The 72,089-nt window shown below is 36.3% G+C and overlaps 1 long non-coding RNA gene across 1 annotated transcript; it reads right to left on the minus strand.

Moving 5' to 3' along the window:
- Positions 1-23,690: 23,690 nt before the first annotated feature.
- On the minus strand, positions 23,691-58,341 carry LOC127472311 (uncharacterized). The gene is made up of 4 exons (XR_007904956.1): positions 58,131-58,341; positions 34,281-34,524; positions 28,971-29,193; positions 23,691-24,448 (listed from the first exon to the last, which is right to left on the minus strand). It is a non-coding gene; the product is annotated as an uncharacterized LOC127472311 (long non-coding RNA).
- Between the last annotated feature and the right edge of the window lie 13,748 nt (positions 58,342-72,089).

Raw genomic sequence — 72,089 nt, forward strand, 5'->3', positions numbered from 1 at the left:
AATCACTCTCATCTTTTCTCAACATTCCTATCTTCTAAGGGAACGCAGCTTTGCTTACTCCCAAATCCCTTTATTAGTGACTACTCATGGCTGGGACCCATCTTTAATTGGACCTGGCAGCTCTCCATGTCCAAGGACCTCACTAATTGTTTGTTTTGTGGTCTGGTTAACTCTTCCAAGGTCAGGGATGTTTGTATCCTCCTTTCCCAAAGCTTTATGGCAAATTCTCTTGTGTTACTTTCAGCCTGGATAGATGAAAATTTTTGTGCAGAGAATATATTTGCATCATGTTCACAGCATAATTACTGAATCTTAAACCAGAAAGTTTTAAGGACCAACTATTTTGCAGAATATAAGGGGGGAAAGGGGGAAGGAGGAGGGAAGGGAAGGGGGAAGTTCCCAATGCTGTTATATTAACTGTGTTGAAAAAAAAAGATTTGTAATCTGTAACATTATATTCCAGAAATTCAAGCCTGATTTAAAATCCCAAATAAACAAATAATAAAAAAGTTTTATTAAATAATATATAAATACTATATGTGAAAAGCATTTCAAATGATGGAAATTTTCCAGAGAATAACATCACATTTTTAAAGATACCATAAAATTACTAATTGCAGGTTATTTCCTGCAATTGAAACATGTTGCTGTGTTGATATTTGTTTTGCTTTGCTCTGGCTACTGGGTAACAACTTCTTTCCAACCTATTTTATACTGCAGAATTTTATATAAATGTAAATATATATGTAAATAGATATAGATAGCTATAAATAGATATAGGTTGATATTTTTTGCCCCTGTTCTAATTGTGAGCAGTTTTGCTTGTGTCTGTTGCTATTTTCTAGTTCTCAGTCCATTAGATCAAACATCTATGCTCACTCACAACAAAAGAAAAATCTCTCTTCAGTGATTGGTTTTCTCATTGGCAATTTAATAAGTGCTGTATCTGCATCTTTTTTGATATAAGAAAGAGAATGGTTATTCTGTTTTGCTCACTTTTGCATATTTTCTCTATTCATTGCTGAATTTTCAGTATTCCATTATTAATACAATACTCATATGAAGTTTGGTACCAAACCAGTCTAAATTGTGTGGCTTTATAGTATTATTCCTTTATATTTTTTTTAGCTTTGGCTAATGATTTCCTCAATGATTAATTGCCTCAGTATCAGCTTTAGTATAATGGTTTATGTACAACCTACGGATTCCCATAGAACAAGTAAATGAAAGCTCTAGACACCTGCCTGTAGGCATAGTAAAATAACTGAAAACATCTGTTCTGTCATTTATCATCATCCATCAGCCTGCCTGAAATATAACAAATAAAGCGGCTACTTCTTTCATTGACTCTTCTTTTTTTTCCTAACTGCAGCACCTTTGCTCCTGTTGTGTACAGCAAACCCAAATATAGCTCCTGCTGCACCTGGTCTGATTTATAGGAGCCTACTAGTTCTCAGTTCTCTTCAAGGTGCATTCAGAGCTCTAACACATCATCACTATTATCCTGAGCTCCGCTATCAACAGTGTTAACTTTCCAACTTCATGTGAAAGTGAATGTGTGCACTAGGGAGACCTTCCTTGTTCTTGTCAAGCACATTTATTACCTTCTAGCATACTGTTTCAGCAAATGTAGCCTGCAATGAGAGGGACCATTAGGTGTATACTTAAGCTTTGCTGACATAAAAGAATGAAAAATTCAACATATTAATCTTTTCATTTTACTGGTAAAGATTATAGGACCAAAAAAAATAATAAAAAAAAAAGGCCTGATTTATTCATAGAATTATCAATGAAGTCTAGACTGTACACTCAGGAATCCTGAATTTCTGCATTTTCTAAGGAAATCTCAAGCAATCCACTCAACCTGGAACTGTGTCATTTGGACCAGGTGATAGGATTCATCTTGGGACTTGCTGTTCTTCAGAAGACTGGGAATAATGTCAGCCAGCTGTCTGCAGCAGCGGTTCTGCCTCTTGTGGGAAAATTTTTTTATCTTTCTCCTCAGAGAATCCTAAGAATTTTCTTGGATATTTACAACAGATGTTATAAATATTAACAACTCCTATATCAACAGAAAGAAAAAGAAGACTACAAATACACGATTATCTACAGTACTGCAAACTAAAATCACTCAAGTATTCTCTTTCTTAGAAAAAAAATTAAGGTAATATCTTGCAATTCACTTATTTACGGAAGAAAAAAAAATTTGGAAGGTCTTATTTATCTGTTGTTTAGCCTGGACAAAAGGAGGCTCAAGGAATACTATGCAAAAGGAGGTTCTAGTAAGGTGGAGGTCAACCTTTTCTCCCAGGCAAGTAACAGGACAAGAGGAAATGGCCTCAAGCTGAACCAGGGGAGGTTCAGGTTAGATGTCAAAAATTTCCTCACTGGAAAAGTGGTCAGGCATTGGAATGGGTTGCCCAGGGAAGTGGTGGAGTCACCATCCCTGGAACGGTTCAAGAAATGACTGGACATGGCACCTAGTGCTGTGGTTTAGTTGACGTGGTGTTTGGTCAAAGGTTGTTGATCTTGGAGGTCTTTTACAACCTTAATGACTCTGTGATTCTATGATTTTAGATTTAATTTTTGAAAAAAATTTGAAGAATCCTGGAATTCTTTTCTAGATGAACTTGAATGCTGTTTGTTAGAACCCACCTCAGAAGGGGAGAGTAACCCAGGTTCTTATTAATAAATCCCTTGAGGTGGGTTAGAGTGAAACAACACTGAATAATTGGTGTTTGTAAACATATATTTGTGGGGTTTACTTTAGAACAATTTTGTTTCAAGGGCAAACAGGTATGTTTCCATTTGGGATGTTATCATCTATAGCAATACAGCAAATTAAAGCATCTATAGCAATGTAGCAACATTAAAGCATAGCAACATAGCACTATTAAAGCATAGCAATATTAAAGCATCTATAGCAATAAAGCATTAATAAAGCATAGCAACATAGCACTATTAAAGCATAAAGATAACATGCAAGGAAATGCATAAGGGAGAGAAAGGGAAAGAAAGGATAACAGTTGTCGTGGTTTGAGACCCCCAAAATCCAATTCCCAAGTCCAAGCTCCTCTCCCACAACTCACCCCGTGTGAGATGGGTTTTCCAGACACAGCACAAGACTCAATATGGGGAGAAGGGAATTATATTACAATCACTATACAAATAAATATTATAATACATCATATACACAATCTTAACTATCTCTCCTATGATAAAGCAGTAATTTCATTGGATCAAATCTCTTCTCCCTCCAATAAAAGTTCAGAAGGGAAGAAGGAAAGATTCTTTCCACATTCAGGGCAGCAGCCTCTCTTCTTCCATGCAGCAGCTGTAGCTGGATCTCTTTCCATTACACACAAGGGGGGGTGTCTCCTCTCGCCCCTCTTGGCCCTTCGACTCCAAGCGAAGGTTTCTTTTCCGTGGACTGCGTTAACCAGGACAAAGGTTCGCTTCACCACGTCATATCACGGAGTGCAGGGGTCTTCATGACAGTCCCTTTCCTCAGGGGATTTACCTCTGAGTCAGAACATCTCGGGCAGCTTTCAGTTGAAAGTCTTTGCCTCAAGAGTTCTACCAGAGCTCCTGTGCTCTGTCTCAGTCTTCCAGCTTGGCAGCAGCAGCAGCGGGGGGGGCAAGGTCACTGAGTTTCTGCAACCGTCAACCAGGGTCTGGGGGGCCATGGCCCCCCAGAGGGGCTCCTGCCCCTTCTCCTCATGGCTTCACAACATGGCCACACTCCTCTTCAACTACCTCATCATTCTTCTTTTCCGGTTTGGTGTGATATGTTTTAATTTTACAGGAGTGCTGATTGGGTCAACAAGAAGAGAGACACCACCCCCTCGAGGGTTACCATTTTTTAACTCCAGGGGGAAAACCACTTTTTTTCCCCACCACAGAGTGGAAAGATATATGTATAATCACCTCCCACTGGATCCAGTGATGAAACTTGGTAGTCGCAACTTTGATGTCTGTTGATTGAAGTGATGGTCTTGATCCGTTGGGGGTGGGAAGCTCACCAAACTCAAAGATATTATGAGTTATTATATACTTCCAACTCAGGTGGGAACACCTTGTACCTCTCTGGGGCAGGAAGTTTTACAGTGGATAATGTTATGGGACATGTCACAAGCCTCTGACATCTCCTAATATAGTTGCAGCTGCCTAATGTGCCACAATCAGTCATGGTCCAGCATCAACCATGGTCCATCATGGTCCAACACTTGAGATGCATAGACCAGGATAGGTGTGCAGAGTTATCATGTAAAGGGAGGACATTGGAATCCTAAGAGGGATTCTTCCACCTTGCAGGATTTGCCTCTTAGCCTCTTCCCTTATATGGAGATCCAGATTGTAGCTTCAGATATGCATCTGCACCAGGATAGTTAGACAATGGCACCCACTTATCTGATCTGAAGGTCCTTTGGCAGAATTCAGGGAGGGGTGGGCTTTGCTGGGTGAGCAGCTGCTTCCTTTCAGTTTGCAAAAGTCTTTTTGTGATCTTAGAATGTGTAAGTCATTAATTGTTTCAGTCTCTGACACTATTGTCTCTTTCAGAAATGCAAACAACTTCATACAACTGTAAAAGATAAAAATGACCACTCTACATAAGTGATTAACATCCAAGTTATGCTCCCTAATATAATGACACTATATTATTGCATTTCTGATTATGTCAGGAAATTGGTACAGTTATCTGATTAATGTCACAGCCATTACCTGTCACACTTGTCTAAAAGTGAATATCAAGGAATTTGGTGGCATTGAGGAGCTAGAGGAAGCATATAACTAGGTAATAAAGCACTGATTTTGAACATTTTAGTTCATTTTCATTGTCTTTTTGTTCTCCACAATTCTCTCTTCTTACTGTGAGGAAAAAGAAGAGACGTAAGCTGTGCAGTAAACCTGCTGAAATGCAGTTGTTTTTGAGAGAGTATCTTTATTACTGAGCTATGTCTTAGACCCTTTTGGTTTCTCTTGAGTGTACTTCATAGCTGGTTCCATTGGTTTCTAGGTGAAACTCTGTAGTTCAACAGCTCAAATGTGAGATATCAGAAATGTAGCCCCTTTTTGTGTTGATCCACATTCATATGTGTATCTGCCATCTATGTTAAGGTGGCTGTGATCCAGCTGTTGATTAAAAATCACTTGGAAGAAACCTCTTTTAGATGGGCAGAAATCTGTTTCTACTCAAGACGGGCCTTTCTATTCCCTGTCTCTCCTGAAGAGTCCTTCCAAGAGCTCTGCCTGTTCAATACCTCATTTTCTTTCCACATTAACTTGTAAAAAAATAAACTTTTTTCCTAGCAAAGTGCTTTCTCTATGTGACATTTTCAGTTTGGGGTCACCTGGTGATAATTTATAACCTGATCACTCTTCCTCTTTCCTGAGACTAAGTGTATTTTAAGTTTGCTTCCCTTCAGCATTTAGACTGTCATCGTTGGGAAGACTGAACCTTACAAGCTTGGAGAGAGCAAAGGCTTGTCTACCCTTCCCAACTAATGGCCCAGCCACTTTTACATTGATTCTTCTGAAGCTGTTTATCTGTCTTTGCGGCTCATCTGTCTTTACTGTCTTGCTCTGGCTGTTTGTTTTCCATTAGCTACCACCTTTGACTCACATTCTGACAGCCATGCTTGTTTGTAGTAAACAGATAAACTTATGGGGAACATGACATTTATAAAAATGGGATCCATAACTACCGAATTCCTGCAAAATTGTTTCTGTAAGTACATCTCAAGGCTTCTCTGCTTTTTTGTTACTTTTACATGGCAATGTACACAATGATGTACTTCATTTTTGTGGTTCTATCAGTTGATGTTCCTTCTGCAGCCTTTATTTCTCAAATTCTTCATAATTTTGTTCTGCACAGAGCTGGAAATGTCTTTTTGTTTCCTCCAAGTGCCTGAGGTTTCTGCAATACTGTTTGTTATTCTACTGACTTCACTTGTTCTTTCAGGTTGTTATATTTAAGACTGATGAGGCATTCATTCTCAGTCAAGAAGCTTTTTAAAAGTACACGGAGTTGTATAGATAAATTAATTACTACAATTAAATGCTTGTATATGTTTAGGAATGATTGTTGACTTCCCCCCCTAAGCACAGTGTCTTTAATCAAAGACTGCAGAGGTGAAAATAATCAATTACCTTCTGCCTACTTCTACTAAAAATATCCTCATTTTTCAGATGAATTTGCTGACTGACTACAAGAGAATTTGCTGTGCACACAATAGGCAAGCAGAGAACAGCCACAAAACAAGGCCTATGATAATTTCAGATGTTTCCTAAAATACAAAGCTCATAAAGTAAGAAAGTCATTGAAATAAAGCTTGTTTACACTCCTAGATTGCTGTCTGCTTTAATTTGCAGGAAACATCTCTATCTCCCTCAATGTGACTACCATCACAACTCACAAGGCACGTCTCTCTGTAGTAGTCTTTTAAATATAATTAGTGTATGAGGCTAAATTAAAAATAACCTGAAAGTTAGACTGCTTTAGGAGTTACTCTTCTGACACTGCTGCTAGGCTGTCAGAAACTGGTGTGGGAATTTCTGCTCTAAACTGCAGTGTGGATATGCCTTTAGTATGGAAAACACTGTCTGCAAAAAATGTTGAAAAAAAAGTCTTTCTAATATAAATTTAACACATAAATCATCCACTAAGTGAAGAACATAGCTAATTAATGGCAGTTCTAATTATACTATTGATGCTATTTTACATATAAATATTTTCCCTGCAACCAATCTGTTTTTAAAAGGTCGGAAAATTTTATAGAGGAGTAAGCTTCTCTTACAACTTTTAATACAGACACATTTACCAAAAGCAAAACAGAAAAATCAGGATGCAATAGAGGACATTTGCTTAAGTACTGCAATTGTAAATTCAGTGATAAGATGAAGTGCAATGATAAATTATCTCTTTCTGGGCTACAGCTGCATCTATACCTTCTGAGTGCAAAAAGAGTTATAACAACTACTAACTAAGCTGATTACCCTTACTGCTACCTTTTTTTCTTTTTCTCTTTCCTGTGTTTCTTTTTTTTTGAAAATATAACACTGTTATGTGACATTGCTCTAGGGAGATGTAGTTAATGTATGCCATCTTTGTCTAGCAGATAAAAACGTATCTCAGGATATATGACAAAGATGGTAAGGGAAGGCTGCTGAAGGGAGCTGATATGGTATTATAGTGCCTTTGGAAGGGGAGTCTTAGTTATACGCTGCAAAGACTGATGACTGAAGTCATGAATACTCACCTTGGTACCTGGACTACTGTTCCTGAAGTGAACTTTGGGAAAGAAGATAGATGGAGGAAGAGGACGAAAGTGAAAAGAAGGACAGGAAGAACTGAAACTACTATAGGAGTAGAAAACATATACTTATGCATGGCCTACTTCCCTTAGCAAGCTGGGGAGGGAATGGGCTCTCAGTAATCTGATGTGAGACACCGGGTTATTATATTAGTTATTGGCTCCGGCCAACTCAAGTGTGTCAAATCTCATGAAGGTGGAGTGGTGCTCTGCTCCTTATCCTAGCTCCTTGGCCAGCCCAGAGCACCTTTTGGTCACTGGCACACCAGGAGCACTGCCTCACACCACAGCCCCTGGAGCCCCTAATCCGGCCCCAGAATGGCTGGTACACCAGGAGCCCCAGAGCCCCACCCATCCCCAGAGTGGCCAGTGGGCCAGAAGTCTCGCCTGGGGGCATGGTCACAGAGGACCAGAGCAAATAAAACCCACATCATGAGACCTCTACATTGTCATGGCCTCTGTCTGGACAGGTGAAAACTGGAATTGCATGGGACTGAAGGCAGTAGCTCTTCTCTCTTTTTCTCTCTCTTTCTTTACTTCTCCTAATCTCCTTTCTTGATATTTGGATAACTTAAAGCTGGATGGGCTGGATTTTGCTAAGTTGTGTGGGTTAGCATGTGATAAGTCAATGCTTTGTGCAATGCTTTGTTTTGATTGAATGTTACCCTTTAAACTTTTGCCAAGTTCCTTTATTTTCTAAAGCTTGCCAGTGAAAGTTTGTTATTTGACTTCCTGAGAAATGTATGTAGTGTCTTCTCCCATGCACTCTCTCAAGGTAAAAAAAGAACTGAAGGCCCTTTTAATAAATCCAGTGGGCAGATTTTTGGAGCCTTGTATATTTTTAAAGTAAAACCCCTTCAATGAGCTCGTATCTTGAGTCTCGGGTCAAGCACCTGGCATATCTGCACTGTGCAGAGTAGGAATATGTTTTTGTTTGTTTGTTTGTTTGTCTTTTTTGCAGGACAACTTTATTTCAGAGCCTACACCTTAACAAGAAAACTATTCTGCTTTCTCTCCAGATCACAGCTGTGCAGTGCCAACAAGGAGATTTCTGCCTCGCCGCTGCCTGCAGTGTTAGCTGTGAGGCATGCCAGTGACACTCTCAACATACCTCCTCAGTTATCTATGATAATACACTCTGTTGGCTCATGGGGTAGGACACAGACTGTTGTATTCATCTGTTCACAAAATATGTACTAACAGCTTGAGGCTTGTTAGATTTGAACCGAACAGTAGGAGGGGCAATTAGTATGTTCAGCTCTAGGTTTTACTTCAACATGAGCTGTCCAATGTTCACGGTCCTTAATTCTGAACTGAACTGTTATAGTTTAATATAGTAGTGCAATTAATTTTTTGAATTATTATTATTTTTAATGTCAGAAAGACTAACTAGACTAACCTATTTAAACAGATTCATAACATTTTTTTTCATATTCAGAAAACATTCTACAGTGGTGGACTGTACTGGAGATATGAAGCTTAAAACCAAAATCATTAGATAAAATCATTGCCTAAATTTTACTGGCACAAATACAGAATATCTGTTCATGATTCTACTAAGCAGTTTCGCTGTTTCTGGAAATAAAAGTCATTAGAATTTTGCAGAACCTTGTCAACCATGAGTCAAAACAACGCTTGACAGCATCAAGTCTCATCTGTCTTCTAAGCCAAACACACTTAGATAACTCCTGCTTCTTAAGAACTGTAAAAGTATCTTCTCATTCTTTGTGTAAACTTAGTAAGGGAGGTATATAATAGTTGCACACTAATTACTGTGTAATATACTAGTTGCAGTTTAACTATCAACATTAATTTAGAAGAACTTCTGTGTATACTAAAACTCATACAAAGCAGTTCTAAATTAAGGAGTTTCTCTAGGTAGCCAAACATATCTTACATAACTTTTGAACATATTGCCATGCCCAGGCAGACTATATATAATGGGTTTGCATGGCACAATTTTGGTAGCAGGGAGGCTACAGGGTTGATTTCTGTGAGAAGCTGCCAGAAACTTCCCCCATGTGTGACAGAGTCAATGCCAGGTAGCTCCAAGATGGACCTGCCACTGGCCAAGACTGTGGTATGAGCAACAATGGCAGCACCTCTGGGATAATGTATTTAAGAAGGTGGGGAAAAAACTGCTACACAACAGCAGTCAGAGAAGAGAGGAAATGAGCATATGTGAGAGAAGTAACTCTGCAGATACCAAGGCCAGTGCAGGAGGAGCAGGAGGAAGTGCTCCAGGTACCGGAGCAGAGATTGTCCGGCAGCACATGGGAAGAACTCATACTGGAGATGTTCACTGAGGACTGAGGGACCCAACTTTGGAGCAGGAGGAGAGTGTGAGGAGTAGAGACAACATGTGATGAACTGACCACAACCCCCATTCCCTGTCCACCTGTGCTGCAGGGGGTGAAGTGGGGGTTGAGGGAAGGTAGAGAAATTGAAGACTGAAGTTGATTCTGGGAAGAAGGGAGGGGTGGGGGAAAAGTGTTTTAAGATTTATTTTTTGTTTTCTCATTAACCTACTCTGATTTAACTGGTAATAAATCAAATCAATTTCTCCAACTAGGGCCTTTTTTGCCTGTGATGGTAATTGCTGAATGATCTCCCTATCTTTACCTTGATCTACAAGCCTCTCATAATTTTTTTTCTCTCCACGTCCAGCTGAGGAAGGGGGTGCTGGAGTGGTTTGGTGGGCACCTGACATTCAGCCAAAGTCAAACCACCACACAGTAGAAAAGAAGGATTAGATGAGACTCCTACAGAGAGAGATCTTCCCCTACAGCATAGCCAGGCTGCTGCTAAAGTCCTACACTTGGAAGCTTAGATAATCTAGGTACTTAGAAAACAGATTTTTACTTGTCTCTGAGAGTTTAAAACAATTTCAGACTTTGTGATGTGGATGAGTTTTGATTAGTTGACAGAAAGTTCTCAAATTATGCCTTTCTCTTAATTGAGCAGATAATTAAGTACTGTATCTGAGCTTTATTTAAGTTTTGGGGGTTGTTTTCACATACTAAGAGCATTCATGTGCCCTGGGGTTAATCCCAGCCTTCAGTTTAAGATTTTCATCTCTGTTGAGGGTGGTGTTGTGTCACTCTATGAAGGATTAGCCAAACAGGCTGAGTAAAACATTTGACTGCAGCTACCTGTAATACACAAAGTGTAGCTTTTCTGGCAGTGACACTGCAAGTGTGTCTATACTGAAGACTGGAATCAGTCAGTGGTGGAATAGGGTTGGTTGGCTGAGATAACTGGGTTTAACATTACATAGGTTTGGAAATGGTTTAAGATTTATTCTCCTCCTATTGTACAGCAGAGTGGAAAAGGGGTTCCATAGTAGTAGGACATTTTGGATGTCGCACTGCTATTGCATACTGCAGGGATATTTGACAAATGGCTTCAAACAATGAAAGAAAAAAATAATTTCTTCTCAGTGATTATGGTCATGATTCTGCATGTGACAGTTTCCCTGATACTTCGGATATCACTGTCCAAAAAGCAGTAAGTCTTTATAATACATAGTGTAGCCTGTCTTCATTAACTGCTGTCCGATTCTCTTGGGTAAAGTTTTTGCAGTGTCATTATAATGCAGGGCTTTTGTAAACATTACATTGTATTGAATAATAGATGATTTTATATATAGTTTATTCATGCTGGTAAAAGGAAAGGATTTTGGGTTGTTTTGCAATGCCTTAGGGGGACGTTATGTGGTAGATTCAACTTTTTTTTATTGTTGTTATTATTTTGCTGATTTGGGGAACAGTAGCTCCAGACATTGACAGGCAGTAGAAAGGATGCTTTTTGCTTCTCTTTAGACGTATTTCACCAGGCAGAGACATGTACTTTCTGTTGTCATATTAGTTATGCCTAAATTCATACATTTAGGCACTCTCAGTTTATATTACTTATAAAGTTTCAACACAAACCCAGCCTCCTCTAACCACCTTAAAGAAGCAACAAGGCCAGACCCCCAGCAGGTGGCAGCCAACTCTAAATTATGTGGAAATTAGCCCACTTCAATGTGTGGATAAAAAGATATAGAGCACACAGTATGAAGAAATAAGCAAGCAGTGTGTTCAGAGGCAAGTTCACATGCTTATTGTCTTAATTTTAGGTTCTGAATCTTATAACCTTTACAGTTTCTTCATACAAGAAATGGTGGCTTCCCTTGATTTTAGGTGACAAAATCACATTTCTTTAACCTATGGCAGTTTAATGTTGTTGTATTATCAGAAGAGCTGTCATCTCTGTTAACCATTATCTCCCCTCAAAAAGGCTTGTAAATTCAAAATAATATTTCCTGACTTGCAATTGATCATGTAGATCAGATACATAGATAGATGCTGCTTACTTTTTCAAAACAGCACTGAAATAAACAAACATTACTTTATATATATCTCTCAAAGCAATCTGTATATGAGGACTTTTGAAAAAATTGCTCTAAGATATGAGCAAGTATTCTTGTACAGATACATAGTGAGCACTAGTTCTGGTCTAAGAGAAGATGCGTTTTGCAGTACAATGGCTAATGTCTGTTTGGCTACTAATTTATTTGAGTTACCATTAAAAAAAAAGATTTTTCATGGCATTATCATATACTTATGACATATACTGATGATTCAGTAAATTATTCAGTAAATAAACTGATTATTCAGTTCTATTGTTAGACAACAATATATACAAAATATATACATTTGGTGAATCAATTATTGAGAGTTAGCCAAAAGTTCTTTTTTTAGTTGCCAAGATATAGCAACTCTGTCATCTAAGGGCTGAAATTTGCTGTCATACATGCTGCTGACTGGCCAGTTAAGCCTATCAGCTAAAGGCTGCTGTCATGGGCAAGAGATGATATTCCCCACGGTTGTGCAGGAGCGTATTTTCCAGCTTATGCTGGAAAGAATGTTCCTGTGTCTGGTCAAAAAGTGGCTTTCAATCTTCACTACTTCTTGTCCTCATCTGTGATGCAACTTCAGCCTACTAGGCAGGGCATTCAGGGACAGACTGAGTCAAAAGATAGCATATAAAAACAGCTGGTTATGCAAGAGCATGATTTGGGTATACTTGATGAGTGAAAAAAAATACACTTAAGCAGGCTCTGATTGCAAAATTGTAATTGATTTCTTTAGGAGACTCACTGTTTGCCCTCCAGATAGAGTGATGTTGTTATATCAGGGTTTGAATGCCACTGCTTAGCTAGTAAAGTGCATTGTATTTAGTGCCTGTTGTCACTCCCTGCAGTGATTAACTCCAGAGTATGAAGCTTCCCCAGTGCATATTCATACCCAAATCTTTATTCCCGTTTTGGTTGTTCAAAAACATTATTATTTAAACCAAAATTTTATCACTTCTCATTCTTCACAATAGGGAGTTGCAAGAATAGAGCATGCTAGTGCCAGGTTTGCAAGCAGAATTAAAACTAGTTGCTACATTTAATCTAAATAATAAATTCAACCCAGAATTAAATCTGAAAATAGATCAAAGGAAGGTGCTAAAAGACACTTGTGGTTGTGGCTCTCCAGTTTGGTTAGTGTGAATGATTACCATCTCTGGGCATTACAGCCTATGCATCTTGTAAAGATGGGTAACTCAGGTTGTACATGTAAACAATCAGAATTTCTGTTTTGAAATAAAAGTTGTTTTAGCTTTTTATCTTTTAGAATGAAATTATTTTATCAGGCCTTAAAGACTTTTTGGTCACTGCAATTTTGCTGAATATTTGTGCTTACATTATCAGTGATGTCTGATAATGTCTGATAATATCTGATAATATCTGATCAGTACCAATCTGACCTCTTCAGACAATGCTTTTGGAGATGGAGGAGGTTTACCTGATCTCAGATAGGAGATGTATGCCACAGCAATTGCAATCTTCTTCACTCAATTTCATACTCCTACTTAAAATGTCACAAGATCTTAACATAACACAGTAAGAGCAACACATAAGAGCAAAGGAAAAGGAATGTGATCTCTGTCCTCTCCTGATAAGTCACCAGGCTTTCTTACATAAATACTTTAAGATGGCTCAAATGACTTAAAAAATCTAAAATACAAAAAAATTTTTGTGAGGTTTGTGTTAGCAATTACAGATGATTTAGTATACAGTATTTTTAATGTTGTTTTTCTGCTTTTTTACTAAGAACTTTTAATAATTCCTTTTTTATTTTTTTTTAACTATCTTTTTTAATTTGGTGATAGTTGATGACTCTAGAATATAAGAAAAAAATTCCTGAGCAGACTACTGCACCTGTGTGGTCGTAAAAATGGAAGAAGGTAGCTACACCTTTAAAACAAGCATAATTTAAAAGTTTTCTCCTGATCTTCAAATAATTTGGACTCCTACTATTTCTCAGCATTACAGCTCACCTTTAAAACTGAGAAGTATGAAAATATTTTGGTGCTCTTCAACTAGTTAAAATAATTCAAAGTCCCATGAACTCTATTAATGAGCTTGCCTTTCTGTACCTGTGAAGCTTCATGGTATGCAGCTTTTCTGTAATACAGTTGAATCAAGGGTTTTTTTCCCTTTGAACAGCAAACTAGTTATTTTTCTATGATTTAGGGCACTGAAACTCTCCAAGACAGTTTCCTCCTTTGGAGACACCATATGAAATAATATAAAAGACTAAAATTAATTTAAGTTTTCAAAATCTAAGAGATACTTTGACATAAAGCATCACATTACAGTCAGGTGTTGATAATTCAAATATTATCTTGGGTTTGGGTTTGTTTTTCTACAAGGAAAAAAATCCTCAATCTTGCAGACACTACTTTTTCTCATAATTATTGACTTTTAAAAAATGATCACTGTAAATACATGAAATAATTTTTCAAATTGCTAGAGGTCACAACCTCCAGGAAACCAATTGAACTTTATGAGCTTGGCAAGAAACAGATTCACAGCAACGGGCATGGTTATATTCAAATATTAATCACACAAAGTGTGCATGGGATATAAGTGCATCTGACAGAATTTGTAAAGTAAATATTTAATTATCTGCTTTTTAAAAAATTATTACAGAAGTATAGTAAGTTTTCTCAATTAAAAAAATCTTACAAGCTGCACTCATCTAAGAGAAATGATAAATGATGAATGCTAAATACTATGCCTGTATCTTTTGATTATTTCAATATTGAATGATACATGTGATTCGAGTTTTCCTTTAACAGTTAAGCCACTACATCTGAAGTCAATCAGAGCTTCTGCGAGTAGACACTTGCATAGAAGATAGCATTTTCTACTCTAAAATACAATGACTATATACAAATAGGATTCCTCTAAATAAACAAGAGTTAGGAACTACTTTGTCCTAGTGCAAAGTCATTAGAAGGAAAGCTTTAAATTTTTGAAGAAACAATAATTTAGCTTTTATTTAGCTTTCTTTTCACAAACCCACACATGCACAGCTGTGTGTGATATATCTGTCTGCTTCAGTACATAGATATACTTGTGCAAACACTGTAATGTTGAAAAGACTTTACAATATGAGTCTCCAGAGCTAAACTTCTTTGGCTGGTACAACTTCTCATCTATACCAGAGCTAGCGATGTTTTCATAAATTACTGCATTCACATCAGAGTTTTTCAAATTTTTTTAATGATTTCTTAAAAAGAAAACAACCTGAATGAGTTACGTCTACTGTATTTAATCACAGACAAACCAATTCCCACTTGAGACCAGGTAACTCTCATCTCTGAATTTTTTCTCATTTGTAGCAAGGCCCAAAATAGCTTCTCCAGTTCCCAACTGTATTATGAGACAATCACTAGTTTCCCATTATCTTTTGTTAAGGGCACACCTAAATCACCCAGGGCAGTCAGGTACAGAGAATAGTGGACTGGTGCTGATAAAGCTCATATGTGTCCAAAGTCCTGTATGTGCATTGTGCAATGAATAAAACACTACCCTAGATCTGAAAATCATAATGACTGCATTAGCACAGGACCATTGGTTAACCCTCTCATCTGGCCTTAAACAAGACCTAAGCACCTAGTAGTGACATGGTTGGTATAAGCTGTGGGGGACTTTGTTTCATTTTGCAGCATAACCAGAGGTTTACATTTGGCAAAGGCCCTTGTTTCTCAGTGACAAGTAAGTTATTAATATTATTTATGAACCTTACTGAATTTTCAAAGTGCATTTTCGTGCTGGCATTTTTGAAAATTCATGATTTACATTCGAGTCTTTTAAAATGCATTCCTTTTTTTTAATAAATTAAAAAGTACTTGAACTAGAATTATTGGAAACTGTTATTCTAATAACCATAATAGAAGTGCTAGCTTCTTTGTATCATTTATATATACATACTTCATTATGTTTAAATGAAGTGTTTCTTGTCAAGGTAACATATAGATTTTGTCCCTAACAAATCCTTGCATTTTTTTCTTTAGAAAATTATGTTTCTCTTACTAGTTTTGATCCTAGATTTCCTGTTTGAAGGAGTTATTTGGTTTTACAAAACAACTGGGAAGAAATCAGAAAGAAGTCTGCTCATTCAAAAATCCCCAGAGGAAGCTACTTTCCTGTGCTTTTCTAATTGTGTTTGTTCTATATTTGTATGACTCAAGTGACCACAAGGAAATTTTGTTAAACACATCTGAATAATTTTGTTCCAGATTCTACCCTAATTCTTCCCATCTCTCACATTCCTGTTCATGACAAAAATGAGGAAGAGTAGAACAGAAACATATAGACAGCTTAATAATGTGCTGGAAAATCATCCCCAAAGTACCTGGATGCATTCTCAGACACAAATCTTGAAGTCTTAGTTTTTCAGTGAAATAATCTCTAATACAGTATATTAGTGAGGACATAAGAGAACCTATTTAAATGAGAAGTTGTTATCACTAGGAAGAAGTAGGGCTGATAAAAAATGAATAACGTGAAACTGAAATAGAAGAGAAACTCTGCAAGTTTCAAAACATTCACAGACATATTTAAACCCCCCATGTTTAAAATTGTTCTTTCCTGCATTCACAGGTTCTGGTCTGAAGTCCAATAAGAAAAAAAATGCAGAGATGCTGTCATGCTATTTCTACCTTAAATAGAACGAAATGTGACATACTAAAATGTTTTGTTTCCATTCAGGCTCATTTTAGCAATTCTCTCTCCTAGCAAAATACTGAAATGCATATTTTACAGTACAAATGATAAAACAACCAGAAGGGATCTCTCAAGAATATGCAGTCCCTATTCATTCTTTGGTGCATGATAAAATGTACCTACATAATCCCCGTAGGATATTTATCTACTATACCTCTTAAAAGAATCATTGAATGGAATCTCACATCAGAAGAAGAAGACTGTTGCAGTTGGAAACCTTTCCTTAATAATCTAAATAATTATTTAGCATATGTTTCCCTTACTTTAAAATAAACTTTTTTCCCCCTGCTTTTAATCACCACTTAGGAGCACGAAAAAACATCATTTGTATAATTTTACAATAATGGATGTCATTGGAGTAATTTAACATAATGCAAGTCTTGATACCCCATGTTCTTTCTTAGGATTCTGTTTCCTATTAAAACCAGAGTCAATTGAGAGAATTGCTTTTCTCAGCAGTGACTCTGATCTTTGCCATTTACACAATTTCTTCACTTTGTCAAGATAATTTTGATTTCTTATTCTGTCCTCCAAAGAGATTGCAAATATCCCTAGCTTGATATCATCATTAAATTTTATAAGTGTACTATCCATTCAGTGATCCAGGTTGTTAACACTAATCTTATGAACATGTCATGTGGAACAGTGTCAAAAGCCTTATTGATGTCAAGGTATAACAATCTGTGTCCCTTTTATCTACTAGGTCAGTTGCCTTGTCAAACAAAGAAATTAGAGTATGATTTGTTCTTGGCAGATCCACAACATCTTTTTAACATTGTCTAACAATTTTTTAGACACTTACAAATGGGTTTGTCTATGACCTCATGTCTTCCAAAAATGAAACTGGGCTGGCTGGAACAGGTTTGCCTGGAACATCCTCCTCTCAGCCTTACTGGTCTTTAGAGAAGAGCTGTTGCATTTACCTGCCCCCTTCCCTTTCTTCCTGTACTTCTAAGAGTAAAATGTCTTAAGCACAGCTGAACAGTTGTAGCTAGTTTCCTTGGTAATATCAAAGGAATGCGTCAGGCCTAATTTGTGTAAATATGCTCCTACTTCTCGTTTCCTCTTTTTTTTTTTATCAATATTTCTGTTTTGAAACATTCTGCTTTGAAAATCTATCATTGCTTTGCACCAAAGGAATAATTATTCCTTTATTTTATTATCAGTTTAAAGAAGCTTAAGAAATTTGGAAAAGAAAAAAAACCACAGAAAAGAACAACAATAAATAAATTTTAAAAATTCTATTTTGGGAAATACTACTGCAGTCTTCAAATTTAGTTCATAAAATGTGCATGTGTTTTGCTTGTGATTTCCAGTAAGGATTTTTTAAGTGGTCTCGTGGTACTATACCTAATAAAAACCCCATGTTTTTATATCAAAAACCAACATGATACTGCTGTTATTTAGTTCTAAACTGGAGCAGAGGGATTATTTACCTTTTCTGAGTGACCTTTATCTATCTACCAAGTTACAGCTGTGTGGTTGTAATGATCCCCACAAGACTTTTCCTCTCTCAAAGTTGTTAGCCATGATGGAGTACAGACTTGATAGCACCTTCAGAGAATAGTTACCAAAAAAGTCTCCTGTGCACCTTGTTACAGTGGTGTATGAATTTGACATGCAATATGCTCTGAGGTAGTCCACAATTTCTCATTTGTGAAGTCATAGAGTGGAGAATTGTGAAGTCATAGGTGGAGAATTTATACTTCTTTCCTTCTTGTTTCTACGTTTGGTGTTGACAACCAAGAGGGGCATGGCATGGGTTCCATATGCTCCTGCTCGCTTTATTCATTGTTGTTTTTTTGCACTGATTCTTCTCCTCTTTCACGTAGTCTCTTTGGTACCTGCCTCCCTAACAAAGGTTAGCCATGCTGCATCATGAATGGCATTGCAATTTTCTGAAAAAGCACCACCAGAAAAATCTTCAGAGTGCAGTGTGGAACATAAGATGTCATTTTGCCACAGTCTAGGGTTAAATATCAGAGATCTGTTATACCACATCTAAAGAGGTTCAGGGCATCAGAATGATCTTTATAATGAACAAAGTACTGCTTAAACTAATTCAAAGAAACAATAAAGTGACAGCATCTTACAACTCTGCTTTTGCAAAGCCTACAAGCCTGGATTTTGTCCTGAGGCTTTCAAGCTCAGTTACTGAAACACAAAGAATCACTTGCTCATCTCTTTCCAGACATTATTTGTAGACAGCAATTTTCACTTTATTTCAAGAATGAAAATATTCTTTGAAATGTATAGATGATCTGTATTTGAAGTTATCGAGGAGCACTTTTATACTATTGTAATAGGAACATTATTACGTCTTTATGAAATATGGAAATCACTCATAACTGCTGTGAATATTTTATGGTCTTTGAAGAAGAAAACTTTCTGCAATATCCTTTTTCTTTATTTCTATACTTTCACTCTTCAGCAGGCCAAGACCAAATAGAGGATAACCTATTGCTGTTGGAAGACTAGGTCTACATCCATACTAGCACGTAATTTAGCAAAACTGAAGAAGATCACTAGATTGGAGCACCTGGGTTTGGAAGACTAGCAGCCAATCTGTATGTTGTTTCGGGACTTTACCATGGATTAGATTTAATTGGGTTCTCTAAGCCAAGTATCCTCTCCATACACATAGTATGATGCTGACGAGTCACTAGTTCAACATTTTATGTAGTCCCTTGGGGATCATATTTGGTATATGCCTGCTGCGGAGCTAAGATTTAGTTTCCTCAAAAAGGAACCTAACCAGAAGGTGCAAAACCATTCTGTTTATACAGCCAGTGCACAGTAACTGAGGATGCTAAACCTGGAGAAGTTCTCTGAAATGAAATGATAATGTAGATGCAGCTAATTTTGACTGCACAGTACAATTTTACTGGCATTTGAAAAGACACAACAGATCTGGTAGTCCTATCAATACCAGATATTTAAAATACATGAAAAACAAGACTCAAAAAAGAGATAGCATTAAAATATGCTGATAAGCAAGTATAGAACTGCCTTACACAAATCAGAATCCCTATATGAGGTCTGAAAATACTATTTGTCTTCCTCAGGGGCATGGCAAAAGGAATATACAGAATCATTGATCATTGACTACCAGCAACAAGCAATGCATATTGTATATTTTATGTTATTGATTATTTCCTATTGGAGCTCCAACTATATAAAAATATCAGGTTTTGTTTGGGGATTTTTTTTTCTGATTTTGAAATCAGGTAGGGATATCTACTTGTTTGGATTAAATCAGAAGAACAGATTTACAAAGATAATTTAAGAAAAGTTGAAGAAAAAGCAAGTGAGGACTGTGATCTTAATATTCATAAACAACTTTGAAGCCTATGAATGGATTGTAAGGAACATTAAGCAGCCAGGTTTTGACATGCTGTCTTAATGTACTGATCTTGTTTTACAGTAAAAGACTTGACAAATGCTAGGGGGAAATTGTCTTCTCAACCACTATTACACAGTTACTGCATTTTGTAGAATTATAAGACATTCAAAGGACACAGGTTTCTATCTAATCTGTAGCTGAGAGAGACAAAATTCCCTAAGCTTCTGAGGATACAATACTCATCTAAGTTGGCAATGAGGACTATGCTTGTGAATGCACTATCACAATCTCTGACAAAAAAATTAATTTTATTGAGAGTTTTGCTGTGGGATTTTGAAGAGGAATCTCTAATAGCTATATTAATTTTTGCCATTAGAGGGAGCTGATTTATGACGCATTGAGAGTATATGAATGTGTTAAAAAGGATATAATATTTAAGAGTAGCCCAAAGTACCTTCTTTACAGCTCTTTATAGTATTATTAACTTTGATCAAAAATGTTAATGGCATTGTTAGAATTAGCATTACAATTAATTTCAAAGTTGCCAAATTTCTTTAGCTTCTCAGAAAGGGTGATTTTTGAAAACACACAAAATTTTTTTAGATGAAAGAACTTAAGAGAGCAAAAGAGCCCTTAAAGGCAGAACAAATGGAAATTTTCAAATAAAAGTATATGCACAGCAAACACCAAGGCAGACCAAACCATATTTCAAACTCATGACATATGAGATACAAAATACTGATACTCAGCAGCAGTCATGACTGCCTTCAATTTTGAAAAAGTCTTAGCAAAGGAGATGGCCAGCTTAATAAGTTTACCTTGCCTGATCCCCTGCCTACCATGGGAAATTTAAATAATTAAATGAAGAGATTAAAGATATTGTTGTCTAAGTCTGTGTAAAACAGAATTTTAATAAATATGTAAGAATCTTTGATTTCTGCATATAACAAAGAATTAAAAAACTTTGAAAATTAAAACATCAGGTTCTGTATATGGTAGCTATTATCCCAAAACTAAAATCACAAACAAGCCAAGTTAATCGGAGATCTCGCAAATACCGTATTAGTGATAAGAAGTTATCATAGATAATGGTCACTCATGATTAGAGGATTTTTTTTCATTCTATTTGTTGAATAAAAAATGGATGGAGTTATTGTTACTGAGGTCTATTAAGAACTCTATTCGATTCCCTAGGTATTAAGTCATACTTGAACTCTAATATATTGAATGCAAAAATGGAAAAAAAAAGCAAAAAAGGAAGCTCAGTATTTTTATTTATTTTTATATATCATTAATATTTTTTATAAATACTATTTATAGTATATACTATATATATGTGGACTATATAAATATGAAATATGTATGCTCAATTATTTTTATATATCAATTTTACGTATGTAGTGTATATTTAGGTGTGTATATGTATACAGATACGTACATACATTAATTTACATATATACTATATATATTCCTGGCAAGAAATAGGAAGGAAACAATACACATAGAGCTGGAATGGGAAGCTGTGTTCCTCTCTGTTGGATCTACTTAAAAAGGATTTGAAAATTTGCAAATTTAAAACAGAGAAAACAAAAATAGAAAAATTTAAAGGATAAGGAAAAGGAGGTTAAAGCAAGGTTTTAAGAATGAAAAACAAAGTGTAATAGAAAGGAAAATTTTAAAACACTTTGTTCTGATTTTGGCTGAGGTAGAGTTAATTTTCTTTACCATAGCTAGTATGGGGCTGAGTTTTGGATTTGTGCCGAACACAGTGATGGTAATGTAGAGATGTTTTTGTTATTGCTGAGCAGTGCTTACACAGAGTCAAGGCCTTTTCTGGTTTTCACACTGCCATGCTGGCAAGGAGTCTGGATGTGCATGGGAAGTGCACCCGGACAACCAGAACAGGTGACCCCAACTGATCAAAGGGATATTCCATACCATATGACATCCTGCTCAGTATATAAAGTGGGGGGAAGGAGAAGGAAGTGGGGCACGTTTGCAGTGATGGCATTTGTCTTCCCAAGTAACCATTACGTGTGATGGGGCCCTGCTCTCCTGAGGATGGCTGAACACCTGCCTGCCCATGGGAAGCAGTGAATTAGTTCCTTGTTTTGCTTTGTTTGCACACATGACTTTTACTTTCCCTATTAAACTGTCTTTATCTCAACCCAAGAGTTTTCTCGCTTTTACCCTTCCAATTCTCTCCCTGATCCTGCTGGCAAGGGATTGAGCGAGCAACTGTGTGGTACTTGGTCAATGGCTGGGGTTAAACCATGATACACTTACAAAGAAATTTAAGGCAATGAAAAAATTATAATTCCAAAGAAACAAAGTGATTAAGAAGCATCTTGAAAGAAAAGAGATTGACACTTCTGGATTCCATCATGATGAGCTTAATGAAGCACCCGACTGTGGTATGGAAAAGAATCAGTTTACACTTACAAAAGGAGAGAGAAATCTAGCAAATTTTGAGAGACTGAACGGAATGAAGGAACTTTGAAAATGAGAACCCTGTAAAAAAGGAGAGAAGGAAAAGCAAACAAAGAAGAAGATGGAAAACTGTCGGTAACCTGTGCCTATGTGAGACAGTAAACCTGTAGTGGTGAATAGCAGAAACAGGGAGCAAAGGCCAAAAATACAAGGGAGTAATGCTGAGGGAATAGCTGAATTTTGATATACTGCTGAAATATCAAAGTAACTGGAAAATCATTTGACTTGACATTACTCTTCAATAGCAGATTAAGCCTATAAATGAAAGTATATGTCATACAGTATAATCTATACATAAAATTGCTAATATAAATGCATACTATTGTGAAAATAAATTTCCCTAAATATATAAATTAATAAATATAAATATATACAAATAATAAATACACAAACAAATACCTATATAAGTACAGTGAACTAGGATGTACTGTAGTTTTGACAGCTGTTTCCGCAAGTCTTTTTCATTTTCAGAAAAAGGAACCTCAGGAAAATTACTATCTCATTCCAATTTCTATTTCTATAATGTTTACAGTACATCTACTATTGGTGCTAAATTATTCATTTAAGGATCATGAAAAGTTTCATGGCTGTAGAGTAATTTAACACCTTTTAAATGTTTACCCACAGAAACCTGGTAGTGTGCACCCAGATGGATTCACTGTCTGTGAGGAGTTTTCATGTTAATAACATCATTTACAGAGCACCTGCACTCTCCACGTGTTCATACCCGAGAGCACCCAGGCTCTTAAGATCTCTTTCCCACTCCAGAGTAATAACTGTGGATGTCTCCAGATGTTGCAGCAGCAGATTTGTTCATTACAATGACCAGTTGGAAACAGAAATTCTAGTTTGGGGTTGAGGGGTGAAATTTACTTCATCATTTGTTCTCCTTCTGCATGTACTGAAACCCTGAAACACTCAAGTTTGTGGGATGAGGGTGAAGGAACAGCCAATAGCTATTCCTTTAAATGGGTGAGGTAGGTCGTCAAGCTGAGATCAGGATCCCTGAATTTTCCTGGCAACCAGTAGTTGCTCTTTCCACACAGAGACTTCACTGAAGTAGGGCCCATCTGGAAGACTGAATGGGTGCGAAAGAGAGGCAAGAAAAGGAGGTAAAAAGGTGCATGATAGAGAATAGGAAACTAGTAAGACATCTGATGTGGATAGGAAAACATACTAGAAAATACAACATGGAGTTATAAGGAACTACGGTGAACAGGAAAAGCACATTCCTTAAAGTATATAGAAGTAACTACAACAATTAAAAATCCCATGTAATTTTATTTACTAATACTAAACCCAAATCTGATTCTCTATTAGCATGTGAAACTGAGATTTTTTTTTCTAGTCTTCAGGAACTCATTGAGTATTATGCACACTGAATGAATATGAATGAGTGACTGGAGGGCAAACCTCACCTTTTCTGAACCTGTCTTATCTACGAGTCATATAGATAATTTAGAAGTTTGCATCTACCTCAAAAATCACGTAATTGCAAAACTTTTCAGAAGAATTTCCCCATGAATAGTCTTATATTTTTAAGCCTCCCTGTAACATCTCCAGTTTTAGTAAGAAATTATTTACATTTCTGAAATAGAAAAAATGTTTTGCAAGTATTAGTCTTCAGGCAGCCATTTTCAGATTTGTAAATTTAAGTTGGGATAGTGATGAAGCCGACTCTTCGCTAGAGGTTTCTCAGAGAAGGCTCGGCCACGCAGTCCTCCTTCAGCAGGAGGAGAGAGCAGCCAAGTTTCTTCTCTGGATTCCAGGGCAAAAAGACCTTTATTTGAAGTTCCCGTGGCTTATATGGGTTTGGGGGGAGGGCTAGAAGGAGGAACGTGATTGGGCCAAGGTCTGGGGGAAAGGGAGTGGCTTGAGGGCTCTACTGACCAATGAGGGATACAGGAGGACCAAGGTCCCGTCACAGGCTCAGGATTGGGGGAACAGCCAATCCTGTTCGAGCAGAGGCAGGGCTGTGTTTGGGGAGGGGAGACAACATGGCTTCTCATGGGAGGGGGCTGCGCGGATGGGGGAAGGTACATGACTCAGGGGAAAGCCCGTACAATAAAAACGCAAGTAGTTGTTGTTTTTCTGCTGTACTTGATCCCAGGCTGTCACTGTGATGGACTCGTTTCTAGAGCTCTTCTTTCCAGGTTTCGTAATCCTGGTGTTCACCCACAGTTATTTACATTTCTGAAACAGAAAAAAGGTTTTGCAAGTTTTAGCTTTCAAGCAGCCATGTTCAGATTTGTAAATTTAAGTTGGGATAGTGTGGGAGGAAAGCTTAATATGGCACAAATTGTATATGTTCACCACATTTAAATATTTGCTGTTCTTTTCACATCAATAGAAACAACAACTAACTCATTATATGTGCTGTGCAACTTAGTAGGACAGGTTCAGGGAAGTTAAGAGACATGATGGATTTAACAAAACAAGTAGTGGCAGAAAAACACACGAAAATAATGTCACAAGCCATTTCTACATGTAGCCCATGATCATGTCACCAACAGTAGCTAGTTGTAAATAGATACAAATTAATAAAAATAGGACTAGAATAAGAACAACATCCTTCCCTTTTATACTATAGCTGCACAATTGCTTACAAGTCATCAGGGAAGAGACCATCTCAAAAGCCTACCTTGTATAGATAACTTTTACTTTTTAGCCTGGCAGGGATGGTGAGACCTTAAGTTATATAGGTCTCCAGATCTGCCTTAAAACTCTTGTTTGTGTCCTTCATACCATCTTTCAATTTTTAGTTACAAAAAAGACTTTGAAAGGAAAGTTACAAAGTTACAAGCCCCTTATAGTAACTGCCATTTCATCCCTCTGTTCATTATTGGATTAATTCCATATCTTCCTGATGATTCATCAGGATATATTAGGATTTATTCTAATTGTTTATTGCATCAATAAGTTTCATAATCTGTTCTACAGTCACTTCAATTTCAGATAAATCTTTCGACAACTCTCATAAAAAAGTAGGTTTCAGCGTCGGAATTTTCCTAGCTTTTGCTACTATGAGCAAATTACAACTGTAGAGAATAAGAGAAATTTATGCAGTCACACGGGATGTTATCAGATAACTTAGTTCCATTTGAGATGGTCACCACAGATATCACATGAAAATGCAGATCAAATGAAGCCGTGCTCATCTCAATGGAAAGTAAAACTCCTCAGCTTAAGCCAAGGTTCAGTGGTCCTGAGGGCAATGTAATTGAAACACTTGCAAGAATGTACTCTTTTTATTCTGTAATGAAAAAGTATTTTTTGAGAGTTCCCATTAAGAAGTAAATTTCAGCTCTTAAGCCAGATATTTTTATCTAATTATTTGTTTTCTATTTCCTTTACCAATCTTATTTCAATATTACATGCATGTTTTACAACAACATGCAGTTGTCTTTATCTTACTCTGTGTCTCTACTTCAGCCAAAGAGCTGGTCATAATGCTGAGTCTCGCTGCATACTGGTTATCCTCTCTCTCCATCTCAAAATCACTTTCAAAAGTGCCATTTTTCTTGGTTGAAATCCCTTGGATTACACCTTACTGCTGACCCTGTGGATTTATCTTTGATGCTGATGTATTTCAAATACTCTCAGAACCTAGGTGCTACAAATTTACTTTCTCTAGCTCTATTTTCAATTCTTTTAAATTAGAAAAAAAACCACAATCATGTTTCTGAGGACATGGCATTTCTTTCAGAATATCTTGTAGCTCTACTCTGTTGATGTTGTCTTCTTTTTGATTTAGTGTCTTATTCTTCCCTTCCCACTTTTCCAATTGGAAAGGCAATAGCTTCCTCTTTGATGAGGTCAGAATATGGTCATCCCTTTACTCATAATTTGCATCTCTTGAAAGTCTTTCAACCTAAAGGTTTCTGTTTAGGGAAATCTCCCATTTTCTGCCGGTCCTGTGCTCACAGCCCTCTCCTACCTTCGAATGCTGACAGCTGGTAGCATCTCTGGAGCCTCCTTCTCACATCTGCCTCTGGTTGGGACTTCACCTCAGCTACCACTTCTGCTCTTAGGCCATGAGGTTGTTTACCACACATGGGAGAACTGTTAGGTGGTAATTCAAGTAGGAGCAAAGATTGTGCGATGTGCTGGGATTGAGGCTTGTATTAATGACTTGAAAATTAAGTGAAAATATCAGCACTTCTTGGAATACCATGAGACTCAGTATGTTAACTTTTACTTTTTTTCCCCATTAGAATTATTTTTCTCATATCATAACCATTTTGTAATCAATTTTTAATTGTTATCAAATTTTTACTTTTATTCATTTTTAATATGGGACATAATTATCCTTTCTATGGAAGACATGAGAGTCTGTGTCAAACAGCTGGGAGAAAATTTACAATCCATATTCAATCCTGTTCTTTTTTCTCTGTTTAATGCTACATTTATTTATATGATTCTTTGATTTAACATTACATTGCTTCCTTTTATTTGAAAATGGAGGATTCTGCTTTGTATTTTTTATCTTTCTATCTGCAATCAGTCAAGTGAAATGACTAGACAGAACTTAAAATTATCACTATTTAAAAAATGGCTTTATATGCCCAAACCAGTTTCCACATTCAATAAATGGGAATACTTTGACCTCTAGATCTACAGTAGAGAAAGGTATATATCATTTAGAATTTAGAAAAACTAAAGAAATGGTTTTAATAGGCAGCAAGATAGAGAATTTAGGAGTTATGAAGTACAGAGAAGTGTCTCTTAAATGAGGTCCATGACTCAAAGGCAAATATTTAAGCAGAGGAATGCATTTAATTAACAAAGAGAGGACAGAAAGGAGACCTACTTACAGTGTCTCACTTCTGAGGAAGAAACAGCTTCCTAAATTAAATACTGTCTGGCTTCTGTTTTTAAGGAACAAAAAGAACAAATTGCTGAAATCTGATGCTAGAGAAATTCAGGGACTTTTTTCAGGAAAAAAAAAAGAAAGCTTCTATTAGAACTATTAGAACAACCTTCAATAAATTTTGTTTCTTCATCTCTTCAGTTTGGCTGCTCCTCTGAAAGTTTATTTTGGTCAAGTAAAAACAAATTCTTGGGTTCTAAAATATCTTGTGAAATTTAAAAAGTCTAAGATATACAAATCCAGACTGGTTGATCTAATGAACACTTCTAGTCTTAATCTCTCTGCATGTGCGATAGTAACATTGGAACAAGAATGTGGCAGGAAAGAGGGAAAATGTAAACCAGCCTGCCTTCCTACTTAGCTGGCCTTGAAGCTTAATCATGAGGAAAATTTAGCTGGTTCCATGCAGGCCCTGGACTCATGTAAGAGTGCAGTCAAGGGATGGCCACGAGCACACCATGAAAGACAAAGGATTTGGCTCAGTGGAAGTTAGTGGAAAGTCTTGCCCACACTTCCCCTCTCAGTTACACAGCACCTGATCTCTTTCCCACCTCCTGGCAGTGGATTCACAGTTTTGGCACTGACATTCAACTTTCTAGTACAATTGCTTTGTTTCTCTGATGAATTTTAGAATGCTTACACTTCAAGCAAGTTTTCCTTGTCTAAGGACTTTGTACTGCTCAGTCCTTCCTTTGCCAAGTCAGCCTTGCTTGACAAGTCAAATGAGATAAAACAATCTTTCTTTTCTCTCCTTCCCAGCAGATCAGTTTCTCTCCCTTTTCATTCCTTCTTGTCCTCTGTGTGGGATTAAACCTCTTTCGGCACAGAGTTTTGTGACACGACACAGAGCATGTGAAAACTGCAACCACCCAGACACACATCTGGTTGCAGTTTAAGTCACCCAGGAATTACGTTGGATCCAGTACTACTACTTTACGTAATAAAACTTAAAATGTGAACTTAAATTTGCTTATCAGTAAAAAAGAAATTCTCAGGAGCTACTTCATTCACAACAGAAATTGAAGGGTACATTAACCTGTCTGTATTCTACACGACTGAATGTAAGTTCTGTAATGCAAACTAGGGTAATGGACTCTCATATTTGGAGCATTTGAGCAAAAAGAGAAATATCGCATTCTGAGTCCACCTTTCTAATATGTGAGACTAGGTTTTCTGATAACACCAACTCAAATTCTGAGTCAAAATTCCTTCTTTCTATCCTATTTTAACATATTCAATCATTTTTGCTATTACTGAAAACCTTAGGAACTGATTCGTAGCTTTCTTACAGAAAGCCTCTTTGTAGTACCATTATAAGAACTTCAGAAGATATTTAGCAAGTATAAATATTGTGATCTGTTTACTGTCATTTTAGACATGAAGGTTTTTCCCGCATGACTAGATGAATCACAATAATTTTTATTTTAAAATGTATTCCTTTCGTTCATACATTTGTTAACCAAATATTTAGTGTAGCATAGCTTTTAGAGTTCTTTTTTTTTTACTTGTGTATATTCTTTTTCAACTTCCTCTGCCTAAGAGAATTTCAAAGAAATTCTTTGAATCTTTTTACATACCATAAATCCTATTTCCTTATGATCATTTAATTGCCCTAAGAAAATATTTGCTGACTATATCTGAGGTTAGACAGCCTGTAACTCCTTGACATCTATCATTTTTATAATACCTGCATTTCTCAATGGTTACACTTAATATCAGATATTATTTTATCTTGGACTATGCTTAGTATGCCACGTTTACTGAAGAATTTATCTTTGAATTAAAATCAGACTGTCTTATACATACAGTATAGCAGTATGGAAAAAAAGAATAAGAGGAAGATACCAAACAACAAAGTTGCTCTGATCTTCATCCTTTTGTGTGTTCCACAAAATTCCATCACTCAGTACTGTTGCCTAAAAGACCATGGACTAAAAGACTGAGGCATCAGTTCAGATGAGACCTTTCTCATAGTGCTGGACAGCAGAAGGATTCAAAGCTTCCATAGAAATCCATGTAAAACTTCATCTTGGAAAGCACTCCAAGTGCAGAATTTGTCACAGATGTTCTGTGGGAATACAAAAGCTTGTTATGATGTGATTAGTCATGTAAACTTGCAAGTATGCAGTCTTTGGTACACAGGAATATGTAAGAGTATTTTTAATATTCTGTTCTGAATATTGCTATGCAGCATTTAAAATCTTTATAAAGGGGACATGATTCTACAGACTAAAGTATCTCTACAATACAGAGAATAAATCATTAAATGGACTTAATTGGTCTGTGTACAAATGTAGCCTGCTTACAAATTTTTGGTTTGGTTTGCAGATGGGTTATGGATACTTACACTCAAATCTTGTATGTTTCTATGGCTGTTAAAATGTAGGTATCTTGGGCATAATGTATTCTCTTTATTCAAAACATCTGATTTAATTATCAACTGATGTGTCATTTATTTGAATAATTAACGTAACTTGAAACAAAGTGGAACACTCGTACCTTTCTTATTTCTTATCAGTGCTTGTATGGTAGTTCACCTGAGTCTGTCAGTGGGATGAAGTATCATCAGTAATAAACTTATAAATTAATTATATATAAACATCAAAATACTATAAATATTTATATATTTATATATAATATATTTATATAAATATAAATATTATAAATATAAGATATTATAAATATTAAACAGTAATGTTCTTCAAAAATACAGTGATGATCGATGATTACTCTTGTTCCCTCTTATTAGTCCTTACAAATACATGAGACCATTGTTAAGTTACCTCGGTTTTATTTTAAGATTTAAGGTTTGATTTAACATTATGTGAATAAATTGATTCACTTGATTTAATGTCCAAAAAATTTCTGGATATATGTTTCAATTTTAGACTGACTAACAAGAACCCCAGAGATGATGCAGAAAGTCTGAAGCAATGACTTCTAATCTCTTCAGAAGACTGAACTCCTAATTTCCAAAATCTCAAAATAAGAGCCATCCAGCATGTTCTTGCCTTTAAACAAGTAGATACTCACATTGTGCAATATAATTTTAAATTATTGTATTTTTTCTTGTAGTCTCAGCTTGTCAGATCTGCTGCTTAATTTCTGTTACATTTCTCTTGGGACTCCAGCACTGTAAATACAATACTCACAGAAGTGTTTTTGACTACAGAATACTCAGATCTGCAGATTTTTCTTCATAGAATTAGTATTTTAGTCTTGTATTAACTTCTTCTGTTTCAAATGTATGTCAGCATTTTTAAGATGGTAGGTACAAAACCGTGTGCCATATCTGCACGGGACCTCTCAGGAGAGGATTGTTCTGCTGCAAGATGTCTTACCCAGGAATGCTTCTTCCCAGATCACATTTTGTCCTATCAAAGCTCACATCTCCTTATTTGAGCTCTAAGGTACTTTACTTTAAGCTATTCTTTCACAGACTATTTCTTACAACAGACGGGTGCCAACTGTTATTGTCCTCCCCTTTGGCCCCCTTCCATGGGAACTGCTATCCAATGCTTAAAATTAAGTATGAGGTATAAATGCTCTACATTCTTTTTATTTTATATTATTGCCCAAATACATAGACATTAATATTATTTTTTAAGGATGCTCCCACAGTAGTAAAATAATTGTCACAATTTGCAAATAAAAAAGATACTTTCCCTAACTAACACTTTAGTTTGGAATTTCTGTGTACCCAGGGATTTAGTTTTTTTAAGACCCAAGAATAAAATATAACAGTTATTTTTGGTTTTTACCAGATTGTTAAGGAACAAGTTAAGTAAGATTTAAGCAAACAATAGCAGTGAAACTCCCTACAAGAGTTGCACCTCATCATAACTATGTACACTGGTATTTGTCTTTAACGTAGTCCAAAAATTTGAAATTCCATACCTTAAAAAAATGGGTACATAATCCATCCTTGCTGCAGAACAAAAGATAAGCTTTATATTTAAAAATAACAGATACTTATGACTTTTTATTTCTTGATATAATTACTCCTATAACATGGAAATCAGAATGTTACTTTCGGCTCTGTATCTCCTTTTAGGACAAGGCAGAAAAAACATCTAAAGCTTTCATTTTATACAGATATGAAATGAGAAAAGGAATTAGGAAGTCCTTTTTGTATAAAATATGCAGTTTAATTTATTATTCTGTAACTGAAATTATAGCAACTTTAACATGTTTTTCTAATGTGTATGCAAATTACTCAAATTCATGCTCTAAAGCCTGAGCATTTAAATGTATGTCATTTAAATGTACCCATGAGATATACCACTGACATTTTACTGTCATAATGTAATATCATATTTTATGCCATAGTCTGAGTACTAAAAGGTAAGATGACCTCCATTAAAAATCTCCTCTTGATTCTTGATCTATTTTTGATTGTAAGAGAACAGTTTTCCCATACTTATTTGAATTTTCAATGTCATATTCCTTCTGTAAAATATCCCTTTCTCCTCAAAGCCAAGATCTTGGCAATAGACATATAAAATATGCACCCAAACTAGAAATACTTTAGCATATTTCAGGCTGTTTTATCTGAACTCACCATTTACCCCTGCCACCAGCATTCTTTGAAAGCTCATTGTAACCACCTTCTGAGTTTTTTGAAATTATTTTAATCTCTTACGGGCAAATTTTACTATTCTTTTTCTTTCTTCAATATATACATCTTGCGTTTGGTGCACAGGTTATTCACATCTACAGAAAACTTCTTTTTGTTGTGAAACTACACAACTACATATAACAACTAATTAGTTACATTGCTGCAAGCAGTCTATAGTAAAACTCTTCACTGTACTGACAGAGAAGTTGATGTACTGTACCCTCTGTCATTATCTGTCAGTATTCTTCATGCTGTTTTTGACTTGGGAGAAAAAATCTCTGAAGAAATACAATTGCATGTTAGTATGTGTGCACATGCACCTGAATGTGTAGGAGGCTCTTTTGTCCATAAACCAAGTCTTACATTAAAGACAGAACAATTTTAAGAAAAATGTTTCAGATAATGTGTTAAAGTGTTCTGTACATGTAATACTATTCAGCATTTTCCTTGGAGCTGCAGCTACTATACTGAATAGATAGATTGACTGTTGTAAACTCAAATGATGTGAAGTGCTAGATTTGATCTGTTTGCACTTGTAAACAGTTTCACTGATTTACAGTAACTTGTTTCCAGCAAAGGAAAACTAAAAATATAGTATTTGATTTTATGAGAGAATTCTTAATTTGCAGCAGCCTACTGAAGAGTAATTGTTAGAGACTTAAAGTATATTTAACAAACTTTTTTTTCCTAAGATATAAAGCAATGGTTTGAGTTGTCATAGACAATCAAACAGAATAAAATCATATTTTTTATTCTATATTTGTCAAAATATTTTTATCTGCTTTAAAAAGAGACTGAGTCTCTCAACTTACCTAGTCATGTTTCAAGCTCAAGACAATATTCCAGTTTCTTATCTCCACTGGTATTTCTCACTTTTTTGTAAATTTTGTCAAAATAACCCCATGTAAAACAACATCTGTGTTATTAAAGTTCAGTTTCCTGGTTAACCTTGACTTGATCTCAAAGGATTCCTTTTATTTTCTTTTTACAAAGCAGGTAAGAAAACAAGGCATCACAAGGAGTGTTCTCCCCATGTAGTCATCAAATGTACTGCAAATTGTATATGATTAATAGCTTCTCATTTGCCTGGAGTTGTGCAAAGCATTTGACACTATTCTGCACAAGGTCCTTGTCTCTAAACTGGAGAGACATGGATTTGGCAGGCGGACCACTCAGTGGATAGGGATTAGCTGGATGGTTGCACTCAAAGAGTTGTGATCAACAGCTTGGTGTCCAAGTATAGACCAGTGACAAGTGGTATTGTCAGGGCTCAGTATTGGGACTGGCACTGCTTCACATCTTTGTCAGAGACATGGACAGTGGGACTGAGTGCACCCTCAGCAAGTTTGCCAACAACATCAACCTGTGTGTGATAGTTGAAACACTGGAGGGAAGGAATGCTGTCCAGAGGGACCTGAACAGCCTTGAAAGGTGGGCCCATGTGTACTTCATGAAGTTCAACAAGACCAACTGTAACATCGTGCACCTGGATCAGGGCAATCCAAACACAAAGACAGACTGGGCAGAGAACAGATTGAGAGCTTCCCTGAAGAGAAGGACTGAGGAGTGCTGGTGGATGAGAAGCCTGGCATGACCTAGCAATGTGTACTTGCAGCCCAGAAAGCCACCTGTGTCCCAGGTTACTTCAAAGAAAGTGTGTCCAGAAGGTTGAGGGAGGTGATTCTCCATCTCTACTCTGCCCTGGTGAGACCCCATGTGGAGTTGGGGTCCCCAACATAAAGAAGGACATGGACATGCTGGAGTGACAGAGAGATGCTTAGAGCACTGGAACACCTCTCCCATGAAGACACAGTGAAGAAGTTTGGATTGTTCAACCTGAGAAGAGAAGGCTCCGGTGAGACTTTAGAGCAGCCTTTCGCTACTTAAAGGGGGTAGACAAAAAAGCCAGAGAGGGACTTTTTACAAGGGGATATATTGACTGGACGAAGGGGAATGTCTTTAAACTGAGAAAGGGTAGATTTAGATTAGATATTGGGAAGATATTCTTCACTGTGAGGGTGGTGAGGTTTCACCTGGAGCAGATTTAACCAGGGAAGTTGTGGGTGGTGCAACTCTGGAAGTGTTCAAGACCAGGTTTGGAGGGAGCCCTGGGAAGTCTTATCTAGTAGGTGTCAATGCCAATGACAGTGGTGTTGAAAATAGATGATCTTTAAAGTCCATTCCAACCCAAACCATTCTATGATTCTAGGAACTTGGACAATGGAAAAGCCATAGTAAAGATGTTTTCTCTTCTTGGGGATATAAAAAAAATCATACTGATGTAGATTTGAAAATGTAATCTTCTGCAAATAACACTGATTAAATTATTGAGTCTTGTCTAAAATCAGTCTGTAAAATTTATGTGCTCCTGGCTGATGGCAGACCTAAAGCTTGCACTTAAATAGTGCTTGAACAAGGGCTACAGTCCTAATTTTGGGCTCCCAATACACTCAGACCTTTTTAAATGTTGAGGTGTCAGTCTGGATTAAATAATTTTTCGCCCACAGGCTTTCCATCACTGTCTTTGGCAAACAGACCTGCCCTTGCTTCATTTTCCTTTCCATGTGGCTAGGTGCCCACCAGCTCCAAGCCAAACCCACTGTGGTCCTAGCAGAGATTATGGTATTTAGCTTCGGCACACTGCCTTCAGATCAGGACTGTCATTCATTTATTTACCATAAAGTCCAGGAGGAGCAAGCACGGGTCAATCTTCAAAGACCATGCTGATACAGTGGAAGCTTCAAGGCAGTCTAAGCCTCTGCAAAGGGCTTTACTCCCAGTCTGTAAGAGAAAGAGAAATTTGAAGGAGAAAAATTATGAGGATAACAGTGCTCAGTTGAGACTGAGTACCTATTGTCTGCCTTTGCTTATGCATGGATGCATGTACATATTTTGCAGTGGAACATGAGCACTGAGTTTTGAAAGCAGCTCATCCTGTCCCTCTGGAATATAAAATACTTAAATATTGTGCTTGTTTTATTGTTAAGCTCTCAGGCCTGATGTTTAAAAGTACTTGTTGCTACTATATTGTTGCATTTCAGTAGTCAAGATGCATTCCTGAGGGGACCACCCAACTGAACTTAAATGCTATAAATAATGGTGTTCAGTAGATTTCATCAAGAACTTTTTTAAAAGCAACAGCATGACATCTGCTACAAAGCTTTCTGGGAATATCTAATACTTCACTGAATCACAGAATCTAGTAGGTTGGAAAAGACCTCTGAGATCATCAAGTCCAACCTATAAACAAATTCCACCTTGTCACTAACCTCAAGTTCTACAGAGTCAAGAGACTCCCTAATACACTGACCCACCCCTCCACCTCTCCTACCTTGCCTGTCCCTTCTGAAGAGCATGTAGCCATCTATTGAAGCACTCCAGTCATGTGAGTCATCCCACCACGTTTCCATGATGGCAATTATGTCATAGCTTTCCTGGTGTACAATGGCTTCCTCTTGTTTGTTACCCATACTGTGTCCATTAATGTACATGCACCTCAGCTGGGCTGCTAATTTCACCCCTAACTCTGGCTTACTACCCGTAGGCTCATCTCTGGAGAGCCTGGTTTCATCCCCTTCCCCCTTCAAACCTAGTTTAAAGCCTGCTTAATCACTCCTGTCAACTCATGGACTAGAATCCTTTTGCCCTTGGTAGGCAGATGAAGCCCATCTGTCTCCAGCAGGCCTGGTGCCATAAAAATTGCTCCATGATCAAAAAACCCCCAAAATTCCACAGAAGGCTCCAGACCTTAAGCCATTTATCAATAATATGTGTTTTCCTGTTCCTTTCATCATTCATCCCCGCTACTGAAGGAATTCAGCAAAACACCACCTGTGCTCCTGTCCCACCAACCAAATGACCCAGAGCCTTGAAGTCCTTTTTAATTACCCTGGTACCCCTCTTATCATCCTCATCACTGCCAACCTGGACAACCAGCAGTGGGTAATAATCAGAAGGCTGAATTAGTTCAGAGAGTCTCCTGGTAATATCCCTTACTGGGGCTCCAGGGAGGAAGCAGACTCACACACTAGAGCAGTTTAAATCTCCAGCTACTGTCTGGAGATGGTCCTGGCTACCCCCCTTCCCCTCCTAATTGTCTGTTAAGAGCTTCCAGATCCAGGCTGGGGTTGCTGTTCTGGGATCCTTGGGAACCTCCCTGTGCAGCTCAAACCCTGTGTTTACTTTGGTTGCTGCTGCCACCTCTGCTGTTGTTCTTGTCAACTTACAAGGCTATTTTTGCTATCTTATACTTTTATTGTGCTCTTGCAACCCCACTGCTTTTATTTTCAGTTGTTATAACTATATCAAATATAAGAAAGACAGAAGTGAAACCTAGTTCACATTACTCACACACAAGAGACCTTAACCTTCATTCAGCATACTGACTGGTGTATTCTGTTGTCAGTTACTACTAAATAATTAAAACAAATATAGTAAATACATAATATTTCCTTACCAAAATGCTAGAGAATACACTTTACAGTGCAGCATATTTGCTGGAATACAAAAGCCTGAATGGATGTAATGGTACCTGTTAAAATGGCTTGCTTACTCTATCAGTTTCAAATACAGATGGTTGTGGGAGTCTAACATGTACTCATGTTTGAAGGGGAAACTAATAATAATTTTATGAATTATAAGCATCTGCAACAGTAAAAAAGCCAATCCAGCTCTGATTTAAACAAAACTAGAGTGCATGTTTTCTCTGTCCTCCCCTTTGTCAAAGTGAAGGTCATGAAGCTAAACCCCTGCCTGCAAAAAAATGACTTGTGATATTAATGAAAGTAAAAGTCAGGGCCTTCGACAGTATGAATAGGCGAGTGTATTGTGTGACATTTATAACAGAGAATTGATTGTAAAGAAATAAATGGCTCCATAGAACCTACTCTCACAACTGTTTAGCATAATAACTACATAGTACAGGCCACTTCTGGCAAGCTAGACATGAACAAGGTAGTCTGCAAAACTTGAGGCAATGTAGAAGTATTAGCTCCATTCTTTACCTAGCTCTGATTTCCAAAGTTTTTCCAGTAGGGCTAATTAGTCCCTATTCTTTTACCTCCAGAATAAGCCAGTGTGATTCTCTCTGAGGCTGTGGTAGTGTGGACTTCTTGGGAAGGAAATCTCTTGGGTGACCTTGTGCCACTTATCTGCAGTTTTAAGAAGGCTTTACACTGTCAGACAGACTTCATGATTAGCCTGTGTTTACGCCTTACTTACTTTAAATTATTTGCTAATTATTCAAAATAAAGAGGAACATAAGTCAGTGAAGGCAAACACTTCTAAGTTAGAAAACATTGGTATTATAATACCCATATCCACCACAGTTCTGCCTTATTGCATGTCTCTTCTATGCATTGGAGTAAAATGGATCATGTAAATGTTGAAGTATTAATAACTCACAAATAATTTTTAGCAACCCATCACAGTCTATCAAACTGTTTTGCAACCACATTAGTGTTTTGGTTTTTAAGTATTTTTAGTGGCTTTTTTTCAATGGGGAAATGGGAATTATATAAAGAAAATTTGGTTTGTTTTTTTTTCAATCAAAATTTCAGAAGACATAATTATTTTTTTACTTAGGATCACATATTGGTTTGTACAACAATTTCTTCATTAAAAGTAAGCACATATGGCCATGAAAATAATAGTCAGTGTAGTGATATCTCTTACAATGAAGCAGTTTATTCAGTGAATTGAATCATGGAGCTAGCTGATGGAATGGCAAGTCATTTCAATTTAAGCAATTTGTCAAACTCTAGAACTATTTTTATTTTTTCATATTTTCTCTCCTGTTAATATTTATTGTTTAGTAGAGGTTAAAATTACACAAAAAAATGATTGCTTACAGCATATTTTCTGGTTTGGTAACATCTCCACTACTGCCACTGTCGGATTATTGCATTATTTGGTTTTGAACGCATTTTCTGTCATCTATTATCTGTTTTAAGATTGTCTCTCATTTAGTCTGACCTTGGATGCAGTCAAGTGACAAAAGAAATTAAATAAAGTGAAAAAGCTAGTGGAAGAAAGGGGAATAGGCAAAGAAGAAAATAAATAAACAAAACTCTTTTTTTCCCATTTCCTTTAAAAAAATGCTCCTCTATAATTTACAGCATCCACAAATGATCCTTCTGTAATTACTTATATCTTACTACTGATCATTTAAATAATCTACAACCAAGGTCAATTTTAACATGTAGCAAAACAATCTAAAGCTGTTAGTCATCAAATGATTATTTGTCCCTTAAAAAGAAATTCTGCGCTGCATGCAGGAAAAACTATGTTATTTTTTTTTCTGCTTCAGGCTGCTCCTTGTTTTCTTTAACAAAACAGCGCTTTAGAAGGTTGGAAACAAAAGGAAAACTGTAACATGCAATTTGCTGATAGTTACTTTAACTTTGTTCTTACTCTAATTGCACATTACATGTTACTTTTTGTGGCATAAAAAGGTAATTAAGCCTATTTCTGAGATAGCTGCAACAACATGCTGGGTAAAGGACTCAGGAGAAAGAAAATGCAGGAACAAGACTGCCTAGAAAATGAGATGTAAGGTAGAGAGACTTGGTCATCTGCCCTCTGGAAAAGAGGTTTCTTAGGTGAGCAGCCTAAGACATAAAGACATAAAGGGATGTTGGCCAGTATGTTAGCCTGGGTACAGGAACCATTGCTTATACCAAGTGCTAGGAAGTACCAGAAAACATATATTTCAATACGTCTGTTGGGCAGCTGTCAACACCAGCCATGCATCAATCAGTAAAGTGATTCAGTTATCTGTGGGTCTTTCGGTGGTTTTCTGAAAGGCAAATGGATGCTTTATTTTCAGTATTATTACATAAAGCTTTCAGACATTGTACATATGTGCTGGTTTAAAGGTAAACCAGCAGGGGAAATGAACTCAACTGAAAAGAGAGATTGTAAGTCAGAATAACAATTTAATAAAATAATACAATAAATACAATTATACAGACAAACAAGTGGTTTTAACCCACAAAACCCAAATGTATAACCCAGCACCCTGGGGCATGAACAGAGTGGTGTTCTTTGGGCCTCAAGTCCAAAGTAAAAGGAAAGGGAAAACCTGTTGCAGTCTGGTTGAAAAGTGGTGGTTGCAGTCCAGTCGAGAGTGGTGGTCTGGGGTCTGGTCGAGAGCGGTGGTTTGCAGTTTGGTTGAGAGCAGTGAGCTGCAGTCTTCCTCTGGATCCCACGAGCGGTTAAAAAAGTCCCAAGACTCCAAGATTATATGTCCTCCAGTTCAGGCAGGGATGCTCAGTACCTCCCTCAGGGTGGGGAGGTCCTTAATGGGTGTGAGGACAAAAGCAACACCTAGTTTATAGCCTGAGGAGTCAGGCTCCATGTGTAAATGGTTCATTGATAACAGTTTCTGGGAAATGACATGGAAGGCTATAGAATACACAGTTTTGGGTTACACCCATCCAGTGATAAACTGGTCCCAGTTGTTCTAACTAGGACAACATATTTGAAACATATGAAATGTACCATTACAGAAAGCAAATTCTATCCTGTCTGAAATTAATTTTTTTTAATAAATAATTTAACTCTGTGTTTTAAAAATTTACTGAATCATTTTTAGAAAGAGGGAGCAAATTACTGCAATTGAGCTGTCCTCCATTTCTGTATGCCCTTGTAGATACCACAATGCTTCAGTAATCACAAAAATAAACATTGCTCTACCTACTTCACTGTAAGGAAATTCTGGAAACCTCTGACAGGTTATCTGGTACATAACAAATGAAACAAGAGGCATAAAGCCAGGTGCTTGAGACTAGAAAATTCTTACATATAGCACTTTTTGCATTAGGTACTGTATGGAAGAGTTTAATTAAACATTACCTACTTTGAAAAACAGAACACAGCTTCATTTTCACTATCCTGCTTTTTGGCAGTGTTTCATGTTATTACCATTCAAATCTCAAGGTAATATACATGTGAAGCATTATATTCTTGACATGCAATTACTGTGCTATAAGTAACAAAAAAAATTGGCTTTCTCACTGTTGAAATAATAATACAGAACAACACTCAGCACTTCCGACTGAAAAAAACAATCACTGCATTCTGTTATTTCCAGACAGGACAAGTGCTACATTTTAGAAAGTGAAATTACTTGGTGCTTTATATACCATGTTATCAAGTTTAATAGACGTCAGTGTTTGAAGGTAAGTGATAAAACATTACTATTGCTACATTATGACAATGACTCTGAGAAAATAAAACTTTATTGACAAAAGTTTGAGAACTCTGGACCTGCATTAGATTTCCTTAACAAAAACACCAAAACCTACACTTGATTCATCTGCAAATTTGCCTGAGTGCACTTGCAACAATTGATACATGAAGTTTAGCTCGGCAAGGACTACTAGTGCATGAGTCTGTTAACATACAGTGAAAAAAACAATAGTATATAGTATAATATAATATAATATAGTATAATATAGTATAATCGTGTAATACCTGACATCCATCTCTAGGAAACATGAATTCACACTAGAGCTATATGAAGAGGGATTAGTTCAGACAGAATCACACAGAATATGCTGAGTTGGAAGGGACCCACAAGGATCATCAAGTCCAACTCTTTGACATGCACAGAGCCATCCCCAAGAGTCACGCCGTATGCTTGAGAGTATTGTCCAAATGCTTCTTGAATTCTGTCAGGCTTCATGCTGTGACCACTTCCCTGAGAAGCCTGTTCCAGTACATTTGTTTTGATGAATTAGAGGATGGGCAATCACCAACCATATGAAGTTCAACAGGGGAAAGCACTGGATTTTGCACCTGGGATGGGGCAACCCTGGATGTTCCTCCACACTGACATGTCTTAAAAAAAACCAAAACCACAACAAAAAAACCCAAAATGAACATAAAAAACAGCGAAGGAGAAAATTATATTTTTTCTGTCAGTCAGTTTGAGCTGTATGACTTAACTACCTAAGATAGTCAGCCCAGGCTAGTCTTTTCTCTTTACAGGAATGAAAACAAGAAAGTTCATTTACATGTGTTTTGTAAGAAGATGATGTGGTGGCTGAGTTTAGGACTGAAGTATTTTAACTCTTCACCTAGCTATCATTTAGTATGTCTAAGTTCTCCTTCTAGTAGATGCACTCTGAATGTATCTAAAGAATTGAAATAATGGAGACAGCAGCAGTAAATTCATTACAGAAAAAAACCCACCACCAAACCTCTAAACATGAAAACTTTATTATTATCAGCGTGATGTTCCAGTTTTATTTTAGATTAAGTTTGAGAAAAAATTGAAAAAGTTACAAATATTCTAGAGTATGCAGATAAAATCATCCAGAATTTTTTGCTCTTGAGTAAAACTCCTTGTATCTACAGAACTGATGTGTTTGTCTCTCTCTTATCAAGAATAGGGAAAGCTGATTTTTTTTTTTTTGAGGGAGGAAGGGGATGTAGAGAGATCTTAATTTTTAAAATATATAATCTTGACTTTGAGTGGACATTTATGTCTCTAACTCTAGTATAATAGGCACATTCAGGAAGAGAGAAGGAAATGGTCCGTCTCAGCACCCACAAAAGGTGTTTTATGCACATAGAGCTTTGATACTGGAGGAGAATAAGCTGGGCAAGGTTCTTTTTCTGCCTTATTTTTTAAATTTTTTATTAAATTTTAAAAATGCTTGCAGCTATTTTGGAGAATGAAAAATTTGATTGTTGTATATGCTATAACTACAATGAGCTTCTCATATGTTGCATAAATCCCCTAACTATGACTTCTATGATATATTAAATCTTACATTATTTTTCTTGGAACATACATTTCTATTGCCATATATACACTCCCATTATCTTTTTGTGGGTAGGCATGTACTTTGTTATGTTGATATAACTTAAAGAAAGGTCCATTTGAGATTTTGGCAATTGCAAGTACAGATAGATCTTAGCTATACTTATGTATTTTCAAATACAAGTAAGTCTGAGAAATAAATGCCTCCAAGACTATGACAGCTCCTGATGTAAATCACTGTGCAAGATATAAGTCATAAACCATGTGAAATACTGAGTTGTCTGACCTTTTTACTGCTAGGATGTTAATAACCTTTCATCTTTAGTATAATTTGTCTGAAATATTTATCTTCCTGTTTTCATTGGATAATGTTTGCAGCCCTAAACGTTTTTGTTTGTTTGTTTGTTTTGGTTTTGGTTTATTTTTGTTTTATTTTGGGGGGGGATTGTTTTATTTTTTTTGTTTTATTTTTTGGGTTTTTTTAATGATACATTGTCAGTGGAAGGATTGTTTCTCTGATGGCAAAGATAGAGAAAGTGGACCGTGAACATAGTAAGACTGCACCTTGTGGACTTTAGTGACACTGGGAAGTAAAATTTACTCTGATGGTGTTTTATCCCTTTGCAAGAGGAAAATATATTCTGAAACTGGTAGCATTCAACATAATGCTACATAGCAACATAATTCAAAAGGTATGTTTTCATTAATGCAATGATTTTACTCCAAACTGCTAGAGTACTAGTGCAATTAGAAAGAACTGGCTGAAAAATCTGTATATGAATTGAAGTCATGGTTTCAAAATATGGTAGCTGGATTGGTCTGGTTTCAAGTCCAGGACAGTAGAAAACTTGGAATAGCAATAATACTGAAACATCAGTAATTCAGGTTGGGATTTCTGTCTGTGAGAGCAAAAATGGTGACTTTTCATTGTGTATGACTCGTCTAAGGAAATAAATATTAATACAAAGCCAAAAAATGCTGAAGTCAAGCACTTGAGGACAACCAGAATTTCTGTTATAAATGGAACTACTTTAATGAAAACTTAAAGAACATACATGTGTCTTGGTTGATCAAAGAGCATCTTTGAGACACAGGAGTCAGATGAGAAAGACATTGGCCAAGGCAAAACAGATGCATGCAATAAAACATACATTTTCATGGGGTAGAACTATGTGGATTTGGAAAAAGAAAAAACATACCTTTGTAACAGGTGTTCAGTCTCTAAATAGAAGACTAAAATATTTTTATTTTGGTTTTCCCAGCAAAATTAAGATCAAAGGGAAAGATGACAGTCTAAAGATATATGTTCTTTAAAAATATAGTGTTAAGCATTAGAGTAGGGGAAGTACTATTTAAATTCAGACATAAACTTTACACAGAAAAAATTATTATAATTTGGCAAAGAGTATGTATGGAAAGATAATATTAGCTGCTACAAAGTAGTCAGGAAATTTCTAAGACAGTTTAAATTGTTATAAATATTATCAGACACATGAACTGGACTGAGTTAAGAGTCATTATTTTCATTAAATACTATCCTTATATAGTCTAAGGGTATAGAAAAATAGATCTGACTATTCAGGGTGTCTCTTTCAAGTATTAAGAAAATCTTGGACCACTGAAGTTACCTGTTCTATTTGACAAACACATGATATAACTCACTTTATATGTTTATGAAATCTGTGTTGGAATAATGAATAAAGCCAGCAGAAACACACATAACTTCTTGTAATTGGGTTTTAGGTTTAGTTCAAGGTTATTTTGATGACATCCACATTGGCAACTCTTTAGCTCACACTCATTATATTAAAGACATCATGGTTTGAGACTGAAAAATGGATCTCCTGTGATCTTCTTTTGCTGATTAATACTCTACCTTTATTGACAGCTATAAAGGCATATGAGCTGCTTTGTAATCAAAAATTCAGACTGAATGAGTGAGTGATAATGTGATTATAAAAACTGCCTTATTTAAGAATATAGTAATTTCTTTATTTCCAGGGTGGAAAGAAAAGTGTTTAGCCTGTGACCACAGACATTATAATATTTTTGAGTTTAAAAGAACTGTGCTGTCAAGTTTTGTTTTTTTGTTTGTTTGTTTGTTTTTTCCAGTTTGGTACCACATGGAGTTATTTCTATTTCTGAACAACTCCAGGAACAGATTTTTTAAAAGAAATCCTTATATTTGAAAAACCCCCAAAACAGTAAGCCTATGTTTTTCTGGAAAAGTATTTTCCTGGAAAAGATGTGTGCACTTTTGGGAATTAGCAAGCAAATTACAGTTACAGACTCTGAAACAAATACTTAAGCATCTCCCTCAAGATGTTCTACAAAGTGCTTCATTACCACTATAGAAGCAATCACAAGGATCTACTCTTTTGTTGGGCTGGCTTTTTTTGTGTATAGTCTGCAGTAAGTGTATGTATCTGTTTGGGAAAAAACTTGCTTGGTTATACATTGAATAAAATATTGCTAACAGTGTCATATATTCGTTTGTGTAAGACAGGGAAACATTTCACTAAAAATGATTAAGCCTGTGCTTCCATATGCTTTTATTCAAAGTCTGAAAGCTTCTTTATATGAAATGCTGTACTGCATTTTGGGGTTGCAAATCTACATTGTATGTTTTCATTTTCCTCAGTACAACACGTGGTTTACATTTGGAGAACTAGAGCACTAGAACAAAACTTCAGTATAATACAGTCACAAGGTACACCTACATCATGCCAACCTCTTTTTTTTGAAATGGCCTTTAGTAGAGACTCAACCTTCTTTCCAACAGAGAATAGCATTCAAGAAGCCAATAATATGAAAGAGCAGGATTTTCTAAGCCCATTTATACACCTGGTGGAAGGAAGGAAAGGTGTAAACACATAGATGGGTTTTGTAGAGGTTGTGTTTGAACTTTTCCACAGTTAATAGAAAACTTTTTTATCCTAGAACTCAGGAATAAAAGTACAAGCTGTTATAATGACAGAGACTAGCTAATCCTTTAGCAATTGTAGTTCCTGTTATTTTTTCGTTCTTCTCTTTGATGTTGATAATTCAAGTTTTAATTCTCTTAGATTGGGGCAATAACACAATTCAGTTTCTTACTATCTGAGATGCTTGATTTCAAATGACAAAACACTTGAGTGACATCTCTAATCAGCCCCAAGAATAAAGGTGGATTACTTAGCTTGCAGACAGTCATCTACCCTTTTAAAATGAAGACTTTCAGTCTTTAACCTACTCCACATATGTTACCTGCTAGTGAGGGGGACCAATTCTATAACAATTTTGATAATAAATCATGTGAGTACAAAATCAGTATGAGTAAAAAAATAGATAGACTATCATAGATAAAGTAAGGAGCTAGGAGTTAGAGGAAGGCAAAAGGGGTAGAAATGAGCATCACCATTTTGCTGTATTGTGTAAAATTGCTGTATATATATATATATATATATATATATATATATAGCTTGATATATATATATATCTTAAAAATAAAAAATTGCATTGTATTTTCTGTCTAGTTTTAGAAATCCTAGGAAACAGTTTTTAAGTGTAAAGGAATTTTTTGTTTTCTTTTTTGTCCTACTTTTTTTTCTGGTCAGTTTTTTTTGTTTGTTTTGTTGTTGTCATTGTTTGGGTTTTGTTTTTTGTTTGCTTGTGTTTGTTTGTTGCTGTTGTTTGGGGGTTTTTTTTAGCAGATTGTAATTCCCCAAAGCTTAGGGGAATTTTAGCATTAGCTGAAATGCGTTTTGATAACATTTGGGAATAAAACATTCCTATCCTCTTCTTTCCTTCCAAACTTTTTGTAACTTCTTTTAAAGTTTTATTTGAATTTTCTACTTTTAAGGAATGGGTTATGCATTAGTCTAGTACCATTTTTTTTGTACCATGCTCCTTCTTCAACATCTTGGCACAGCATTGATTTCCATTAAATTCTTTTTTTCAGACTGAGAATTTTCATTGGTACAAAACTTCTTTGTAGCAGTGTAAGATGAGTAATTTACTTAAATACAATTGAAGTCGGATCTTCAAAAAAATTATCTGTAGTCCTTCAGCTGCTAACCTGGGAATGCAAATCCTCATTCGGAAAATGGAGACATAAATTATTGACTTTTGTCCAAACCAGACAGGGAAAGAACTTCATTTTGAGGTCTGCTATATTCCAGATGAATATCAACCATAACTTAGTGATAATAATTACAGTCAATGGAGCTATTTTTTTTTGTTGTTTTTCACAGAATCAATGCAAAATTCTTGGTCTTTTCTGTGATGTGAAAGTATAAAAATACTTAAGCCACCTTAGCTTTCCTTACAAGCTTTTTGAGCCCTAATGGTCTTCTCACACAGTACTTGGTCTTTACAAGGAATGTCAGAGCACAGAAAGGTTCTGACTCCTTTGTCAAAAGCCCTAATAACGGAGAAAAATGTACCATACCAGCAGTCCTTGCTCTGAGAACACAGTAGTTTCATTTCTGTTCTAGGAATCATTTTGTCTGCTGACACAGGACCAGTGGTGTACATTTCTACCTGACAGCTTTGTTTTGGTCCATAAATGAATAGTGTTTTCCAACTACCTCTAACTTTTCACAGGAATTTACATACCTATGGGAAAAGAAGTTTATGTACCCAAATAATAATTTACATTTGATTATAGATGACATATTCTAATATCTCTAGAAAACAATGACAAAACAGTACACAAGAGCTAAGGGTTTGTAAGTGACAACTTCTGTGGCATCAGAACTGGAATATTCATGTCTCACAACTAGGACTATGAGGAGTATTTGTATTTCACAGGAGAGAAATTAACACTAAAATGGTAGCCAGAGCCTGCAAAAGTGCCAGTCATCAGACCTTTTTGGTTTTGCATGTAAGCAGATTCCGATGGCTTTGTTTTAGTTTACACTTTAGCAGAATTCTACCCCAAATTTATGAGCTAGACCATTTGTCAGACCTCTAGCTGGATCATAGTAACTTTTTATTCTCTTTTTTACATAGTTATCAGTTATTTTTTCTAATATCTTCTGTTTAATTCTTTGAAATCTATTCAGAAGAATGAAACGGGTGAAACAAATCGTAGGTTTATGTAAATTTTTATTGTATTCAAAGTGTCTTCCCAAATAGTTTTCTCCCCAAGGAATTTGCAGCACCTGCAAATTTCAGAGGGATTTGTCAATTTTGCAGCAATTTATACACCTATTCTCAGGAAAAAAAGAAGCAATTGATTCAATTATGTGTCACAGCAATCTGATTGGAATTATTTTTGTTTAATTAAATTTAATTAAAATATTTTATTCTTCGATTTTTTTCAAGGTAAATTCAACAGCAACAACTATATAAGAGAATTTGACCTGTTTTGGGGAAGATAACACTCAAGTTCTGCAATCCCACTCATCTTTGGGGTGGGTACCTCCAGACATAGCACAGCTCCATCAAACACTGCATATACTTACAGAACTAGAGAGCAATGAATTGTCACCAAAAAAATGCTTATTAACTTCTTTTTAATGTTATAAATTCCCAATCAGCAAAATTTTTGCCATATCAATTTTTAATCTAAATCAGGGTATTTATTGCTTTTCAAAAAGTCTCCACAGCATTGACCAGATCAGCCTTCTCAATGTAGAAGGCTATCATGCTGGTCACACATGATTTCCCCTTCACAAATTCCCTTCACCTGAGGTGGTTCTGTTGATATGCTCACAAGAGTTGACAGAGAAGTAGATTCATCCTCAAGAGAGAAATCAGTGACTTCTTTTGCTTTGTTTCTCCCTGTCTGTAAGTATGGCAATGAATGATATAGACTTGATTGAGCAACTCTGTTGAAATAAACAGCATCTCAGAAATTGGCTGAAGGCTTGGCTACTGGTTAACCTGAAATGTTGGCAAGGCTAGCACATGGACAACATACATATTCAAGTGTTAGTCACTGCTATTTTGAAAGTGATGCACAGATGAGTCAAACTGACTCAAATTCTTATGTGGAATACCAGTGTTCTTGTCTAGCCTGCTTCGAAGATCTTTATCTGGGGGAAATCATAGTTCTATAAGCTATATCGTATTTTTTTATTACTTTCTAATTATAATTTAGTTTAAATTACAATACAACAATTTGCTGGCAAACACTATTTTCTTTACACTGGTCCATTAAATTTTTTCTGTTACCATCCCATTTATATCCACCCACTGATCACTATTAAGTATTTTTCCTGACAGCATGTACTTTAGCAAATACAATAAACACATTGTAATAATCTGGTATTAATATTAGTGCTGTCAATCAGTTATGTTTGTGAATTTCTGCAGTGAATTAAATTTGAAAGTATCTTCTATGCAAATAAAGAGGACACAAATGAGAATTCTTTCCATTTTTTATCACAAGATTCATAGAAGCTCTCTGGAAGATGGAATTTTGGTAGTGTTTGATTCAAATATTCTGACAGACAAGAATTTTTTAATATATCATATTATGCATCTAAATATCAATACTTTAAAATCTTATTTGCTGAAATAAACATTAAACATCAATGATGTAAAGCAAACTTGTAGAAAAAGGGTTTCCTATAAAATCAACATACAATGAGTAGCCTATTGTCAAATTAAATGATCTGGCTTCTCCTAGGTGTCCATACTTCCCATGTAATTATTCAAGAGGACTTAAAAGATGTTAGAGGCATAACTAGTTTGACTCCCTATAATTTAAAATGTCTATTATCTCCACTTTATGAGCTTGGTGAAGGACAGATGATCTGAACTCAGCATTAATTTAAATTGGATGGAGGGAATGATGAAACAAACTCTGAAAAGTTAATAGGTTTTTATATGCTTTAGTGAGAACAGGATGTGAAGATGGAAGTACAAACTGTGTGCATACCTCCTCAGAGCCCAAGTTGTCAGAAGTACAGGAAAAAAATAAATTATTCTGCTAAATTAACTTAATCTTCTAATTTGCAATTTTTATATTGGTCAAAAATATAATTATTAGTGGTCCTGTTTTGAATGAAGCTATTTTTTGAGTAGGACTGTACATCTGACATAGGATCAAGGTTGGGATGCAAGATTCCTTTAACTAAAGGAAGCTGATCACAAATAGGAGGGTGAAAAATAACAGTATCATATAGAGATCCAGTTATGAGAGTTTGTGGATACAAGTGCTGATAGTATATATGGTGAAGTGGTAGAAATGAAAAAAATCAGAAGGGCTGTGCACGATGCAGATAAAGTTTCTTTGAAACACATGTGCAGCACATCTCTGGCATATGAGAAAAATATATACAGAACAGACATTGCTCACAATAAATCCACATCACAGCAAACAGAACCCACAAAGTAATCTGTTCCCTTGTTCCCCCACTACCTGAATGGGTCAACTGTTATCTGCTTTTTCATAGATTTAAACATAGTCTCTATAACACGAGAAATTGTACTCCTTTGCTTCTTTTGTATTTTTTCTTAAAAACAACTGTATGGAGATAGTGACCAAGGTCAGAAGTGCCAACATACTTTTGATCTATTTTGAGACTTATGTTCTTCCATTCCATTACTATTTTAAACAGATTTCTAGAATTTCCAATCTAGTCTTTTCTCAGAGAGCCTAAATCCTAAGAACTTTGATTATTCTCACTTTATCCTAGACCTTCTCCAACTGGTTCATTTCTGCACTGGAAATGCAGTGCCCAGGACAGATAATGCTAGCAGGAGCATCACAAGTGGTAAGAGAACAAAAACGATTATTTAATATAGCTTGCAACAGCTTTGATCTACTTTGTCTATTTTATCCCCGTATGTTTACTATTTGGAGGGCTTTTGTTGTTGTTGTGGTTTGGGTTGGGGTTTTTAATGTATAACTTCATTCAATCTTCTATTACCTTAAACAGTCTTAATGGGGATTTGAAGACAAACTCAAAAAAATTCATAAAAATCTAATCCAATCCAATCTGTCTCAGACCAAATTATGCAATCAAATTTTACCAAAACAAATCCTACAAAACCAACATTTTATTGAAAAAAAATCAGAAAAACACCAAACAAGTATGGGAAGCTAATTTTTTATTGGTATATGTTTATTGATTTTTAAAGGAAAAAAAAAAGGAAGCAATTTTTCTGGGGAAACAAAGCTGAATTTTATCCCTCAGTTTTGGAAGAGTCTGTTCTATCACTTCAATTTAATGGTACTAAATCCAGATTATCTTTTTATTCTGCTATGGCTACTTAGTATCAAATCCAAGTGTATTTAGAAATTAATCACTTATTAAGATTATATACAAAGGAATTAAAAATAAGGATAGATATTACAAAATCTAGCTGATATTATGTAAAGTTCTGCAAAGTTCCATATTCTTGTGAAGTTGGTGTATCACATCACATCACATTGTCTTCAGTAATTTTTGTGATATGTATGACAGCAGTTATTTAAAAGATTAGCAAGAGCTAAGTTCAAAGTGGTAATGACAATACTGGAGCACAGGAAAAAGAAAAATATGTCTCTTTTGACAGTATGTCTTACAACATATATTTTGAATATTTTCTATTTGAATATAAATATAACTCTTCTCTTTTATGAAGGGTGCCGCACAAAAATTGTTTCAGACTATTTTTTTTGGCAAACTGTAAGAGGCAGAAGCAAGGCAATAGAAAAGATATTATGAAAACTAAATTATGAAAATTTATGTTTTGCCAAGGAAAGGTGACTTTGGTACTGATAGAATAAATAAAAATACAAAAAAAGGTGGAAGGGCATTTTACTCATAGGCAAGTTACCACACTTCTGTAATGCTGACCTTGTTGCTGTGTCAAAGAACAGTTAATGTGGGAATGCAATGTCATTAAAAGGAAGAATTTAATTCAGCCTTTTTTTTTCTCACCCCCCCCCCCATCAGATGTTTAAAGACTTTTACAGCATTTTGGAATTAAATTCAACTTTGGGTAAAATGTGTCTTGAATGCCTGCTTTCAGCCAATAAAAATGCTGCTTTGCTGGTCACTGAAACCACAACTGCCTCAGTCTTGCCATCTGAGATACTAAGTTAAACAAAGCAGGTATATCCTTCCAAAGCACTTAGAAGTCTAGCAAAGGAAAAATAAGTTATGAAAAGGCAACATATTTGCTACACAAATACTATCAAGTAATCACACATGGGTACATTTTCCTCCTTGCCAACAGCAACCATCCAGCTCACTGAAGTACCTAAGTGATGTGTTGACATAACCAGTACCTGCATGAGTACCATTGTCCTTCAGATGATCACTTGCTCTGTCTCCAGAACTCTTATGTGTATTTGGGGAAATTTCCCATATCCCACAATTTGTAGCTATGAGGTTCTGTGAAGTCTGTTTTTTTTAAATTCCTCCTGTGGTTTGCCCTATTAACAAAGAGCTTCTCCCAGTGACAATTATCTGATTCAGAAACAGAGCACCCATTGACCTAACCAAAACTCTAAAGGGAGGAGTTGTAATAGTCCGAAAGGACAAGGTGTCGCTAAAAGCCAGTCAAAGATTATGTTTGTTTGGTTTTGGTTTTTCAGTTTTGTTTTGTTTGCTTTGTAATAGGAATACATGAATGAGGCTGCCTCACACCAGGTAAAAACCTGAATTCTAATGCCAATGAAGACAGGTAATGACCATCTCTATTGGAGTAATGAATTTGTAGCCAAACAACTCTTCTGTAAGCAACAAGAGTACCCAACATACTTCAAAATCACCTACTAAAAATAAATAAATGATATATTACAATTATAGACCACAACATTGTTCTGTTTGCCACAGATATTAAAATGTGTTACAAGGATGGTAATATGGAAGATCACATATTGAGCAGCATACAGTACTTGATATTTCAATAAAATCTTAAAACAAACACAAAGACCATTCTACAGAAGTGATTTTCTTTATAAAAATGGCAGAGAACTACCATGGTACATTTAATATCATATGCTAAGATTAGGCACTTAATTCTTAATTTTAGCTTTCTATCATGGTACATACAGTTCAACAGTGTCCCTAAATAGGCAAGGAACAGAGTGAAATTCAAATAATTAAAATATTCTTGTAAGTTAAAAAAGATACATAAAAATAAAGAGGAAAAAAAAGTAGCACAATCACTATTAGACAAAATGTTTGCTAAAAAATATTATCTAATGGACTTAGCAGAGACATTTATTAGTTGTCAAAAATCAAAACCCAAATTACAAAAAAACCCCCCAAGTCAATCCCAAAACCCCACCAAAACCCAAACTAAAACCATATTCTTACTGACAAAGAAAGACACAAAGATTTTCTTTCACAAAGATTTAAATACAGGGATGGTATTTAACAATGACAATAATGACTTTAATTTTCAGAAGAAACCTGTTTTGCAACATTTGCTGCAATAGTCAACAATAATGAAGTACTACTAAAAAAATTGAAAAGAATATTTCTTATATTTTAGATCTATTTCTCAGATCCCTGTAGAGAAATATTCCTCAGTCTGAAAGGTCACAGTTACAAATAAATCAAGATTGTCAACAGCTAGAGCATCAAGCTGATAAAAGAAATAAAACAATTTATAGAGCTATCTTTCTCTCAACAAGCCTTTGTCAGGCTGTCATCTATCTAACTTCAAACACTTCTGTGTATAACATGATTTTACTTTGCTTTTATTTTGACTTTACCTGTAAGTGTCCATTATGAACTCCAGTTATTGAAAAAAAATCAATCAGGTTTGGGGCATCTTTGATCGAGATAGTCTTTCATGTTGGTTACCTATGTATTTTATGACCAGTTCAATACTAAATTTGGCAAAAAAAAAAAATATTACTGCTTTAGTAATTGATACAGGTTTACAGATATAGTTGTTAGATGCTATAAAATTTTTATACCTGAAATTTTTTCCAGTGATCCTCAAAGACAGTGTGTCAGAAAAAAAATTTGGCTACAAGCAATGTCAATAAATCAAGAATTCTTACTATTTTTCCACCTTATGCATTAGCATAGCACACATATTCTTGTTTTCTCGACTTCCAGCACTTGCCTTCCTCCCATCTGTCTTTATTTCAAAGTATGAATTTAGGTTTTCATATAAAATTAAATTTTTTCACAAAAATTTTTCATTTGAAACTAAAATGTCCATTTTATTTTCACAAATAAAAAGCAATGGTAATGCATGAAATTTGCTGAATAAATAATAATGCACCAACTTCTCTAATGTGGCTTTTCCTGATGTTTGTTACAAAAATTGTATTTTTTGTAGTTCTTCCCTTCCTGAAGGCAGGATTTATTCCAAAATTTTCCAGTAAGTATGATGTAGAGTTTTATCATAAAAATCACCCTGCCTATTGTGGCATGTTCTCATTAAAATAGTTATCCAACATAGCTCACAAAGTGAATTTTCAGGATTTAGATTTAAGTGAAACTCCATTCTCTGAAAGCTATATGAAACCTTTTCAATTTTCAGCACTTTCTCAGTCCTTCATCTTTAAGCTGAGAAGTAACAAAGTCAAGCTTCAGCATCAGTGATCTGGTTTTAATTTTCTAAGTTCAGTCCTCCTGCAACAGTTTTGTTAATGAATTTCTACTCGTATTGATGATAAACACAGTGTCATTTGTTATCCTGAGATCTAATTCTTTCTTTGGAGTACAATTTTACAACATCTTAAGAGGTGACATTTTTAAGACTTTCAGACAGAATACTTGAAAATCCATTAAAATCCCCTTCCTATTATGCTCCCTGTAACACTGTTTGTTTTTTTGTTTGTTTGTTTGTTTTTTGTTTGTTTGTTTTTTAATCAAATTTTATAGCAATAAGCATTTATGAAGTGGTTTGCAAAATTTTAGATTAATTTGACTTCTAAATCCATGCTATCAATAAGCAGTCCTTGTACATGTAATTAACTTCTAGAGGACATAGGGAAAGTCACTTTTGAATCTAACATTATTAGATTTAATTGTCTAAAGGAAAAGTAATTTTTTTTCCTGCCTTAGGTGCCTATGCAAAAAGGGAAACTATTTTATGCTTGCCAATTCTTTTCCTTTAGTAAGTTAAAAAACCCCAAAAAACCAACCAAAAAAACCCCAACAAAACCCAAAACAACTCCCCCCCCCCAACAACAACTCTCCTAATATTTAATTTAAACTTCATGCTCAACTTTTATTTTATAAAGCTGTAATTGAATACTAATGTGCATTTTGGCTTATTTCTTAAGGACATGGAAAGAAGATATGTAAGTGAAAGTTATTATCCATCTGCAGTTCTGACTACGAAAGCTGGAGCTGTTCAAGAGTGGGAATGCAATTTAGGGTGGGTGACAAATCTGGGATATCCACACAGAACTGGGGGTAAACCTTTCAAAGAAAATATCTGTTACCATAAGTATCTTACAGGGATCAAACTGCTCTCTGGAACCTTGAAACCAACAAGGGTACACAAACACCACAGGGGAAATGGATACCAAGTGTCTATTGAAACAAGAAGCTAGGTCCAAAAGAGTTAACTGAGAAATCTGGGTCTGCTAAAAAGCCCCCCCAACATCTAATTGGTCTGTGCTACTAGAGACTCGTTCTACTCTGCCTACTGGAACAAAATTTAGAAGAATGCTAGAAGAAGTATACAACAGGCCTAGAGGTAATAAATTAGGATACAGTAAGATAAGGCAGACATTTGCGTAGGAGAAATAGGCCTGGAGACAGGGCTTTCTCCAAGCTTCAGTGAGCGGGTCAAGAACAATGGAAAGGTAGAAAGGTCAGGCTGCTGAAGATGAGAGAAGACCCCAGACTCACAGGAGGAAGAGTGGATTTCCCACTGGGATTGAGGGCCAAGAGAAGCACCACCCTAAGCTCTGCCTATACTCCACCTGTTATTAATATGTACAGATAGATGTTGTAATCATATGAATATGCATTTAATTATGTATGAAAATTGTATAAAACCCACTGATTTTGTGTGAAACCTTCAAGCAAGTTCTCTGTGGTGCAAACCACGCTTGCTCCCAGCATCGAAATAAATACCTTTGCTGCTTAAAAGATCCAAAGTCTCTGAGCAGTTCCTTATACCAGATTTTTTCAGATTTACTATTGGCCTATATATATGTTATCTGCCCAAAAATTATGTGTGGCTTTTAAATAAGACTTGACTGGGTAAATCAATAAATGCAATAATTACCTTTATATTATTATATTGAATATGTTTGTCAAAATAAGGCACAATATAAAAGATGAGACTGAATTTCATTTCACACTCACCAAGGCATGAGTAAGAGACAAAAGTAGCTGTTTTGCTGGCACATAGATGTTTCTAGGCTAGTCAGTTATTAGGCAGGTTTTGTCTACTGTCAGAGGTTAGTACCTGAAAAAACCTGCATTTCTGAAGACAGTAATTTTTGACAGGAGAACTGTTAGAGTCAGTTGCTAAGTAAGGTAGTGTGTTTTGGCAGGAGTGGAGTTTGCCTTATGACTACAACCCGAGATGAGAGACATTCAGACACCAGAAGCTCTGAAGAAGTGAATGATCCAAATGTAAGATGAGTATAGGGCAAGACATCTTTTAGATCTGATCTTGGGGGAAAGCAGGCAAGCACAGTTTTCTTTCTCTTTTAACTTCTTTGAAGATTTGTCACTGGGCTGTCTCATTCTGCTATTGCAGAGATTGAAGGTAATACATATTCTTAACCTGACTTGACCTAAGCATAGCTTCACAGTGCTTAGCAGTGAGACTTCCCTTACCTAAAGGTAAGGCAGATCTATGAACTTGTTCAATTTCCCAGGAGTTCCAGCAATTTCTGCAAAAGTCATGCATTCCTATTTTGTGAGCTTGCATCTCAAGGATTTGCAGAGAGAAATTTTGTTTTGATGACTTGGGATAACTAGGAAAATTCAGACATGCGTTGGGCATTCAGAAGCATGTCTGAACTTTGAGAGTCTTAAGGGACTTCGACACACAAGGCAAAAAAAAAAAAAAAAGAGTAAATCTTGTAAAATTTTGTTGACTCAAAAGTTCTTTTTTCTCATAAAATATTATATTATTAATGCATGACAGCAAGAGATTGTTCCCACTGTAGAACAGCTTGGGATTATAGCTGGGAATCAAAGACAAGCATATTCAAAATGAATGATACTGGCAGCATTAGAGCACCATGTCTGTGTATTTTATTGGCTTCACAAACATTCATTTCAACATTTGTTGAGTCCTTCACTTTTGAATTTTGGTGTGAAAGTACTTATCAAACACACTTGTCTGGAACTATTTTCTTTGGAATAGCTTAAGCTTGTTAACTGAATAAGCTGCAGGGCACCTGCTTTTGAAAAGAAATAGGTGGCAGTATTCTTTGTTAGGCAGGTAAACAGTCATATTACTAATTTTTGAATAGGCTTTATGTTTTGGGCAACAGTGGCAAGTTATACCAAACTTTTGTCTGCTGCCTTGCTGAGGCAAAAGGAGACATAATCATCTGTCATCTTTGCCTTTATTGAGAATGGATTCCAAGAGTGGATGAAAAGTAATTTGAAATGTTGTCTTACTTTTGTGCATCTTGGTGTTGGAATTATTTTTTCCAGCTTCCAACTAAGTGCAGTATGTGAACGGATGTTCTGTAGTAACTTTCAGATGTCAAACAATCAAGAAAGATGTAATTTCACAGTAGAATTTATAATTCTTTAAAATAATTTCCACTTTACATTAAAAACATCAATTTATGGACATTTCTTTTTGAACATCTTCTATCAGAAATATTGGCAATTCTGGTAAGGAATTAGGATATAATCTCCAGCACAATTTTGCTGAATGTGCTATAGGATATAAGGCTTTATGGGGCCATAATTCACATTAGAGTATTCTTTCAGATTCAGGTAATGATTAACCAGGCTATTAAAAACAGAGCTAAATTATCATTAAAAGAGAAAGTAAAGAAGGAAGAGCTAATCTTCATGAGTGGAAGTCATTATGATACTGTAGATAAAGATTTAATGTACTAATGTGAATTAAATAAGTAAAGCATTTTATGAGCAATTCATGGAACACCTGTTTAGCTGAGGTGTTTCAGAAACTGAACTCATTTTGACATGGGGATGCTCCAAGCTTAAGTAGACATTAGTAGTTACTGAAATGCACAAAATAGAAGGGCTTGTATGAGTTACTGTATTTGCCCTTCTTTCTCCATTAATCTTTTATGGATCTGAGTGGGAGAGAGCATTGTTTATAATGTATTTCTGTCAACACTACTAGTATACCCATATACTTCTCTAACATGTACATTTCAAATAGGGCCAGGGTGACCTTACATGACCTCACAACAGGACCTCACAACAGGACCTCACATAAAATGTTAATTTATAATGACATGCAAATCTTCACATCTTAGAGGAATCTCACACTTCCATTACAGATAAACATAATGGACTTTTGGTGCCTTTCTCTTGTCACATACTACAGCAAATAAAAATATTTGAGACAAATTTTAAGAATGTGATTATTACCAGTTAAGGCATGCAATTTCTATGCACTTGTCTTCTCTATTTCCTTTCTCCAGAAACGAAACTTTTCCTTACAAGTTTCTTCTAACAGCCAGTAAGTTTTGGCCAGTGAAAAAAAGCCATAGTTTTTGGGTTTGCAGAATTCTTTTATCCCAGTGCCAGATGATAATGAGGCCCAAGGGAAACTCACTGACACCAAAATGTCTGTGTGAATATCGCAAATCTTCCTGGCTTATATTTTGTTAAAATATATGAATTCATGTGAAATAGTATTTAGACAAATCAAAAACAAAATCAAAAACCTTATTAAGTGAAAACAAGAATTGCAGTAATATGTGTTTCACCAGTTCTAACTTGGGCAAGTATCAGAAGGAGGTTTTTTCATAGAAAACCAATAGAAGTTTAAGATATATTTTAGCTTTTAAGATATGCAGTAGTTTATTTCTTCAGACCAGAGTTTCTAATGAAAAAGCAACCCTAATAATACAGAAACTACGTAGTTAAGAAAGAAAATAAGAAATCAGAAGTGATGCAGATTTGTTTTAAAAAGCAATAGTTTTCTCTAAATTTTAGCAGAGAACAAACCTGATTTCTATTTTTTGGTAACTCCCTCTGAAGTCACACCAGTTTAAAAGAAAGGTTTACACTGCTTCTCAGAGCAAATATATCTCTCTTCAATATCTTCTTCTTCTATCCCTCATCAGGGAACAGCCAATCAAGTTTGATGCCAGATGCAACATTATATGTTACTTGCTAATCAAAGAGACTAATTTAATAGCAGTACTTTATCTTTGCTTTCCAGCCTAGTCAACAAATCAGATTACTGGAGCTTTCCCATACAGTAAGCCTTTCAGTTCACTTACTTTGAGCAAATGACATAGATATAGACATTAACTGAAATGTTGTGTACACTAGCAGATATGGCTTTAAGTTAGAATTCAACATACCTAGGTTAAATTCAGTTTGCTTTTACCAAACCTATGGATCTTTCCTCACAAATTTTCAATTCCTAATTTTTATTCAAATTGGCCTTACAAATCATACCTGATTTCAATGGAGGGCTTTAAACCATACCATCATGCACGCAAAGGTGCTTGTTTGCCCTACAACCCTTGTAAAGTTCCGTATTTGCAAAGCTTCCTTCACAGAAAAAAGATAATTAACTTTTATGTTTCACTTACCTATTTCAGGATAGAAGTGGATAGTTGCAGTGAGGCTGTAGGTCAGCAAAATTAGGATGAATACAGCAAGCAAGGGCTAGTATCTTCTCAATATAAGAAAATCTCTGCCTAATTTTCCCCACTCCCTTTTTACCAGCTTTGCTGGTACAGACCCTCACATGTGGTAGAGGAAAATGACAGGCAATTGTTCCCTTTGCCAACTTGATTTACAAAAGGGGACTAAATGTGTCAACTGTTTCCTGAAAATTGGAAGCTGCTGGACCCGAAGCTATGCCAGCTGTAGCTAATTTAAGGATTCATGAGTGCACAGAAGCAGGAACTGGTGCTGTAAATGGTGGACATAAGGGATTCATATCTCAGGCACTTAAGTTATTGGCCCACAGGATTTTTCTGCAGAAACAGGTGCACCTTCACTGATTTCAGAACTATTTCTTTTTCTCCAGTAATGAATTTGTCCTAGACTGCCTCAGTGCATCTAACATTTGGGAAACCATAAACAATTTCTATTTTTTGCCCATGTTGATAAATTGCTGTTTACACCTCCTACCTCCTTACCTCCTGACTCATGGTTTTGTATACCTACCTCTGTTGGCTGCTGACATGTTATAAGCAAGAAAATTTCCCAGCAGTCTCATCACATAATAACAGATCAGCTTTCCAACTCAGCTGCAGCTTATGTTACATGAGCAACTGTGCAGTTCTTCAATATCATATCTTACCAGAATACAGCATAGTGGCAGGCTTGGGGTTTTTTTTAAGTGTTTGCAAGTCAAATATACAAAGTTTGTCTTTGAAAATATGAGACTACCTTTTTCTTTTTTTCACCTTGCATTGATCAGGCTGATCTCACCCCAAAATCTTCAGCTTCTGCAGTTTTTAAATAACCTGTGATTTGGGGGGGGGGAAAAAGGGCTTTCTGGCAGATATTTCTTTGTAAAGTTTATTCGTACTCACTGTAAAACATATCAAAACTGTGTGAACCCTTTCTTTCCTTACAACACTCAGTATTAAAACAGATTTTTTAAATTTATTTTTTTTTACCTTGTAAGAAGTTTTTAGTCTGATTGACACCTTATTCTAGTCTCTGACCCAAAGGAAGAAAACCTTTCTTGTAGTTCTCAGAAGTCTGACATTTAATTCTTTCATTGCCTGCTGTCCACTGACAAGGTGCTAAATGAACATAACTATGTCCTGGCTAAATAAAGGTAGTGTGCCTGCAATGACACTAAGTCATAGAGCAGAAGGTCAGATACCATTCTGAAGTTTAGTCATGAAATGACAGTGATGAATTATTAGCTATTCAAAAGTGCCTATCACTGGCATTCACAAAGGTAATCCTGAGTTCAAATGACATTGTTATTCGTGTTCTGCTCTTGGAAGCTTGACTAAAAAACATAATCTAATAAAAAATCCTTCATGTAATTACTAGAATGCACTGGTGGGTGAGCATATGCAAATTTACATTTACATCTTTGATTCACAGATTTCTCAAATCACGTGTCTGGAGAAAACACATCCAACAAATTTCAGAAAAAAAAATTTGAGCAGTCACATGGAAGAAAACTATGTATTTTTATGTATAACTTATTCATAATATCATCTTTAATTGAATTTATTTCTACAGCAGACCAGAGCGCAAGAAATTAAATAATCCATTGCATACTAATTCAGTTAGTATGTACTTGACATCAATTACAAGGCTGAAATAATTGTTATTATTGTTTACACGTGCCCTGAATCTGCATAATGCAACCTGCAAAATCTCATACTGTCAGTAGCCAGAAATTTGGCTTGAAGAATCCAGACTTCTGGTAGTCTCCAGATGTATATGAAGTTGGTTCTAAAACAGCTTGATATGTATATAAAATGCAGTGCAATGGCATGCAGAGATATTACCAACATTCTTTTTAAAGCACTGGCAAGGAGACGCACCCTTACTCGCAAGGACTGCCTGCGCAGTGCCCCATTGGTGAAGATTGCTTTCAGTTCCACAGCTGGCAAACAACCAGCTCTCTTTTATATCTCACTGACACATTGTTCTGGACAGGGACTAGCATCAGACTTCTATTAAACAGTTTTTCCATCTTGATCACTGCCTAACCTGTTAGATATTGGGTAATACCTGAATGAGAGGTTGAAATTAATTCAAAAATAAGTAAAATTATAAAAAATTAAAACCAATCTATAACTTCTACTAAGAGAGCATCTTCTGTCAAATGCACAGAACAGAGGAAGTATTTTTCACCTCACCAACTAGAATCATAGAATCATAGAATCAGCTGGGTTGGAAGGGACCTCCAAGATCATCAAGTCCAACCCTTGATCCACTACTACTGCGGTTGCTAGACCATGGTACTAAGTGCCACATCCAGTCTCTTCTTAAAAACCTCCAGGGATGGAGAATCCACTACTTCCCTGGGAAGCCCATTCCAATGTCTGATTACCCTCTCTGGAAAGAAATTCTTTCTGATATCTAACCTAAACCTCCCCTGGCACAACTTGAGACCATGCCCTCTTGTCTTGCTAATAGCTGCCTGGGAGAAGAGATCGACCCCCACCTGGCTACAACTTCCTTTCAGGTAGTTGTAGAGAGTGATGAGGTCTCCCCTGAGCCTCCTCTCCTCCAGGCTGAACAGCCCCAGCTCCCTCAGCCTCTCCTCATAGGACTTGTGCTTGAGTCCCTTCACCAGCCTAGTTGCTCTCCTCTGGACCTGCTCCAGGACCTCAATATCCTTCTTGAACTGAGGGGCCCAGATCTGGCACAGTACTCCACATGTGCCCTCACCAGTTCTGAGTACAGGGGAAGAATCACTTCCCTGGACCTGCTGGCCACACTGTTCCTAATACAGGCCAGGATGCCATTGGCCTTCTTGGCCACCTGGGCACACTGCTGGCTCATGTTCAGCTTCCTGTCAATCCAAACTCCCAGGTCCCTTTCTGCCTGGCTGCTCTCCAGCCACTCTGTCCCCAGCCTGTAGTGCTGTAGGGGGTTGTTGTGGCCAAAGTGCAGGACCTGGCACTTGACCTTGTTGAACCTCATCCCGCTGGAATCAGCCCAACTCTCCAGCCTGTCCAGGGTCCTCTGCAGAGCCCTCCTGCCTTCCAGCTGATCGACACTTCCCCCCAGCTTAGTGTCATCTGCAAATTTACTGATGATGGACTCAATCCCCTCATCTAAATCATCAATAAAATATTCAACAGAACTGGGCCCAACACTGATCCTTGGGGGACACCACTAGTGACCGGCTGCCAACTGGATGCAGCCCCGTTCACCAGCACTCTCTGGGCCTGGCCCTCCAGCCAGTTCCTAACCCAGCACAGAGTGCCCCTGTCCAAGCCATGGGCTGCCAGCTTTTCTAGGAGTATGCTGTGGGAGACAGTGTCAAAGGCTTTGCTGAAGTCCAGGTAGACCACATCGAAAGCCTTCCCCTTATCCACCAGGCGGGTCACTATTGCTTTTTCAGGTAATTCCTGACCACGAGTTGGGAATTAGCGTGAACCAGTATGATCATTCTCAACCGTCATTTCTGGAAGGTGAGAGAACTGGGTAAATGGGTGTGACAAAATAGTTCTAGCTTGTCTCTGGTCTGGAATATGTTCCTGGCATGCAGATGTAGTCACTGTGTTCAGCGCAACAGCCATTTTCTTGTCAACCTTTTTCATTTATGTAAATGAAAATATGTAGCACAAATGCTTGGAGTATATGGTTCTTCCAGCTGTCTTCTACATCCACATTAAGGTATTGGTTATAAATATAACCCTATGAACAGCTGATAACCTGGAGTGTTATATATACACAAGTTACAAAAGCTAGCTGAAGTCAGCTGAGGTCTTGTCTGCAGCCCCAGGGTAGGCATACATAATAACCATGTGATTTCATTGAGCCCTGTTCCTCAGCTGTGTAGCAAATGAAAAGTAGTCTTTTCATAGTGAAAGTGGGGCTAGAGACTGCTTTGTGTTCATCAGTTAGAATTGTTCAATTGCTTTGATAATTATTTTAAGGAAATTAAAGTTCTTCCACAGGAAACAGCATTCATAACCATATAATATAAATTTATCTACTGCCAGCTTCATCCCAATAAACTAATGTGACTCAATATTCTGCTGAGAGATGATCAAATACTTTAAAATTTAAATGCCACTCATTTAAATACTATAAATGGTTGACTATTATTTCATTCCTGTGAACTCATGGGCTCAGAGGTCATGGTAATACAGTTGTAGCAATTTTAGGTCTTATAAATCTAGTTGATTTCAATGTGCACATATCCCATGTTCTAGTACCAAATGTTGCCAACAGGAGACTTTTAGACTGAGATAATGTAATATTATCTTTCCTGTTCCTTTATAGTTAAATCTCAACCTACATTTATCTTATCTCCTAATCAATATCAGGGAAATTATACAAGGTCACCTCAGTTAGAAAGGCAGGAAGTACAAAGTTGATTCTACTTTTAGAATGGGGAAAAAAAATATTTCTACACAACACTGCTGTAATCAGTTGAAAGTGGTAGTATCAAAAACATATAGGAGCACTTTTGCAGATACATTTTTATGCAATGTTTACATAACAAATTATATACATTGTATCACAGCATCACAGAATATGCTGAGTTGGAAGGGACTCAAAAGAGTCATTGAGTCCAGTTCCTGGCCCTGCACTGGACCATCCCCAAGAGTCACACCATGTGCCTGAGAGTGTCATGCAAACGCTTTTTAAACTCTGTCAGGCTTGGTGCTGTGACCACTTCCCTGGAGCGCCTGTTCCAGCACCCAACCATCTTCTGGGTGAAGAACCTTTTTCTAATATCCAACCTAAACCTCCCCTGACACAACTTCAGGCCATTCCCTTGTGTCCTGTCACGGGTCTCCACAGAGAAGAAAACAGTGCTGCCCATCCTCTTCCCCTCACAAGGAAGTTGTAGAGTACAATGAGGTCTCCCCTCAGTCTCCTCCAGGCAGTAGTTCTTAATTGTGACAAAAGATCTATTTTAGTTTTCTTGTGTAACTAAAACACCAACCTCTAATTCTGTCAAACCTATAAAATATCTTTAATGAGGCTTAACATTGGGAATGTAATAATCAGATGTAGAGATACAGAACACCATTTAAAGTGACACAAATATTTGTAAGTGGGACTTACTCAAAAATGTTTTTTCACTGTGATTTTCACAGTTTAGTAAGGATATTAAGTGCATAAAAAAAAAATGCAGAAAGGCATCTACAAACAACAGTGATACAGTTCAGTAAACTGAGATCCTATGTTAGTCTTTCCAGGCTATACTTGTTTGGTTTGTTCATGGTTTTTATATACTGCTGAAAGTCATGTTTTGTTTCAAAAGGTTTCTGAGCAGTGGAAGACAAAGTTTCCTGTTTTGCTGGCTTGACTGCGACAAGGCAGGAAAAGAAGAGTCCAGGCTTGAAGACTGGAGAAAACCTCTTTTTCAAAAGCTGATCAGAAGTGGAGGAAATAATGAAAAGTGGATGGTTACTGCAAAGAAATGGGCAGCTTGCCTACAGCGAGAACAGATCCCTAACCAAGAAATAGAAGTGAGAAAATTTTTCTGAGAACCCAGAAGAAATGAAACAAATCCAGGAACACACTGAAACCTCCAGGGCACACCGGGCAGAGGAAAAACTTTCTACGAACTGTCTAGAATATCACTGTCTTTTAGTAGACCTGCTTTTTTTTTTCTCTGCTGTCATAGTTACTTTATTTTTGTTTGTTTTCCAGTAAAGCCTAATCTTTGGTGTGCTCACTTTTAAAGAAGATGTTGCAGTCTCTTCAAAGCTCTGACCAACACAAGGGTTTGTTAGACAGTCATCAAAGATTAAAAATAAACCAATGTCTAAAACTGAGTTAGATGTTCCTAGTGACGTCCAGAAAGAGCGTTAATTAAAATTTTCGTTTGAACAGCATCAGTAGCTTCAATCTAGTGGGTTTTTTGTCTACCACAAAAGACTGTGGAATGATGTTTCTCCTGCTTGATGGAGATGAAGAAGCCAATAGCCTTATAATCACTTTATAGAGAAAAAGATGTCCTGAGTATCTGTTCGGTTACTGTAGCTTGAGATTAATTCTCAACTTTCAAAAACTGGAAAATTTTGGAAAAACAAGTGCTGTTGAGATTGCTGTGTCTGATATGCCTGCCCTAGCTTTACAGTTTATGTTTACTTTATAATGCTACCAAGTCTAGTTGTCTTAACAAGTAGCATCTTCATTGCAAAAGCTAACAGAATAAGATACAGCTATTGTGAAAATTTAAATGAACAAGTATTGGGATTAGGGCACTAAATGGAAGTTCAGTAAAAATCAGTCTATGATATAGGCTGCAGCTGTCCTGTGGAACAGCTGTGTTGCACATCTCAGCCCTGTGAGAGCTTCATCCCACAGCAGTCTGAGAGACTGAGAAGGATCACTATGCTTTCCAGACCTGACATTAAATAAATGTCTGCCCATCACAGCTATCTTGTCTCAATCTGATTAAAGTCTACTCTATGAGGATCAAAGGCCTTCTAATATTCATTTAAAAAAATCACCAATAGGAGACTTTTATCACCTAGACTAAATAAAATATTTAGAGTTACTCTTTTCAAAATATATGGAACTGTATATTCATTTATCTAAGCAGAATTTTTGAACACTGTTTGCAGACACCAAAAGAAAGGCTCATAATTTGTTTTACTAGAGTTAGTTGAATATGCTATGTGCATAACTTTCCATGATATGTAAAATCAGCACAAAATTTTGGTTCACTGGAGAATGTATGTGGAGGCAATGTCAGTCACATGGCAAGGGGGAATTAAAAATAATTTAAAAGTCTCAAAGCGACCAAACAATAAAAAGCAAAACAAGCCTGAAAATCTAAATACCCCTGCATGTTGGTTTAGATACCATCTCCCTACAGAACACAGCATTCAGTATTCAGCAGTATTTCTTATTACCTTATCTACCAATTTTAATTAGAGATCAATGAAGTTCATATGGCTCTGCTTGCCTTCTCCAGAACTCCAGCCACAGGGCACACTAATGTGGACGACTCATCTTTTTTTGCTATTTGTGATTAGAAGCTGAGAAGTCTCTTGTGTTGGTCACTGATGGGAAGATCTTTAAGACCTAGTAAAGTTGTTGCAGAGATTGCTCCTGGTGTTTTCTCTCCTTGCTCGCCAGCCCCAGCTGCCTCCAGGGGAAGAGACACCTGCTCTGGGAGAGCAAAAAAAACTTCAAAGAAACCAATGACACTTTCCTTCTCAGATCAATTCTCACAGGTTGAGGAGAGAAGGATAGTTTTTGTCATTTCAGTGGCAGACAGCCACTAATCAAGATTATAGTAGAGATGGCTATAATTGAACTCATGTAAATTAATAAAAAGTGAATATGCGCCCCTGCTTCAACTACCAAAGCTTAAATTTATAGCTAAGGAAATAACAGAGAAGCAGGACACCTCTAAAAAACAGCAGCTGTGAGTACTAGTCATGACCACTCTTTGCTGCTACATTTATGTGTTGGATTTTTTCAGAGTGAATATTGAAGATCTTCAGACAAAATACTTTAATCTTTATGATATAGGGGTGAGTGGCACAGAAAACAGAACTATGTAGTGTGAAAACAGGCCACACAGCATCAGAAAAAATGCAAAATAAGTAACTGAAGTCACCAGAGAAATTGTAAGTTAAAATATGACTGTGTTAGGTGGGTTCACTCTTCTACTCCAGGTAAAAGTGTACATCTATGTCCCATCTTAAAAAACAATCACAGTAAAACATTTGTCTTGTCACATTCATGTTAGTGTAATGGAGCTCTCCTGAAAGGCTGAACTGTATCTACCAAATCAGCAATGTGACTAGCTAGAGCTGAACAAACTAAAATATCAACATTTATTTTACTGCGGATCGGACAATGATACATGACTGCCAGGAATATAGCATACATATACTTAAATAATGTTTCTGTGTAAATATTAACACACTGTATTTTGCTATATTTATATGCTGCAGAGGAAAAATACAAAAGTAATAGAGAGAATCCATATGGGATTCCAAAAATATTTTATGCGAATATTTCATTCTGCAGAAAACTGCTGTTTGTAGTCCAGTACCTCTGAACTTCTGAAAACCTTACAACCTTGAAAATAATGTTTCATTCACCTAATGGATTTTGATCCTCACACATTTCTTGAACATTTCTGAGAAGTTTAGGTTCTTCCTCTTTCTTTCTTAACAGGATTGATTGTTTCAGACTCTTTCCTAAAACAGCATTGTTAGCATGGACAAGAAATTGCAAAGCCATAAGCTGCATTCCAGCCTGTGTTTAGAATGAGCATCACTCGTGTCTTTGAAGGACTAAACACAACATTTGCAACTATTTGTCCCAGAGCAGAAAACTGCATTGCTAGTGACTCAATAAAATAAAGGATTATAGAATTCTAATGCTGCTGGAGTGCCTACCAACTTCCTTCATGACTTAACTGAAATGCAGTGCACATTACAAGTAATGCAGGTCTAGCCCTAGAATACTGTGCTTTTAGCCCTTAGCACTGTGCTGGTGCACCTTGCACAACATAGTCTTCAGTTTGGTCACAGCTGCATCACCTTCTGTCTTTTGTCAAATGCATTTAAATTTTATTGATGAATCAAGTTAAAAATCTTTTCAAAAATATTATTACAGTTTTTAACAATTTCTGCAACTCATCCTCACAGAGCAGAGAGGGGACTTGGTAGCGAAGTATAAAAGCTATTTCCCAAGAAGATGCTGCCTCCCGGAACAGCTTTTTAAAATAAGTTCTGTAAAATAGTCAGTTTTTAAAAAATCTATATTTGAGGCACATCTTCCTTCCTCACCCTACTCAGGTCCTAGAAATGTCTGGCTTGAGTCACTCATCACAAAATATCTATATATTCATATAATTTATCCCACAGTGTGTGTGTAGCCTTGCACTGGAGAAGTTACTGTACAAAATGCAGTTCCATAATACAAATAATATTGCTTTTGGAAGAAATATGGCATTGCTATAGTTAAAATTAGCGACTACCTTGAATTTCTGCAGCTGTGTGTGGTCTAAGATTTCCTTTTTGTTTGGAATCTCGAAGACTTACCTGTTTTTTTTCTGTGTCATGTCCCTGCAACTACAAGTCCTGCAGAATCTTAAAGCTTTTATCCAGCTTTCATACTTGTACTCATTTTTAACCTGACACCTTGAACTGTTAGCTGTCTTTCAAGATCCAGTGGGTCCCCACAGGACCATTCACTGATGAGTAAAAAGCTGAAGTTGGATGTGACCTCTAGGCCTCTTCTTCATTTTCCAGCTTGTTAGCAGATTGTTCGTGTGCAGTCTGATACTAGAGAGAAGCTATTGCTGTAGATCTATTTTGTGCTTTTCTCCCCAAGTGGTACCATTTATCTCTTTTTCTTTCTTTTTGAAGAAAATGAAATTCTGTTCTAACGACACACAGGACATGAAAACCTTGCCTGGAAATCTATGTGTGAAACATTCTATGGAAACACTTGTAGAAATGATAATACCAGATGAGAAAAAGAGAGAGGGAAAGATTTTCTAAACAGATAAACTTGTGCTATTCTGATTTTTATATTGGTTGTACATACAAATATTTTTCTATTCCTAGATAGGTACTTTTATTTTTTTTAATAATAAATACACATTAGTAGAAACAAGCGTAGGATAATTTCTTGGTCTGGATTTAAACAAAAATGCAAAGGCAGTCAAAATGGATTTAATTTTGAGGAAGAAGGTAATATGTATTGCAGTTATTCCCAGGTGGTACCTATGCAGTTGAATAGGAGAGGGTTTTTCCCCTCCCTGTGCTACATTGAAAAGTTTTAAAAATTAGCAGCTAAAACTCCCAGCTTCTTATGGGACTATAGTGTATAAGTAACTTTGCTCTGAGGAGATCTGTGAGATGGTTATAGCTCATGTACTGCATATTGTATCTTTCTTTTTTTTTTTGTCTGAAGCAAATGTCAATTCTGAAGGAAACAGTAAGATTGGGACAAGAGTCACTTGTGCTTTCAAATACAAGACTTGTTTGAAGTCTCATTGTAATTCTTTCTACTTTTTTTTTTAAGCTCTGCAATTTCTTTGAACTTACAGGCTAAAAAGAAAAAAAAAATCTGAAATTAGGTGTACTTCTTATTTGCAGGGAACTATACACCAGTCAGTCTCACTTCTATGCCTGGCAAGATCATGGATCAGATCCTCCTGGAAAATATGCTGAGGCACATGGAAGATGAAGAGGTGATTGATGACAGCCAATGTGGCTTCATTAAGGGAAAATCCTGTCTGATTTGGTAGCCTTTTCTGATGCAGTTACAGTGTTGGTGGATAAAGGAAGAGCAACTGACGTCATCTGCCTGGACTTGTGCAAAGCATCTGACACTGTCACGTATGACATCCTTGTCTCTAAACAGAAGAGACATGAATGCAATGAGTAAACCACTCTCTAGATAAAGAATTGACTGGTTGGTCACACTCAAAGGGTTGTGGTCAATGGCTCAATGTCCAAATGGAGAGCAGTGAGAAGTGATGTTCCTCAGGGGTTGGTACAGGGACCTGCACTTTTTAGCATCTGTGTTGGCAACATGGACAGTGGGACTCAACAAGTTTGCTGATGACACCAGGCTGTGTGGTGTGGCTGACACACAGGAGGGAAAGGATGGCATCCAGGAGGGACCTTGACACACTCGAGTGGTGGGCCTGTGCAAACCTCATGAAGTTCAACAAGGTCAACTGTCTGGCAAAATACAATGGGAAAACAATTCCATAAAGTATCATCAAGAGATATTCTTCCCAGCTTTCAAGACAGTAAACTATATTTTACTTTTTTACTGGTAAGTGAAGTTAAATCAGTGGATCAAATTTGGTTCTGGTCCTTTGCCAGGTTCCATATGTACTCATACATGCTGTCCAGTTGGCAAGCAAAATCAGCTACAACCCCTCCCTTAGCAAACTGCTCATGAAATGTTCCACACCATAGCAAAGGTTAACTTATTTGCCCATAAAGGAAGGGAATCTGAGCAGCAGAAAAGAAATCAAATATTTAATGAATTCCCTGAGCAACCTTCTCACAAAGATCAGGCTTCCATAAAGCACAGATCATTATTTACAGCAACTCCACTGCTGCAAAATGCTCTAGGGAGGATGTAAACTATCCAAACTCATTCAGGTTGTCTAGCTTCTCCTATTTCATTGATATGCAGTAGCTAAAAAGACTTAATGTAACCTTTTGCCCTCTTGTATGTCTCTGGAGGTCATAGTTTTTGTTTATTTGCTTTGTTTTTAAATATGAAGACCGCATTGGTCCTTTATATATGCGGGTTTTGTAAAGCTTGGTAGAGGCTTATCCAGCATCACTGTTTTTTCAAACCTTGAAAGCTTCTAGGATCCTTTCCATTTTGATATTACTTGAAGAAATCTTGTCTATAATGTTTACTCTTTTTTCCCAAGGTCATTTCAGACTGCATATCAAGTTACAGATGGAAAGACTTTGGAAAGAGTGACAGCATCAGCTTGAGGCATTTAAAACACACTCATTAGAAGCCCATGTTTACTCTATAATTAGTGAAGAAAAACTAGCACCTAAGTCAGGTTTTCATAATCAGTTTCTTTGTAAGTAGTTTTAATTACTTTTCCTGACCTCTATTCACTACCACAATCTAAAATAATAGGAAAAGTCAAGGAAAAAAGGAAGGACTGAAACCATAAAATCAGTCTACTGAGAGGAAAGCTACAAAGTAATTTACTTCTTTTTTTCAGGGATTTTATGGGCAATATAAAAGAAGTTAATCAGAATTTTAGCTTCCAACTATGACAAGAGTGAATATTGCAAGCCAAAGCCAAAGTAGTTTAAAAGAATACATATTTTTAAAAGTGTGGTAATAGTTATAAAAAAATACTTAAGCCTAAAGTCACTTTCTTTAAACAAAGATTAAATATAATTTAGAAATTGAAATTACTAACAGATAGCACAAAGGTAATAATATTGGTCACTGTTAACCTCTAGTTCTATTCATAGATGCAAGATTTTACTCTGAGAACATTGAGAACACTTGTTTTGGCTGAATTATTTTTCATCTGCATTAAAACTGAAAAGGAAAATGGAGACAAGTAGAGTGAGAACATATAAACTAAAAAAAAAAAAAAAAAAAAAAAGGTGTCTAGTCACTTTCAAACCAACCCACCAAGTTTCCAGCAGCTTTAATAGTCCTAAAACAAGTTTATTTGGTCTTTTTCCTTTGCACATTTCTTTTCAGATAGGCTGCCTTCTGTAGTGGCACAAATCTCAGGGGAGATCATTCACCTGTCTTTCTTGTCAACTACTTTGCAGAGTCAACAGTAGTCAACGAAGTGCAATATTTCATGCAAGACTTTTAGTTCCCAATAAATCTCGTCAGTGGAGTATTTCCCATAATTCAAAATGTTTGAGGTAATTAAATATTCTAAAACCACAACAATAAGTTAAAAATGTGAACTTAATGTGATCATGTTCAGACAGATTGTTTAGGCAATAAGCAAGAATATTTCAAGACTAGATTTAAAGAGTAGCTCAGTGAAAAGGAGCTGAGAATTCATAAATAAATTTAGTAGACTTTCATCAGAAAAATATAGGTGCTGCTCTTGATCCCGTTGACTCCTGAAAACAGTGGGGAAGTTCCTATTACATTGGTGCTACCAAAGTAATTACTATTCATGTTACCATTTACCTTGTGGGTACGGTAATTTGATCTGAAATAGAACTCAAACTCAGGCTCTCCATATTCAAAGAATGTTAATGATATTTTAAAAATACACACTATTTATTTTTTAAAAATTATTACTACTGACAATTTCCTATATAATATCACAAATCTGTTTTAGCAATAAGTTGTTTGTGGTATTTGCACTGCTACAAGTAGGTTAATTTAAAATAATTCATAAATATATAACAATTCTGTAGAGAACATTTTTTGTAATGATTATGATTTGTGAACCGATAGCTGAGTAAGGAGGCTAATCAGTCATCTTAATTGAAATATGTAGTAGCAGAATATTAGGAGAAAATAATTTGATAGGTAGAATATTTGAAGGAGTGTAGCCTTGAGCTAGTCCAATAAAACAGATTGTAGCACAAATGAAGTTAAGGTTGAATTCACTTGCCCATGCTGACTTCAGAAGGTCCCGTGGGTTTCAAAAGTTACAGGTCTGACAGGTTCAGCCACTTCTTTTTTTTTAGGACTTAAATATGAGATTCCAGAGACTTCTCATACCACGTGTATGTACTCTAAGTTTTCCACTAACCTCTCCATTTTGGCTGGGATTTTGAAGTGAGGAGATAGCCTGCAATCACTAAACGTTAGATACACTATTGCATGAGAATAGAGTCAAGGCATCAAGGTAAATAACTCCATCTTGTATTAAACCTTGCATTTAGAATATACATACATATTTTCTAATATCTCTTGTTCCAAGACCTCAGCTTCTTGGAGAAAGAGTTTTTCATCTGTGCCCTGCAAAATTCCTGGTTTATGGAAAACCATGGCAGACAGAAGTAAGCAAAGAGATTAATGAAAATTATCATTTAAAAATGAATGGCAAACTTTACTAACCTGAAAATCTAAAAAATCCAAACATTCTCAGAGTCCTCCCAATTTATTTTTCAATAGCAGTGAGAAAAAGAAATAGAAGGTAGAAGTCTGGAACAGGAAAACACAATTAACTCTGATTAGCTGGGAACTCGGGGGAGAACTCATCTGCCTGTGATTGTTCATTAGAGGATAGTTGAGTGGATTCAAACCAGCAGAATGCTCACTTTTAAAAGGAGCTTCAGCAAGGGATTCCAGCTCTTTGTAGTTTAACTATATAGCAATTAGTAAATAGCTGGGGTTTTTTATTCCTATGTGGTACAGCATATCTTAAATTGCAGCTCCCTATGAGTACAATTTGCAATATATGACATGGATTAGGA

Source organism: Manacus candei, unplaced genomic scaffold (genome assembly GCF_025592945.1).
Source record: "Manacus candei isolate 608988 ecotype Guabito, Panama unplaced genomic scaffold, ASM2559294v1 h1tg000028l, whole genome shotgun sequence".
Taxonomy (NCBI): domain Eukaryota; kingdom Metazoa; phylum Chordata; class Aves; order Passeriformes; family Pipridae; genus Manacus; species Manacus candei.